This window comes from Dromaius novaehollandiae, unplaced genomic scaffold, assembly GCF_036370855.1.
Source record: "Dromaius novaehollandiae isolate bDroNov1 unplaced genomic scaffold, bDroNov1.hap1 HAP1_SCAFFOLD_110, whole genome shotgun sequence".
NCBI lineage: Eukaryota > Metazoa > Chordata > Aves > Casuariiformes > Dromaiidae > Dromaius > Dromaius novaehollandiae.
In genome coordinates, this window is record NW_026991472.1 from 108477 (window position 1) to 166035 (window position 57559).

The 57559-nt window shown below is 53.8% G+C and overlaps 4 protein-coding genes and 4 long non-coding RNA genes across 23 annotated transcripts; 4 read left to right on the forward strand and 4 right to left on the reverse strand.

Moving 5' to 3' along the window:
- Positions 1–7053: 7053 nt before the first annotated feature.
- LOC135326753 (uncharacterized) lies at positions 7054–8968 on the reverse strand. The gene is made up of 2 exons (XR_010387021.1): positions 8905–8968; positions 7054–7668 (listed from the first exon to the last, which is right to left on the reverse strand). It is a non-coding gene; the product is annotated as an uncharacterized LOC135326753 (long non-coding RNA).
- A 199-nt stretch (positions 8969–9167) lies between these two features.
- Positions 9168–16000, forward strand: LOC135326749 (uncharacterized). 5 transcript variants are annotated; one of them, XR_010387012.1, is made up of 8 exons: positions 9174–9232; positions 9417–9713; positions 11066–11458; positions 13394–14208; positions 14782–14935; positions 15227–15284; positions 15400–15572; positions 15756–16000. XR_010387012.1 is itself a non-coding variant. In XM_064504519.1 (7 exons), the coding sequence occupies exons 3-7, from the start codon at positions 14109–14111 to the stop codon at positions 15838–15840; spliced, it is 570 nt and encodes a 189-aa protein (XP_064360589.1). In that variant the 5' UTR covers positions 9168–9232; positions 9417–9713; positions 11066–14108; the 3' UTR covers positions 15841–16000. The 5 variants fall into 5 exon arrangements, 1 of the variants encoding a protein (XP_064360589.1); XR_010387011.1 differs by having other exon boundaries at positions 13394–13497; positions 13793–14935; XR_010387013.1 differs by having other exon boundaries at positions 13394–13497.
- An 881-nt stretch (positions 16001–16881) lies between these two features.
- On the reverse strand, positions 16882–20979 carry LOC135326752 (uncharacterized). The gene is made up of 2 exons (XR_010387020.1): positions 20904–20979; positions 16882–19665 (listed from the first exon to the last, which is right to left on the reverse strand). It is a non-coding gene; the product is annotated as an uncharacterized LOC135326752 (long non-coding RNA).
- An 87-nt stretch (positions 20980–21066) lies between these two features.
- Positions 21067–27995, forward strand: LOC135326747 (uncharacterized). Of its 5 annotated transcripts, none has more exons than XR_010387008.1 (8): positions 21067–21231; positions 21406–21702; positions 23059–23451; positions 25387–26200; positions 26774–26930; positions 27222–27279; positions 27395–27567; positions 27751–27995. XR_010387008.1 is itself a non-coding variant. In XM_064504515.1 (5 exons), exons 1-5 carry the CDS (start codon positions 26101–26103, stop codon positions 27833–27835), a joined length of 573 nt encoding a protein of 190 aa, XP_064360585.1. In that variant the 5' UTR covers positions 26069–26100; the 3' UTR covers positions 27836–27995. The 5 variants fall into 5 exon arrangements, 1 of the variants encoding a protein (XP_064360585.1); XR_010387007.1 differs by having other exon boundaries at positions 25387–25490; positions 25785–26930; XR_010387009.1 differs by having other exon boundaries at positions 21068–21231; positions 25387–25490.
- Positions 27996–28876: 881 nt separating this feature from the next.
- Positions 28877–33008, reverse strand: LOC135326751 (uncharacterized). Its single transcript, XR_010387019.1, has 2 exons — positions 32889–33008; positions 28877–31662 (listed from the first exon to the last, which is right to left on the reverse strand). It is a non-coding gene; the product is annotated as an uncharacterized LOC135326751 (long non-coding RNA).
- A 149-nt stretch (positions 33009–33157) lies between these two features.
- LOC135326748 (nuclear pore glycoprotein p62-like) lies at positions 33158–39977 on the forward strand. 3 transcript variants are annotated; one of them, XM_064504517.1, is made up of 8 exons: positions 33158–33216; positions 33396–33692; positions 35045–35437; positions 37373–37476; positions 37767–38912; positions 39204–39261; positions 39377–39549; positions 39733–39977. In XM_064504517.1, the coding sequence occupies exons 2-4, from the start codon at positions 33409–33411 to the stop codon at positions 37392–37394; spliced, it is 699 nt and encodes a 232-aa protein (XP_064360587.1). In that variant the 5' UTR covers positions 33158–33216; positions 33396–33408; the 3' UTR covers positions 37395–37476; positions 37767–38912; positions 39204–39261; positions 39377–39549; positions 39733–39977. The 3 variants fall into 3 exon arrangements, with proteins under 3 accessions (XP_064360587.1, XP_064360588.1, XP_064360586.1); XM_064504518.1 differs by having other exon boundaries at positions 38756–38912; XM_064504516.1 differs by having other exon boundaries at positions 37373–38912.
- Positions 39978–40858: 881 nt separating this feature from the next.
- Positions 40859–44961, reverse strand: LOC135326754 (uncharacterized). Its single transcript, XR_010387022.1, has 2 exons — positions 44898–44961; positions 40859–43655 (listed from the first exon to the last, which is right to left on the reverse strand). It is a non-coding gene; the product is annotated as an uncharacterized LOC135326754 (long non-coding RNA).
- A 92-nt stretch (positions 44962–45053) lies between these two features.
- LOC135326750 (uncharacterized) lies at positions 45054–51988 on the forward strand. Of its 6 annotated transcripts, none has more exons than XR_010387015.1 (7): positions 45054–45219; positions 45409–45705; positions 47058–47450; positions 49386–50923; positions 51215–51272; positions 51388–51560; positions 51744–51988. XR_010387015.1 is itself a non-coding variant. In XM_064504520.1 (6 exons), the coding sequence occupies exons 2-6, from the start codon at positions 50094–50096 to the stop codon at positions 51826–51828; spliced, it is 573 nt and encodes a 190-aa protein (XP_064360590.1). In that variant the 5' UTR covers positions 45260–45705; positions 47058–50093; the 3' UTR covers positions 51829–51988. The 6 variants fall into 6 exon arrangements, 1 of the variants encoding a protein (XP_064360590.1); XR_010387017.1 differs by lacking the exon at positions 45054–45219 and having other exon boundaries at positions 45256–45705; positions 49386–50193; positions 50767–50923; XR_010387016.1 differs by lacking the exon at positions 45054–45219 and having other exon boundaries at positions 45256–45705; positions 49386–49489; positions 49778–50923.
- The last annotated feature ends 5571 nt before the right edge of the window (positions 51989–57559 follow it).

Sequence of the window (57559 nt, forward strand, 5' to 3'; positions counted from 1 at the left end):
ATGCTGAGATGAAGTAGCCTGTAGTCTTGCCTCCTTACATTCTGAATGGCCAGTCTTTATTTTGTGACTGTGTATGTGTGAATTTGAAACCGGAGGTGATAAAGGAAGACAAGTACAGTGTAAAATGGCCCAGAAGGCAAGTGACTGCCGAGATAACAGTGGGATGCTCTCGTGTTTGAATGTGCCTTGCAGGATTTTGAATGGCTTTGCTGTCAGTACTTTTTGGGCTGGTGGGGGTGGGGGTCTTCATCATTAGGGATGGGGATTCCTAAGCTGAGTGGTGTTTGAGAAGTATTACTGAAGGGGTTTGGAGGCTGAGGCTGAAATAATTCTGCCACTGAAGAGAAGTGTCAGAGTTGCATTTGAAGTGCTTGGAGAGTGTCTTTGGTGGATTTGGGGTGGGGGTATAGAGGCAGGGATGGGAGTGGTGAGGAAGGGGAGTGCCCTGCCCAGGATGCTGAACTGTTGCTGAACCCAGGCAACAAACCTGTTTCACTTTAACAGTGAAACTTGCGGGCCTGTTTGAGACAAGGACTATATTCCGTAAGCAGGGTGTAGCCTACTCACTGTTTTATCCAAGGTGGTTTTGTTGACTGTGACGCGCCAATAGAGGGGCGTCGGAGATTCTTTCAGATTCGGGTTAGTTGCACTGAACTCAAGAGATCATCATTTGTCAAGTGTAAGAATTTACTAGAGCTAAGCAGTTACACACATACGACGGACACTGGACAACACTGAACAACTTACACCAGACCATCTACAAGTCTAACAAAGCTAAAAAGTAAAGAACTGAAAACAGAATGCACATATCAGAGCTCTGTGGTTAAGCCACAGATGCACGGTACAGTGACCGTTCTCAGCCTTTCCTTGTCCTTATGGACCACCTCTCCAGTACGGTTTTCCCCAGATTGTTCTCAGCGTGCTCAAGCTATGCTGGGATGATTCAGGTTCTCCCTGGCAGTTGCCATCGGGGTGTCCCTGCTGATGGGTGGGTTGCTGGGTGTGCAGGCCAAGTGAGGGTGAGACTGAGTCCGCACAGAGGTATGTGGCTTTCTTCTGTCCTTCAGAGGCTTAGGGTTTTTCATCCAATCAAACAGTGCCAGACCACGGTTACACAACAGAAGCGATGGCCTCAGCCGGTAACAGGATGGATACCAACAGGGTGGTCAACAGACAACCCAGTTCCACGCTACCCAGAGGCTTACAGGGCGAGTCTGCAGTGTCACTTCTCCTTTGCTGACTAGGTTTGCTCAGCACTCAGGGGTCACTGGAGGTCCTCCCCAACGATATGCAAAACTTTAGTGCGGTTGGCTATCTGATATACATCAGTAGTAATCTGATGGAAATGGTTAACATAAAAACAGCAACTGTCATTAGTTAAGGCACACACTGCTCCTTGAGAGGCTAGCAAACAGTCAAGTGTGAAATGATTCTGTACAGTAGTTTGGCCAATATTGTGTATGTCTTCATTTAAAAGCGTTAAGGCATCGATGGGTGTGTTTTCTATCACTTCTGTGGTTACAGATTCACTATTGTTTTTTCCAGGTCAACTGCCCTCGCTGGGTAACTGCTTCCATGGCTTGTATATCAGCATTATGGGGCCACAGCCCACACGCTATTTCCAACTGGAGTGCAAGGATTATACTAAGGTAGCAATACCAGGGAGCACGGCACCCCGAAAATGAATTTTGGAATGTGGCTTTTGCTGCCTTGCTGGGGCAGTGTGTCAGCCCGAGAGCAAGGGGTGGGGGGGGGGGGGGTCACAGCCGCCTTCCTTTCTTCGGGGAAAGGAAAGCCCCTGCCTGTCGTGGGGTCTAAAGCAGACGTACCCATTTAAACACTCCCTTAACGTGCCTAGTGTTTTCCTGTGGCTACTGTTTTACTGTGGGGAAATGCACGGAGCCAGACAGTCTCCCAGCCTGCTCCTGCGCATCCTCCCTAGCTTTCGTCAGGCCCTGCAGAGGCTCGTCTGCACAGCCTGCCCGGCTCCGTGAAAGACCGCCTCCCCGCCAAACGGCGCTCAGGAGAAGCACGGCCTACAACAAACAGCCGGTGGCACTGAGGTCACGCCTGTGCAGGGTGACTGGGAAGGAGCTGGCAGGCCGCGCGCACGCTCAGCGGCCCATTGTGAGGAGCTCCTGACACCTTCACAAGGTCTGCACGCCCGCCGGCGATGTCACAGCACCGCCAGGGCAACCCAGGGCCCCGTTGCCGGGCAGGCCTCATTTGCGCACACAGCTTTGGGAGTACCAGCAGACATGGCTGGCTGCTCTGCCTTGGTGTGCCTTCTCCTGTGTACTCTTCTTGTACACGGGGTCCCCATACCTGGGGAAAGAGAGGCTTCGGTGCTGTCTGAAGGTACGTACTCCGACGCAAGACCTCCTCTCCCCCACTAACATTGTCTAAGGGTGAATCTCCAGGGGCAAGGCAGCGCTCCCACGGGCCCCTACCAGCACCTGGGGGCACAGGCAGAATAGGGGGCTCCCTTCCAAAGCTGAGAACACTTGAGGAGGAGCTCTTCTGCAGAGACGCGGCTTTCCACAGCCTTCTGCGCCGCCCTCCTGCGCTGCCCGCCCTGGGCACACACAAGCATCTGCCGAGCCTCGGCCCAGCACAAGAGTGGGTCTCGCTCGTGACAGCAGGCTCCTGCTTCCCTTTCTCCCAGCGCAGGAAGGAGGGAGAGAGGAGGAGCAAAACGCACCAAAAGGAGCAGGGGGGAGAAGAGAAGAATGGGGCGTTTTCTCAATGCACGGCACCAAACTAGGATACCACATGGCATCCCGCACGTGCTGGGATGCCACGTCCCCACGGCTGTGATGCGTGTGCCGCTGCGCTTGGGCTCTTCACGCTTCAGCCCTCCCCTTCCTACCTTTCACCTACCACAGCATGCACGTTTATATTAAACGCTGATCTCTGGCCACTGTTTTGCAGTACTCTCCCCCAAGGGTTCTGCAGAGGCTGACCCCAGCCCTCCAAAACGCAGAACTGTTGTCGTCATCGTCGCCAACACTTTGACGCTCGTCATCTTGACGTTGTTCTTTGCGTTCTGCGTTTGGCTCTACTACCGACTCAAGACCAGGAAAGAAAGGTAATGTTTGAAATTCACACCCCTTGCAAAGTGATACACCTTGCACAGCAGCTCCCAATGTGGGCATGGCAACAAGAACAGCACACCTGCAAGGCAGCCATTACACAGCTGCACAAAGTGCTTACCTGAAGCCCACAGGTACTCTCAAGGCTTCCCAGAAAGCTCCCAGGCCGGCATTTTAACCCTTTCCCTGGCAAATGGAACAGAGCACAAGTTCCCTCCTAGGGAGCGCGCTTCCTTTCAAAAGGACAACTAAAAATCCTTTACCATACCTCTCGGTACGATTCCTAGGTCTCCAGAGGACGATGCCGAGGCATCCGCTTGCCACTACCGCTGCCACTGCGGAGAGGTGAGTTCTGTCCTGCCTCCAGGACAAAAAGCTCCATCCGAGCAAGTCCCTTCAAACCTTCCCCTCTTCAAACTCGCACCAACGCAAAGCTCATCTGCTAATGTGTTATTTCCAGCTTCACAGCAGCCTGCAGTGTACCTGCTCCAGGTGTGCTTCTCCGAGCGCAGCAAGCCTAGAGCTCTGCAACATCTGGGGCAATGAAGACGACAATCCGTATGGCGGCCTTCTCCCATCCCTGCCTCCTACACCGGGCATGGGAGAGTTCAGCAGAAGCTCTTCCAGTGACAGGTAATCGCCACCACAAAAGCAGAAGACACCTTGCTCAGGCTATGCTGCGCCCCTTTCAAGGGCGGGCTTGCTTTGGGGCCTCTGGGGGCAGCTTAAGGGCGTATTCTCCTGCTCCCTTTCCCTTGGGGCTGGCCAGTGTGCCCTTCAGAGAGCTACTGCACACAACCCCGGCTTCCATTTCAGTGCCACCACGCAGGAGGAGAACACCGCAGACGCAGGCGCGCCTGGCACGGGCAGGCTCGAAGCACCAACCGGCGACAAGGCCTGAACGGGTGGCATCTCGGGCTGGGCACCGACACCAGGCCACGGCACCGTCCCTCCGCCCAGCCTGCCCGCACCGTGCTCCTCCGTCTCGGGCCGGTGCCATCATCGCGCCCGGCCACCTGCACGAGGAGGCCCCTGGGCAATAAAGACGGAGAGGAGGCAGAGCTCACGCAGCGCCAGAGTGGTGTTTCCTTAGAGCAGCTCGCGGGGGCCGGGGGTGGGGGGGATCTCTCCCACCCACAGGCCTTGGGGCACAGAGCTCCTCCACTCGCACGCGCTCCAGTGCCAACATGGCCGGGCCCGAGGGCTTTGGCCAGGAGCGCTCCTGGGCGAGCAGCAGCGCGGGGGACGCCGGCTACGAGAGCCCCTCACAGCCCCGCAGGCCGGCAGCCCCGCGCTCGCTCCCCGCGCTTTCACGCTGGCTCCCGGGCACGCCGCACTCGTGCCCACCCACCAGGGCCGGGAAGCGCTGCCACCCTGCCGGCGGCTCGCGGCCTGTCTGCGCTCCGCGGCTGTGCCGGTGGCACTCTTGAATGGGTTAAATCCCACTAGGATTTCTAAATCCAAGTAATGGGGCTTTCCAATGCGGGGCTGCAGAGTGTCCCGGTGGCCAGGCCTCGGGGCCTCGGCAGCAGCCGTGCGGGCACAGCCGGAGCCCGGCTGCGGCGCCGGGGCTGGAGGCGGCGGGCGCTCTGTCCCGCTGCCCCGTGCAGCAAAGCCCCCTCCCCGCCACAGCCACTGCCTGCGCCCCAGCGGTGCTCGGGCAGCCTGCTGCCCTCCTCTGCTGCTCCGCGCGCCCTGACAGGCGCAAGTGGTGGCAACTGCTGCAAAGCCCCTTTCCCGCACAGCTGTGACCTGATTCAGCTCCCAGCAAATCCAGACTCGAAGCCTACCAGCTCCTGCACAACTGTGATGCGCCAACAGGGGAGCAGCTGAGATTCTGTCAGATTCCTGGGTTAGCGCGCTGAACTTCAGAGATCATCATTTGGCAGGTATAAGAAGTTACATATGACAACACTAAACAATTAACACCAAACCATCTACAAGTATAACAAAGCTGAAAAGTATAGTAAAGCTAGAAATACAATAGAACTGAAAATAGAATACACATATTAGAGCTCCCTGGTTAAGCCACGGATGCTCAGTACAGTGACTTTTCTCGGATGCGCGGTACAGTGACCATTCTCACCCTTTCCTTGTACTTACGGGCCACCCCTCCGGTACAGTTTTCCCCAGACTCTTCTCACCACGCTCAGGCTGTGCCGGGATGATTCAGGTTCTCCCTGGCGGTCGCCATCAGTGGCATCCCCGCTGATCAGTGGGTTGTCTGGTCTGCAGGCCAACTGAGGGCGAGTCTGAGTCCACACAGAGGTAGGTAGCTTACTCTCTTTTATCCTTCCCGGGCTTAGTTCCTTGCCCATTCGAACAGTGCCAGACCACAGTCACACAGCAGAACCGACAGCCTCAGCCAATAACAGTGTGGTCAAGAGGCTGGGCAACAGATAACAGTACGCATGTTCAACACCCAACAGTATGCGTACTCAACAGATAACCCAGTTCCACGCTACCCAGAGGCTTACAGGGCGAGTCCGCAGTGTCACTTCTCCTTTGCTGACTAGGTTTGCTCAGCACTCAGGGGTCGCTGGAGGGCTACAGCAACCCCACAGTGTGGTGACTCCGGCCGTGGTGCACCGGGGTTCCTTAACTCTTGGGGAGCACCCCAGCGCAAACCCCTCTTCCATGGGCCGCGCCATCCTGAGTCCCACAGTTGCCTGTGTGTCATCATTCCCAAATACTGCCAGATGGCAGTATAGCTGCATACATACATACGTACTTTTTCATCTAGACGCGCACAGACCCACCTGATTCTTCTCTCTTAAACTACGACTATGTACACACCTTATTACTAAGAAAGCCGATGAGGCTGGAAGCCAACACTGGAAATGGTGAATTACGACAAGAGATTTTGGCATCATCGGATAGGCATATGGCAGCAATCATTTCCTTGCACAGAGGAAATCTTCATAGAAAGCCATAGTAGTAGAGTCTTACATACTCAAGTATCAGTCTCTAGATGCACTTGCATGGTTAGATGGATAGGATTTAGAAGGCAAGGTTGCGAAACCTGAACTGAGACAAACTGAAAAGTGGACAAATAAAGAAATACACCTGACACTAAATATTTAGTAACAGTTTTGAAGGTGCTCTGAAACTGGATGTCTTGGGGAAAGAAAAATCCGACCTGTGATGAGCTGTGTTGCTGCACTTCCGCCTGGTGGCAAAGAATTCACAATACAGAATTGAAAAAAACATTGCCTTAAAAATGTCCTCACACTCTTGGTATGTTAGAATGAGCAACTATTTTCAATTAAATGAAATATTTAATATTTAAACTCAGGAATGAGATGTTTGGAAATCAGGACATTGAGATTAGACTGAACAGTTCTCTTACAGCAAGAGGATGTTTTCCTGAAACTCGCATGGGAGTTTCTGTCATTTGAATGACCCTTTGGACAGATGTTTAGCTGTCAAGGTGATGTCGTGAAACAATTTGCAGACTGGGTTTTGATTATTGTTTGTCGGCGTCGAATCTGAAAGAGCCTGCCTATCGTTCAAAGCTCCGTTTTATTCAACTTTTGGCCTTTCTTCTGAGGGCTTTTTCTGGGCTAGTGACATTGGACGTTGCAGTCTTCCTGCCTTGATTAATTCAGCCCTGCTGGCCACGTCTATTGGGGAGACCTGTGTGCAAACGTTTTTTTTTTTTTTTTTTTTAGTTAGGTGTTGTATAGAAGTAATAACTGAATAGAATTTTTGGAACAATATCTGAAGAGTTTCAATACTTAGTTTTTTGCTAAGCCGCTGGAGAACAAGCATGTGTATGTGTTAGGTAAACAAAACTTTCTGGATCTACTCAAACCTGAAGGAAACCATTGCCAGAAATTAAAATGAGGTATCCAGGGACTTGCAATGTGATACCGAGCCTTTCAGCTCTTCTATTCTTTCCTGTCTGACAACTGTTTCTACAGTAAGCGTCTGTAAAAGAAATGACATAAAGAAGAAGGGATAAGGGATAATATTGTACTTCAGTGATCAATTATCTCTACAGTTCTTCAGTGTCTGACATGCAGAATTAGCACACTCAGTTGCCTCTGGATATTTTAGTCTCTACTCAGAAGTTAAGCAGCAACTTTTTCCTTCATATGAAGTCCTTTGTATCTAGTTGTAATTGCCTTCATCTCTGGCAGACTTCAGGGAAAAGTAGGGGGAAGTCTGAAGTATCTAACACTCTTTCAACTGCATGTTCTCATTTCCTTTAGGCTGAGAAAATAAATCTTCCTCCCATTCCATGCTCACAATCTCGCCTCCTATTCCTGGGGCATCTTCCTTACTTTCTCCCTCAGGAGCTTCTTACCCTACAAATACCTTCTAGCTGTTTCAGTCAGTCCAAAGCTGCATAAGGCTTTCTTTACTCACCCTGGGAAAAGCCAAATTTGCTTCTTAGTTAACAAGGTGAGACTGTGGTACAACATGTAGAAGCAGCAGCATTTCTTGTGGAAGACTCACCCCGTCGTCGTCGTCGTCGTTGTCATCTTCTTCTTGAGCATCACTGAGTAGCTTGGCAAGGGACTGCAGAGAAGAGACTGAGGAAATACTATCTATATCCATATCCATAGCTTACCTGCGCAGAAAAAACAAGTGACAGATGAAGAAAGAACACCACCTTTTCTATACTGTCCTTCCTCAAATGCAAACAATTTTCCTGCTGTGCTCTAGAAGGATAAACTTTGCCCAAAAACTTACATGAGATGCCAACGTGTACAGTGGAATATAATCAATGTTCCCCTGTCCGTAACCAAGTTATTGACTCTTTTGCTCCACAAGCACTTGTTGTGGAGCCTGCTCAAGTCTAACAGTGCTTATTAGCTCTGGCACAGCTCCATCCAAACATGGATTTTCTGCTCCTGTGGCCAGGTTGAGGGCAGCAGAATTTCTTGTTGCAGGTTTCGATTTGGCATTCTGGACTATATTTGTCTCCCTGAGGAGCCAGGCAGGGGTCTCCACGCCAGGTTCTCTGGCCTCCTTGTTCCAGGGAGGCTTAGGAGAGGCCCAGCTCTAGGTCCAAGCTGTCTTGGGCCTTTGCACAGTGCCCCAGGCAAGTCGGTACGCCCTCCAACAACCTAAAGCACAGGGAAGTGAGGTGCAGAGAGATCTAAGCTGCCCCCATGGAAAACAGCTTTGCTTTGTAACCAGTAGTACTGTATTATCTAGCATTGTCTTCCTCCTTTAGCCCAGGTTCTCGCTATCCAGGAACGGAGATTGGACTTAGCAATTAACTCAGTGAATTTACATATAACCATATAGTCCCATTCATGTAGCATCTTAACGTCTTTAAAGCACAGCTTCACTCATCCCGACCAGACAACTCTGAGAGTGGGCAATTTAACCATCCCCGTCATACAGAGCGCTGAAACCACCAAATAACCTGCTGCAAAACACAAAACCCAACGACGGGCCTAGAGGGGGAAGCCGGGGGCGGGAGAGAAAGGGAGGAGGGGCGAGGGAAGGACAGCTCTCCCCGGCCACCGCAGGGAGCTGCCAGCAGCTCCGGGTCGAACACCTCCCCTGCAGCAGCGGTCCCGCAGCAGCATGTGCCCGGTGCAGCCTCCCGCCTCCACGGAACGTTCTGGAAGCGCCACGGCCTGCACCGCTCTGCGTCTTCAGAAGCCCGCGGTGCCCCGGCCGCTTCCAGCCGCACACCGCCCCGGAGACCCCGCCCCAGGCCCCGGCCTCCCGCGGCCGCCCGGCCCACGCCACGCCACGCCACGCCACGCCACGCCACGCCACGCAGCGAGCAGCCGCCTCAGCGGGCGCCAGGGCGCCCCGGCCCCGGCCCCGGCCCCGGCCCCGGCCGTACCGCCGCCTGCAACCGCCGCCTGCAACCGTCACCCGGCACCGGCCGCGTCCTCCGTTGCCACAGTAACGAGGAGCCCGCCGCTCCGCCTCGCCCCGTGAGCCAATGCGGCGTGGTGTCCGATGAGCGGCGGCAGGGAGAGCCAATAGTTTTTCGGAGCGGTGAGAGCCCGGCCGGCGCCTGGGCGGCGGGGCGAGGGGCGGGCGCAGAGCAGTTGCGTCACTGTCTACCGGCCGGAAGCAACGTAAAAAGCGTCCTCAGCGGGCGCGCGCGCCGTGCAGGGAGCGGGAGCTGGCGGCGGGGAGGGGCTGTCGCCGTCGCCGTCGGTCCGGTAGGTGCTCGGGGCCGCCGCCCCGCCCCCGTCGCCCTGCCCTGCCCTGCCCTGCCCTCGGCCGGTGCCGCAGCCCCGGTGGGCGGCGAGCCGCGCCCCCGCACGTCGCTTCAGCCGCGGGCCGGGGCCGTGGGGCGCCCCCCCGCCCCCGAGGGCTGACGGCGGCGCGCCCCTTCTCTCGCAGGCCGCCGGCAGCCATGAACCAGTTCAGCTTCGGGTCGGGCGCGGCGGGAGGCGGCTTCACCTTCGGCGTGCCGAAGACGGCCGCCGCCACCACGGCCGCGACGGGCTTCTCCTTCTCCACCTCCGCCGCCTCGGGAGGCTTCAGCTTCGGCACGGCGGCGCAGACGCCCGCCAGCAGCCAGCCGGCCGGGCTCTTCTCCCTCAGCACGCCGGCCAGCACCGCGCAGCCCGCCGGCTTCAGCTTCGGCACGCAGCCCGCCGCCACGGCGGCGCCGGCCGGGGCCGTGTTCTCGCTGGGGTGAGTCCCGCGGCCCAGCGCCCGCCGCCGCGGGGGGGCGGGGGGGGAGGTGGCGGCGCTGCCGAGCGGCCTGCTGCTTTGGAGGCGCCTGGGAAAGTACCTCAGAACAGAGCGAGGCCGCTGCTGTTGCGGGGTGAACCTGTGCTGCAGTGCAGCACATCCGTAGGTGTTTACTGGGGCCTGTTCTTTCTCTCCATTCACTTTTCCACGGGCTATCAAGACCAGTCAATCCTGTGACTTATTCCACTGCTGAAAGTTGTATGTTTATGCTGCTGCTTTGGAGACATGAGTCCATGCTGGTTAAGAAAAAGGAGAATTTGAGCTTTTGCATGGTGCGCCTGTTCTGTTGTGATTAAAACTTGGGGTGCTCAGAATCTGTCCTTTCCCAAGCAGGACTTCAGTCCTTTTAAGACACTGTAAACCCTGGAATGGGAATTGGTAGAATCATTTGTCTTTCCAGATAGTCCCACTTCTGAAGTGGAAAAATGTGATGAAACAGCCCAGGGAAATCCTGCTTGCTCAGCTTTTGCCCGAGCAGTGCTCCTCAGGTCATGTTAGTAAGGTAGAATGAAGGTTACCAAGAACCAGCATCTTATTGATAGCAATGGAAAAGAGGTGTTAGGCAGGTGCGAGCTGTAGTTTTACTTTGTCATCTGCCTTGTGGCTGGGAAAGGGGAGAGACTGGAGCTGGTAAGTAATTGAGGTTATTGGCATTTTTGCTTTTCAGTTTTACTTTACAGAATAGTGCCATTTCTGAGGGTCCCTGGGGCAGTTATACTAGTGGAAAATCATACGAAAGAATGGCTTCACTTTTTCAAAAAATACACTCTTTCCTTCTTAGCTTATGTTCTTTCCTTCTTTCTTCCAAATATGCAGCTGCTGCTCAGGAAGGCCTTTTGTCATCATCGTACTGTTTTTGTTTGTTAAATTTAAAATAACTTTTCCACCCGAGAACGGTGGAAAGGGAGTTGGATGGAGGCTAGCAGTGGGAAGGTAGCTGGAAGAAAGTCTTGTGTTAGTTTGAAGCAGAGGAGGTGACAAGGATGTGTAAGGTCTGAGAGAAGAAACTTATTCTGAAACATTCATGGTGATGTAAATACCTTGGTGGGAGGAGGTAATTAAGGAGGAGTCAGTAAAAGTGGACTTGGTGGAGTCTGTATGACAGGAATTGTAGTGCGATCTGTGTCAAAACTGGGCTGCAGTTAGCTTGAAGTAGGAACCTGAAGTGCACATCTCTGAAATTAAGATGTTCTCTGCTGTCAGTAAATACTTTGTAAGAAAGCTGATTCTTAGTAGTTCACTGGATATATGTCTCAGATTACCTTACTTTTTTTTTTTTTTTTTTTTCCTAGGGGAAAGGCACCCAAATTACACTTGGGAGGCAGTAGCACAACTCAAGCTGCAGGTATCACAGGAGGCTTTGGGTTTGGCGGCTCTGTACCGGCTAGTGCGCCCTCAAGGCAAGCAGCAGCCCCCTCTGGCTTTGTTTTTGGCTCTGCTGGTACCACCGCCACTACCACTGAGTCTGGGACAACTGGAGGGTTTACTTTTTCCAGTGGTAGTGCAACCCAGGCAGCAACACCCAGCTTCAGTATCAGCACCGTAAGCAGTGCGGCCCCGCAAGCAGCGCCCGCGGGGTTGACCTTTGGAGCAGCGCCTGCTGCCGCTGCCACCGCTGCTGCCACCCTAGGAGCAACAAACAACACAGCCAGCAACTGCCTTCAGCCTTGGGGGACAGTGCTCAGGTGAGTGCCTGGGCTGGGAATGTGGGCTGTAATTGGGAAGCCTGCCGACATGGAGGGCACCTGGGGGTGGTGTGTGAAGTTCTGAAGCCTCCTTCAGCTTTTGCTGGTGTGAAGTGAAACTCGTGGTCGTAATACATGCTTTCTTTTTTTCCCTATTTATCCAGGGTCTCTAGTTACAGACACAAAAGTGCACCCATTAGGGCCCAAGCAGATATGCATGTATCCGTTTGTTTCTTAACATTACAGCAATTGGCAGAACTTGTATGTGTGTCTGAATTAGTGAGTTTGCCACCTGGCTAGGTCAGTCTGAAGCAAAGCATCTGTTTATGTGGGGAAGTTTCTCAGAACAGCATCTCTTGGCTTAGCTGTTTCTTGTGATATTTGAGCTTAATGCTGAGATGAAGTAGCCTGTAGTCTTGCCTCCTTACATTCTGAATGGCCAGTCTTTATTTTGTGACTGTGTATGTGTGAATTTGAAACCGGAGGTGATAAAGGAAGACAAGTACAGTGTAAAATGGCCCAGAAGGCAAGTGACTGCCGAGATAACAGTGGGATGCTCTCGTGTTTGAATGTGCCTTGCAGGATTTTGAATGGCTTTGCTGTCAGTACTTTTTGGGCTGGTGGGGGTGGGGGTCTTCATCATTAGGGATGGGGATTCCTAAGCTGAGTGGTGTTTGAGAAGTATTACTGAAGGGGTTTGGAGGCTGAGGCTGAAATAATTCTGCCACTGAAGAGAAGTGTCAGAGTTGCATTTGAAGTGCTTGGAGAGTGTCTTTGGTGGATTTGGGGTGGGGGTATAGAGGCAGGGATGGGAGTGGTGAGGAAGGGGAGTGCCCTGCCCAGGATGCTGAACTGTTGCTGAACCCAGGCAACAAACCTGTTTCACTTTAACAGTGAAACTTGCGGGCCTGTTTGAGACAAGGACTATATTCCGTAAGCAGGGTGTAGCCTACTCACTGTTTTATCCAAGGTGGTTTTGTTGACTGTGACGCGCCAATAGAGGGGCGTCGGAGATTCTTTCAGATTCGGGTTAGTTGCACTGAACTCAAGAGATCATCATTTGTCAAGTGTAAGAATTTACTAGAGCTAAGCAGTTACACACATACGACGGACACTGGACAACACTGAACAACTTACACCAGACCATCTACAAGTCTAACAAAGCTAAAAAGTAAAGAACTGAAAACAGAATGCACATATCAGAGCTCTGTGGTTAAGCCACAGATGCACGGTACAGTGACCGTTCTCAGCCTTTCCTTGTCCTTATGGACCACCTCTCCAGTACGGTTTTCCCCAGATTGTTCTCAGCGTGCTCAAGCTATGCTGGGATGATTCAGGTTCTCCCTGGCAGTTGCCATCGGGGTGTCCCTGCTGATGGGTGGGTTGCTGGGTGTGCAGGCCAAGTGAGGGTGAGACTGAGTCCACACAGAGGTATGTGGCTTTCTTCTGTCCTTCAGAGGCTTAGGGTTTTTCATCCAATCAAACAGTGCCAGACCACGGTTACACAACAGAAGCGATGGCCTCAGCCGGTAACAGGATGGATACCAACAGGGTGGTCAACAGACAACCCAGTTCCACGCTACCCAGAGGCTTACAGGGCGAGTCTGCAGTGTCACTTCTCCTTTGCTGACTAGGTTTGCTCAGCACTCAGGGGTCACTGGAGGTCCTCCCCAACGATATGCAAAACTTTAGTGCGGTTGGCTATCTGATATACATCAGTAGTAATCTGATGGAAATGGTTAACATAAAAACAGCAACTGTCATTAGTTAAGGCACACACTGCTCCTTGAGAGGCTAGCAAACAGTCAAGTGTGAAATGATTCTGTACAGTAGTTTGGCCAATATTGTGTATGTCTTCATTTAAAAGCGTTAAGGCATCGATGGGTGTGTTTTCTATCACTTCTGTGGTTACAGATTCACTATTGTTTTTTCCAGGTCAACTGCCCTCGCTGGGTAACTGCTTCCATGGCTTGTATATCAGCATTATGGGGCCACAGCCCACACGCTATTTCCAACTGGAGTGCAAGGATTATACTAAGGTAGCAATACCAGGGAGCACGGCACCCCGAAAATGAATTTTGGAATGTGGCTTTTGCTGCCTTGCCGGGGCAGTGTGTCAGCCCGAGAGCAAGGGGTGGGGGGGGGTGGGGGGTCACAGCCGCCTTCCTTTCTTCGGGGAAAGGAAAGCCCCTGCCTGTCGTGGGGTCTAAAGCAGACGTACCCATTTAAACACTCCCTTAACGTGCCTAGTGTTTTCCTGTGGCTACTGTTTTACTGTGGGGAAATGCACGGAGCCAGACAGTCTCCCAGCCTGCTCCTGCGCATCCTCCCTAGCTTTCGTCAGGCCCTGCAGAGGCTCGTCTGCACAGCCTGCCCGGCTCCGTGAAAGACCGCCTCCCCGCCAAACGGCGCTCAGGAGAAGCACGGCCTACAACAAACAGCCGGTGGCACTGAGGTCACGCCTGTGCAGGGTGACTGGGAAGGAGCTGGCAGGCCGCGCGCACGCTCAGCGGCCCATTGTGAGGAGCTCCTGACACCTTCACAAGGTCTGCACGCCCGCCGGCGATGTCACAGCACCGCCAGGGCAACCCAGGGCCCCGTTGCCGGGCAGGCCTCATTTGCGCACACAGCTTTGGGAGTACCAGCAGACATGGCTGGCTGCTCTGCCTTGGTGTGCCTTCTCCTGTGTACTCTCCTTGTACACGGGGTCCCCATACCTGGGGAAAGAGAGGCTTCGGTGCTGTCTGAAGGTACGTACTCCAACGCAAGACCTCCTCTCCCCCACTAACATTGTCTAAGGGTGAATCTCCAGGGGCAAGGCAGCGCTCCCACGGGCCCCTACCAGCACCTGGGGGCACAGGCAGAATAGGGGGCTCCCTTCCAAAGCTGAGAACACTTGAGGAGGAGCTCTTCTGCAGAGACGCGGCTTTCCACAGCCTTCTGCGCCGCCCTCCTGCGCTGCCCACCCTGGGCACACACAAGCATCTGCCGAGCCTCGGCCCAGCACAGAAGTGGGTCTCGCTCGTGACAGCAGGCTCCTGCTTCCCTTTCTCCCAGCGCAGGAAGGAGGGAGAGAGGAGGAGCAAAACGCACCAAAAGGAGCAGGGGGGAGAAGAGAAGAATGGGGCGTTTTCTCAATGCACGGCACCAAACTAGGATACCACATGGCATCCCGCACGTGCTGGGATGCCACGTCCCCACGGCTGTGATGCGTGTGCCGCTGCGCTTGGGCTCTTCACGCTTCAGCCCTCCCCTTCCTACCTTTCACCTACCACAGCATGCACGTTTATATTAAACGCTGATCTCTGGCCACTGTTTTGCAGTACTCTCCCCCAAGGGTTCTGCAGAGGCTGACCCCAGCCCTCCAAAACGCAGAACTGTTGTCGTCATCGTCGCCAACACTTTGACGCTCGTCATCTTGACGTTGTTTGCGTTCTGCGTTTGGCTCTACTACCGACTCAAGACCAGGAAAGAAAGGTAATGTTTGAAATTCACACCCCTTGCAAAGTGATACACCTTGCACAGCAGCTCCCAATGTGGGCATGGCAACAAGAACAGCACACCTGCAAGGCAGCCATTACACAGCTGCACAAAGTGCTTACCTGAAGCCCACAGGTACTCTCAAGGCTTCCCAGAAAGCTCCCAGGCCGGCATTTTAACCCTTTCCCTGGCAAATGGAACAGAGCACAAGTTCCCTCCTAGGGAGCGCGCTTCCTTTCAAAAGGACAACTAAAAATCCTTTACCATACCTCTCGGTACGATTCCTAGGTCTCCAGAGGACGATGCCGAGGCATCCGCTTGCCACTACCGCTGCCACTGCGGAGAGGTGAGTTCTGTCCTGCCTCCAGGACAAAAAGCTCCATCCGAGCAAGTCCCTTCAAACCTTCCCCTCTTCAAACTCGCACCAACACAAAGCTCATCTGCTAATGTGTTATTTCCAGCTTCACAGCAGCCTGCAGTGTACCTGCTCCAGGTGTGCTTCTCCGAGCGCAGCAAGCCTAGAGCTCTGCAACATCTGGGGCAATGAAGACGACAATCCGTATGGCGGCCTTCTCCCATCCCTGCCTCCTACACCGGGCATGGGAGAGTTCAGCAGAAGCTCTTCCAGTGACAGGTAATCGCCACCACAAAAGCAGAAGACACCTTGCTCAGGCTACGCTGCGCCCCTTTCAAGGGCGGGCTTGCTTTGGGGCCTCTGGGGGCAGCTTAAGGGCGTATTCTCCTGCTCCCTTTCCCTTGGGGCTGGCCAGTGTGCCCTTCAGAGAGCTACTGCACACAACCCCGGCTTCCATTTCAGTGCCACCACGCAGGAGGAGAACACCGCAGATGCAGGCGTGCCTGGCACAGGCAGGCTCGAAGCACCAGCCGGCGACAAGGCCTGAACGGGTGGCATCTCGGGCTGGGCACCGACACCAGGCCACGGCACCGTCCCTCCGCCCAGCCTGCCCGCACCGTGCTCCTCCGTCTCGGGCCGGTGCCATCATCGCGCCCGGCCACCTGCACGAGGAGGCCCCTGGGCAATAAAGACGGAGAGGAGGCAGAGCTCACGCAGCGCCAGAGTGGTGTTTCCTTAGAGCAGCTCGCGGGGGCCGGGGGTGGGGGGGATCTCTCCCACCCACAGGCCTTGGGGCACAGAGCTCCTCCACTCGCACGCGCTCCAGTGCCAACATGGCCGGGCCCGAGGGCTTTGGCCAGGAGCGCTCCTGGGCGAGCGGCAGCGCGGGGGACGCCGGCTACGAGAGCCCCTCACAGCCCCGCAGGCCGGCAGCCCCGTGCTCGCTCCCCGCGCTTTCACGCTGGCTCCCGGGCACGCCGCACTCGTGCCCACCCACCAGGGCCGGGAAGCGCTGCCACCCTGCCGGCGGCTCGCGGCCTGTCTGCGCTCCGCGGCTGTGCCGGTGGCACTCTTGAATGGGTTAAATCCCACTAACTAGGATTTCTAAATCCAAGTAATGGGGCTTTCCAGTGCGGGGCTGCAGAGTGTCCCGGTGGCCAGGCCTCGGGGCCTCGGCAGCAGCCGTGCGGGCACAGCCGGAGCCCGGCTGCGGCGCCGGGGCTGGAGGCGGCGGGCGCTCTGTCCCGCTGCCCCGTGCAGCAAAGCCCCCTCCCCGCCACAGCCACTGCCTGCGCCCCAGCGGTGCTCGGGCAGCCTGCTGCCCTCCTCTGCTGCTCCGCGCACCCTGACAGGCGCAAGCGGTGGCAACTGCTGCAAAGCCCCTTTCCCGCACAGCTGTGACCTGATTCAGCTCCCAGCAAATCCAGACTCGAAGCCTACCAGCTCCTGCACAACTGTGATGCGCCAACAGGGGAGCAGCTGAGATTCTGTCAGATTCCTGGGTTAGCGCGCTGAACTTCAGAGATCATCATTTGGCAGGTATAAGAAGTTACATATGACAACACTAAACAATTAACACCAAACCATCTACAAGTATAACAAAGCTGAATAGTAAAGCTAGAAATACAATAGAACTGAAAATAGAATACACATATTAGAGCTCCCTGGTTAAGCCACGGATGCTCAGTACAGTGACTTTTCTCGGATGCGCGGTACAGTGACCATTCTCACCCTTTCCTTGTACTTACGGGCCACCCCTCCGGTACAGTTTTCCCCAGACTCTTCTCACCACGCTCGGGCTGTGCCGGGATGATTCAGGTTCTCCCTGGCGGTCGCCATCAGTGGCGTCCCCGCTGATCGGTGGGTTGTCTGGTCTGCAGGCCAACTGAGGGCGAGTCTGAGTCCACACAGAGGTAGGTAGCTTACTCTCTTTTATCCTTCCCGGGCTTAGTTCCTTGCCCATTCGAACAGTGCCAGACCACAGTTACACAGCAGAACCGACGGCCTCAGCCAATAACAGTGTGGTCAAGAGGCTGGGCAACAGATAACAGTACGCATGTTCAACACCCAACAGTATGCGTACTCAACAGATAACCCAGTTCCACGCTACCCAGAGGCTTACAGGGCGAGTCTGCAGTGTCACTTCTCCTTTGCTGACTAGGTTTGCTCAGCACTCAGGGGTCGCTGGAGGGCTACAGCAACCCCACAGTGTGGTGACTCCGGCCGTGGTGCACCGGGGTTCCTTAACTCTTGGGGAGCACCCCAGCGCAAACCCCTCTTCCATGGGCCGCGCCATCCTGAGTCCCACAGTTGCCTGTGTGTCATCATTCCCAAATACTGCCAGATGGCAGTATAGCTGCATACATACATACGTACTTTTTCATCTAGACGCGCACAGACCCACCTGATTCTTCTCTCTTAAACTACGACTATGTACACACCTTATTACTAAGAAAGCCGATGAGGCTGGAAGCCAACACTGGAAATGGTGAATTACGACAAGAGATTTTGGCATCATCGGATAGGCATATGGCAGCAATCATTTCCTTGCACAGAGGAAATCTTCATAGAAAGCCATAGTAGTAGAGTCTTACATACTCAAGTATCAGTCTCTAGATGCACTTGCATGGTTAGATGGATAGGATTTAGAAGGCAAGGTTGCGAAACCTGAACTGAGACAAACTGAAAAGTGGACAAATAAAGAAATACACCTGACACTAAATATTTAGTAACAGTTTTGAAGGTGCTCTGAAACTGGATGTCTTGGGGAAAGAAAAATCCGACCTGTGATGAGCTGTGTTGCTGCACTTCCGCCTGGTGGCAAAGAATTCACAATACAGAATTGAAAAAAACATTGCCTTAAAAATGTCCTCACACTCTTGGTATGTTAGAATGAGCAACTATTTTCAATTAAATGAAATATTTAATATTTAAACTCAGGAATGAGATGTTTGGAAATCAGGACATTGAGATTAGACTGAACAGTTCTCTTACAGCAAGAGGATGTTTTCCTGAAACTCGCATGGGAGTTTCTGTCATTTGAATGACCCTTTGGACAGATGTTTAGCTGTCAAGGTGATGTCGTGAAACAATTTGCAGACTGGGTTTTGATTATTGTTTGTCGGCATCGAATCTGAAAGAGCCTGCCTATCGTTCAAAGCTCCGTTTTATTCAACTTTTGGCCTTTCTTCTGAGGGCTTTTTCTGGGCTAGTGACATTGGACGTTGCAGTCTTCCTGCCTTGATTAATTCAGCCCTGCTGGCCACGTCTATTGGGGAGACCTGTGTGCAACGTTTTCTCTCTTGTATAGTTTACTTTGGGGAAGAAAATGCTGCTGTAGAAATAGTGTCAAAATGATCCTAGTATAGCTGTGCCCTCGGGGTTGATTTGATGTTTCTCTGCACAAAACCCAGTACTTTAAAACAACTGAATCAGTTCTACTTAAACTTTTTCTTTTTTTTTTTTTTTTTTTTTTTTAGTTAGGTGTTGTATAGAAGTAATAACTGAATAGAATTTTTGGAACAATATCTGAAGAGTTTCAATATTTAGTTTTTTGCTAAGCCGCTGGAGAACAAGCATGTGTATGTGTTAGGTAAACAAAACTTTCTGGATCTACTCAAACCTGAAGGAAACCATTGCCAGAAATTAAAATGAGGTATCCAGGGACTTGCAATGTGATACCGAGCCTTTCAGCTCTTCTATTCTTTCCTGTCTGACAACTGTTTCTACAGTAAGCGTCTGTAAAAGAAATGACGTAAAGAAGAAGGGATAAGGGATAATATTGTACTTCAGTGATCAATTATCTCTACAGTTCTTCAGTGTCTGACATGCAGAATTAGCACACTCAGTTGCCTCTGGATATTTTAGTCTCTACTCAGAAGTTAAGCAGCAACTTTTTCCTTCATATGAAGTCCTTTGTATCTAGTTGTAATTGCCTTCATCTCTGGCAGACTTCAGGGAAAAGTAGGGGGAAGTCTGAAGTATCTAACACTCTTTCAACTGCATGTTCTCATTTCCTTTAGGCTGAGAAAATAAATCTTCCTCCCATTCCATGCTCACAATCTCGCCTCCTATTCCTGGGGCATCTTCCTTACTTTCTCCCTCAGGAGCTTCTTACCCTACAAATACCTTCTAGCTGTTTCAGTCAGTCCAAAGCTGCATAAGGCTTTCTTTACTCACCCTGGGAAAAGCCAAATTTGCTTCTTAGTTAACAAGGTGAGACTGTGGTACAACATGTAGAAGAAGCGTCATTTCTTGTGGAAGACTCACCCCGTCGTCGTCGTCTTCTTCTTGAGCATCACTGAGTAGCTTGGCAAGGGACTGCAGAGAAGAGACTGAGGAAATACTATCTATATCCATATCCATAGCTTACCTGCGCAGAAAAAACAAGTGACAGATGAAGAAAGAACACCACCTTTTCTATACTGTCCTTCCTCAAATGCAAACAATTTTCCTGCTGTGCTCTAGAAGGATAAACTTTGCCCAAAAACTTACATGAGATGCCAACGTGTACAGTGGAATATAATCAATGTTCCCCTGTCCGTAACCAAGTTATTGACTCTTTTGCTCCACAAGCACTTGTTGTGGAGCCTGCTCAAGTCTAACAGTGCTTATTAGCTCTGGCACAGCTCCATCCAAACATGGATTTTCTGCTCCTGTGGCCAGGTTGAGGGCAGCAGAATTTCTTGTTGCAGGTTTCGATTTGGCATTCTGGACTATATTTGTCTCCCTGAGGAGCCAGGCAGGGGTCTCCACGCCAGGTTCTCTGGCCTCCTTGTTCCAGGGAGGCTTAGGAGAGGCCCAGCTCTAGGTCCAAGCTGTCTTGGGCCTTTGCACAGTGCCCCAGGCAAGTCGGTACGCCCTCCAACAACCTAAAGCACAGGGAAGTGAGGTGCAGAGAGATCTAAGCTGCCCCCATGGAAAACAGCTTTGCTTTGTAACCAGTAGTACTGTATTATCTAGCATTGTCTTCCTCCTTTAGCCCAGGTTCTCGCTATCCAGGAACGGAGATTGGACTTAGCAATTAACTCAGTGAATTTACATATAACCATATAGTCCCATTCATGTAGCATCTTAACGTCTTTAAAGCACAGCTTCACTCATCCCGACCAGACAACTCTGAGAGTGGGCAATTTAACCATCCCCGTCATACAGAGCGCTGAAACCACCAAATAACCTGCTGCAAAACACAAAACCCAACGACGGGCCTAGAGGGGGAAGCCGGGGGCGGGAGAGAAAGGGAGGAGGGGCGAGGGAAGGACAGCTCTCCCCGGCCACCGCAGGGAGCTGCCAGCAGCTCCGGGTCGAACACCTCCCCTGCAGCAGCGGTCCCGCAGCAGCATGTGCCCGGTGCAGCCTCCCGCCTCCACGGAACGTTCTGGAAGCGCCACGGCCTGCACCGCTCTGCGTCGACAGAAGCCCGCGGTGCCCCGGCCGCTTCCAGCCGCACACCGCCCCGGAGACCCCGCCCCAGGCCCCGGCCTCCCGCGGCCGCCCGGCCCACGCCACGCCACGCCACGCCACGCCACGCAGCGAGCAGCCGCCTCAGCGGGCGCCAGGGCGCCCCGGCCCCGGCCCCGGCCCCGGCCCCGGCCCCGGCCCCGGCCGTACCGCCGCCTGCAACCGCCGCCTGCAACCGTCACCCGGCACCGGCCGCGTCCTCCGTTGCCACAGTAACGAGAAGCCCGCCGCTCCGCCTCGCCCCGTGAGCCAATGCGGCGTGGTGTCCGATGAGCGGCGGCAGGGAGAGCCAATAGTTTTTCGGAGCGGTGAGAGCCCGGCCGGCGCCTGGGCGGCGGGGCGAGGGGCGGGCGCAGAGCAGTTGCGTCACTGTCTACCGGCCGGAAGCAACGTAAAAAGCGTCCTCAGCGGGCGCGCGCGCCGTGCAGGGAGCGGGAGCTGGCGGCGGGGAGGGGCTGTCGCCGTCGCCGTCGGTCCGGTAGGTGCTCGGGGCCGCCGCCCCCGTCACCCTGCCCTGCCCTGCCCTCGGCCGGTGCCGCAGCCCCGGTGGGCGGCGAGCCGCGCCCCCGCACGTCGCTTCAGCCGCGGGCCGGGGCCGTGGGGCGCCCCCCCGCCCCCGAGGGCTGACGGCGGCGCGCCCCTTCTCTCGCAGGCCGCCGGCAGCCATGAACCAGTTCAGCTTCGGGTCGGGCGCGGCGGGAGGCGGCTTCACCTTCGGCGTGCCGAAGACGGCCGCCGCCACCACGGCCGCGACGGGCTTCTCCTTCTCCACCTCCGCCGCCTCGGGAGGCTTCAGCTTCGGCACGGCGGCGCAGACGCCCGCCAGCAGCCAGCCGGCCGGGCTCTTCTCCCTCAGCACGCCGGCCAGCACCGCGCAGCCCGCCGGCTTCAGCTTCGGCACGCAGCCCGCCGCCACGGCGGCGCCGGCCGGGGCCGTGTTCTCGCTGGGGTGAGTCCCGCGGCCCAGCGCCCGCCGCCGCGGGGGGGCGGGGGGGGAGGTGGCGGCGCTGCCGAGCGGCCTGCTGCTTTGGAGGCGCCTGGGAAAGTACCTCAGAACAGAGCGAGGCCGCTGCTGTTGCGGGGTGAACCTGTGCTGCAGTGCAGCACATCCGTAGGTGTTTACTGGGGCCTGTTCTTTCTCTCCATTCACTTTTCCACGGGCTATCAAGACCAGTCAATCCTGTGACTTATTCCACTGCTGAAAGTTGTATGTTTATGCTGCTGCTTTGGAGACATGAGTCCATGCTGGTTAAGAAAAAGGAGAATTTGAGCTTTTGCATGGTGCGCCTGTTCTGTTGTGATTAAAACTTGGGGTGCTCAGAATCTGTCCTTTCCCAAGCAGGACTTCAGTCCTTTTAAGACACTGTAAACCCTGGAATGGGAATTGGTAGAATCATTTGTCTTTCCAGATAGTCCCACTTCTGAAGTGGAAAAATGTGATGAAACAGCCCAGGGAAATCCTGCTTGCTCTGCTTTTGCCCGAGCAGTGCTCCTCAGGTCATGTTAGTAAGGTAGAATGAAGGTTACCAAGAACCAGCATCTTATTGATAGCAATGGAAAAGAGGTGTTAGGCAGGTGCGAGCTGTAGTTTTACTTTGTCATCTGCCTTGTGGCTGGGAAAGGGGAGAGACTGGAGCTGGTAAGTAATTGAGGTTATTGGCATTTTTGCTTTTCAGTTTTACTTTACAGAATAGTGCCATTTCTGAGGGTCCCTGGGGCAGTTATACTAGTGGAAAATCATACGAAAGAATGGCTTCACTTTTTCAAAAAATACACTCTTTCCTTCTTAGCTTATGTTCTTTCCTTCTTTCTTCCAAATATGCAGCTGCTGCTCAGGAAGGCCTTTTGTCATCATCGTACTGTTTTTGTTTGTTAAATTTAAAATAACTTTTCCACCCGAGAACGGTGGAAAGGGAGTTGGATGGAGGCTAGCAGTGGGAAGGTAGCTGGAAGAAAGTCTTGTGTTAGTTTGAAGCAGAGGAGGTGACAAGGATGTGTAAGGTCTGAGAGAAGAAACTTATTCTGAAACATTCATGGTGATGTAAATACCTTGGTGGGAGGAGGTAATTAAGGAGGAGTCAGTAAAAGTGGACTTGGTGGAGTCTGTATGACAGGAATTGTAGTGCGATCTGTGTCAAAACTGGGCTGCGGTTAGCTTGAAGTAGGAACCTGAAGTGCACATCTCTGAAATTAAGATGTTCTCTGCTGTCAGTAAATACTTTGTAAGAAAGCTGATTCTTAGTAGTTCACTGGATATATGTCTCAGATTACCTTACTTTTTTTTTTTTTTTTTTTTTTTCCCTAGGGGAAAGGCACCCAAATTACACTTGGGAGGCAGTAGCACAACTCAAGCTGCAGGTATCACAGGAGGCTTTGGGTTCGGCGGCTCTGTACCGGCTAGTGCGCCCTCAAGGCAAGCAGCAGCCCCCTCTGGCTTTGTTTTTGGCTCTGCTGGTACCACCGCCACTACCACTGAGTCTGGGACAACTGGAGGGTTTACTTTTTCCAGTGGTAGTGCAACCCAGGCAGCAACACCCAGCTTCAGTATCAGCACCGTAAGCAGTGCGGCCCCGCAAGCAGCGCCCGCGGGGTTGACCTTTGGAGCAGCGCCTGCTGCCGCTGCCACCGCTGCTGCCACCCTAGGAGCAACAAACAACACAGCCAGCAACTGCCTTCAGCCTTGGGGGACAGTGCTCAGGTGAGTGCCTGGGCTGGGAATGTGGGCTGTAATTGGGAAGCCTGCCGACATGGAGGGCACCTGGGGGTGGTGTGTGAAGTTCTGAAGCCTCCTTCAGCTTTTGCTGGTGTGAAGTGAAACTCGTGGTCGTAATACATGCTTTCTTTTTTTCCCTATTTATCCAGGGTCTCTAGTTACAGACACAAAAGTGCACCCATTAGGGCCCAAGCAGATATGCATGTATCCGTTTGTTTCTTAACATTACAGCAATTGGCAGAACTTGTATGTGTGTCTGAATTAGTGAGTTTGCCACCTGGCTAGGTCAGTCTGAAGCAAAGCATCTGTTTATGTGGGGAAGTTTCTCAGAACAGCATCTCTTGGCTTAGCTGTTTCTTGTGATATTTGAGCTTAATGCTGAGATGAAGTAGCCTGTAGTCTTGCCTCCTTACATTCTGAATGGCCAGTCTTTATTTTGTGACTGTGTATGTGTGAATTTGAAACCGGAGGTGATAAAGGAAGACAAGTACAGTGTAAAATGGCCCAGAAGGCAAGTGACTGCCGAGATAACAGTGGGATGCTCTCGTGTTTGAATGTGCCTTGCAGGATTTTGAATGGCTTTGCTGTCAGTACTTTTTGGGCTGGTGGGGGTGGGGGTCTTCATCATTAGGGATGGGGATTCCTAAGCTGAGTGGTGTTTGAGAAGTATTACTGAAGGGGTTTGGAGGCTGAGGCTGAAATAATTCTGCCACTGAAGAGAAGTGTCAGAGTTGCATTTGAAGTGCTTGGAGAGAGTCTTTGGTGGATTTGGGGTGGGGGTATAGAGGCAGGGATGGGAGTGGTGAGGAAGGGGAGTGCCCTGCCCAGGATGCTGAACTGTTGCTGAACCCAGGCAACAAACCTGTTTCACTTTAACAGTGAAACTTGCGGGCCTGTTTGAGACAAGGACTATATTCCGTAAGCAGGGTGTAGCCTACTCACTGTTTTATCCAAGGTGGTTTTGTTGACTGTGACGCGCCAATAGAGGGGCGTCGGAGATTCTTTCAGATTCGGGTTAGTTGCACTGAACTCAAGAGATCATCATTTGTCAAGTGTAAGAATTTACTAGAGCTAAGCAGTTACACACATACGACGGACACTGGACAACACTGAACAACTTACACCAGACCATCTACAAGTCTAACAAAGCTAAAAAGTAAAGAACTGAAAACAGAATGCACATATCAGAGCTCTGTGGTTAAGCCACAGATGCACGGTACAGTGACCGTTCTCAGCCTTTCCTTGTCCTTATGGACCACCTCTCCAGTACGGTTTTCCCCAGATTGTTCTCAGCGTGCTCAAGCTATGCTGGGATGATTCAGGTTCTCCCTGGCAGTTGCCATCGGGGTGTCCCTGCTGATGGGTGGGTTGCTGGGTGTGCAGGCCAAGTGAGGGTGAGACTGAGTCCACACAGAGGTATGTGGCTTTCTTCTGTCCTTCAGAGGCTTAGGGTTTTTCATCCAATCAAACAGTGCCAGACCACGGTTACACAACAGAAGCGATGGCCTCAGCCGGTAACAGGATGGATACCAACAGGGTGGTCAACAGACAACCCAGTTCCACGCTACCCAGAGGCTTACAGGGCGAGTCTGCAGTGTCACTTCTCCTTTGCTGACTAGGTTTGCTCAGCACTCAGGGGTCACTGGAGGTCCTCCCCAACGATATGCAAAACTTTAGTGCGGTTGGCTATCTGATATACATCAGTAGTAATCTGATGGAAATGGTTAACATAAAAACAGCAACTGTCATTAGTTAAGGCACACACTGCTCCTTGAGAGGCTAGCAAACAGTCAAGTGTGAAATGATTCTGTACAGTAGTTTGGCCAATATTGTGTATGTCTTCATTTAAAAGCGTTAAGGCATCGATGGGTGTGTTTTCTATCACTTCTGTGGTTACAGATTCACTATTGTTTTTTCCAGGTCAACTGCCCTCGCTGGGTAACTGCTTCCATGGCTTGTATATCAGCATTATGGGGCCACAGCCCACACGCTATTTCCAACTGGAGTGCAAGGATTATACTAAGGTAGCAATACCAGGGAGCACGGCACCCCGAAAATGAATTTTGGAATGTGGCTTTTGCTGCCTTGCCGGGGCAGTGTGTCAGCCCGAGAGCAAGGGGTGGGGGGGGGGGGGGGTCACAGCCGCCTTCCTTTCTTCGGGGAAAGGAAAGCCCCTGCCTGTCGTGGGGTCTAAAGCAGACGTACCCATTTAAACACTCCCTTAACGTGCCTAGTGTTTTCCTGTGGCTACTGTTTTACTGTGGGGAAATGCACGGAGCCAGACAGTCTCCCAGCCTGCTCCTGCGCATCCTCCCTAGCTTTCGTCAGGCCCTGCAGAGGCTCGTCTGCACAGCCTGCCCGGCTCCGTGAAAGACCGCCTCCCCGCCAAACGGCGCTCAGGAGAAGCACGGCCTACAACAAACAGCCGGTGGCACTGAGGTCACGCCTGTGCAGGGTGACTGGGAAGGAGCTGGCAGGCCGCGCGCACGCTCAGCGGCCCATTGTGAGGAGCTCCTGACACCTTCACAAGGTCTGCACGCCCGCCGGCGATGTCACAGCACCGCCAGGGCAACCCAGGGCCCCGTTGCCGGGCAGGCCTCATTTGCGCACACAGCTTTGGGAGTACCAGCAGACATGGCTGGCTGCTCTGCCTTGGTGTGCCTTCTCCTGTGTACTCTCCTTGTACACGGGGTCCCCATACCTGGGGAAAGAGAGGCTTCGGTGCTGTCTGAAGGTACGTACTCCAACGCAAGACCTCCTCTCCCCCACTAACATTGTCTAAGGGTGAATCTCCAGGGGCAAGGCAGCGCTCCCACGGGCCCCTACCAGCACCTGGGGGCACAGGCAGAATAGGGGGCTCCCTTCCAAAGCTGAGAACACTTGAGGAGGAGCTCTTCTGCAGAGACGCGGCTTTCCACAGCCTTCTGCGCCGCCCTCCTGCGCTGCCCACCCTGGGCACACACAAGCATCTGCCGAGCCTCGGCCCAGCACAGAAGTGGGTCTCGCTCGTGACAGCAGGCTCCTGCTTCCCTTTCTCCCAGCGCAGGAAGGAGGGAGAGAGGAGGAGCAAAACGCACCAAAAGGAGCAGGGGGGAGAAGAGAAGAATGGGGCGTTTTCTCAATGCACGGCACCAAACTAGGATACCACATGGCATCCCGCACGTGCTGGGATGCCACGTCCCCACGGCTGTGATGCGTGTGCCGCTGCGCTTGGGCTCTTCACGCTTCAGCCCTCCCCTTCCTACCTTTCACCTACCACAGCATGCACGTTTATATTAAACGCTGATCTCTGGCCACTGTTTTGCAGTACTCTCCCCCAAGGGTTCTGCAGAGGCTGACCCCAGCCCTCCAAAACGCAGAACTGTTGTCGTCATCGTCGCCAACACTTTGACGCTCGTCATCTTGACGTTGTTCTTTGCGTTCTGCGTTTGGCTCTACTACCGACTCAAGACCAGGAAAGAAAGGTAATGTTTGAAATTCACACCCCTTGCAAAGTGATACACCTTGCACAGCAGCTCCCAATGTGGGCATGGCAACAAGAACAGCACACCTGCAAGGCAGCCATTACACAGCTGCACAAAGTGCTTACCTGAAGCCCACAGGTACTCTCAAGGCTTCCCAGAAAGCTCCCAGGCCGGCATTTTAACCCTTTCCCTGGCAAATGGAACAGAGCACAAGTTCCCTCCTAGGGAGCGCGCTTCCTTTCAAAAGGACAACTAAAAATCCTTTACCATACCTCTCGGTACGATTCCTAGGTCTCCAGAGGACGATGCCGAGGCATCCGCTTGCCACTACCGCTGCCACTGCGGAGAGGTGAGTTCTGTCCTGCCTCCAGGACAAAAAGCTCCATCCGAGCAAGTCCCTTCAAACCTTCCCCTCTTCAAACTCGCACCAACACAAAGCTCATCTGCTAATGTGTTATTTCCAGCTTCACAGCAGCCTGCAGTGTACCTGCTCCAGGTGTGCTTCTCCGAGCGCAGCAAGCCTAGAGCTCTGCAACATCTGGGGCAATGAAGACGACAATCCGTATGGCGGCCTTCTCCCATCCCTGCCTCCTACACCGGGCATGGGAGAGTTCAGCAGAAGCTCTTCCAGTGACAGGTAATCGCCACCACAAAAGCAGAAGACACCTTGCTCAGGCTATGCTGCGCCCCTTTCAAGGGCGGGCTTGCTTTGGGGCCTCTGGGGGCAGCTTAAGGGCGTATTCTCCTGCTCCCTTTCCCTTGGGGCTGGCCAGTGTGCCCTTCAGAGAGCTACTGCACACAACCCCGGCTTCCATTTCAGTGCCACCACGCAGGAGGAGAACACTGCAGGCGCAGGCGCGCCTGGCACGGGCAGGCTCGAAGCACCAACCGGCGACAAGGCCTGAACGGGTGGCATCTCGGGCTGGGCACCGACACCAGGCCACGGCACCGTCCCTCCGCCCAGCCTGCCCGCACCGTGCTCCTCCGTCTCGGGCCGGTGCCATCATCGCGCCCGGCCACCTGCACGAGGAGGCCCCTGGGCAATAAAGACGGAGAGGAGGCAGAGCTCACGCAGCGCCAGAGTGGTGTTTCCTTAGAGCAGCTCGCGGGGGCCGGGGGTGGGGGGGATCTCTCCCACCCACAGGCCTTGGGGCACAGAGCTCCTCCACTCGCACGCGCTCCAGTGCCAACATGGCCGGGCCCGAGGGCTTTGGCCAGGAGCGCTCCTGGGCGAGCGGCAGCGCGGGGGACGCCGGCTACGAGAGCCCCTCACAGCCCCGCAGGCCGGCAGCCCCGCGCTCGCTCCCCGCGCTTTCACGCTGGCTCCCGGGCACGCCGCACTCGTGCCCACCCACCAGGGCCGGGAAGCGCTGCCACCCTGCCGGCGGCTCGCGGCCTGTCTGCGCTCCGCGGCTGTGCCGGTGGCACTCTTGAATGGGTTAAATCCCACTAACTAGGATTTCTAAATCCAAGTAATGGGGCTTTCCAGTGCGGGGCTGCAGAGTGTCCCGGTGGCCAGGCCTCGGGGCCTCGGCAGCAGCCGTGCGGGCACAGCCGGAGCCCGGCTGCGGCGCCGGGGCTGGAGGCGGCGGGCGCTCTGTCCCGCTGCCCCGTGCAGCAAAGCCCCCTCCCCGCCACAGCCACTGCCTGCGCCCCAGCGGTGCTCGGGCAGCCTGCTGCCCTCCTCTGCTGCTCCGCGCACCCTGACAGGCGCAAGTGGTGGCAACTGCTGCAAAGCCCCTTTCCCGCACAGCTGTGACCTGATTCAGCTCCCAGCAAATCCAGACTCGAAGCCTACCAGCTCCTGCACAACTGTGATGTGCCAACAGGGGAGCAGCTGAGATTCTGTCAGATTCCTGGGTTAGCGCGCTGAACTTCAGAGATCATCATTTGGCAGGTATAAGAAGTTACATATGACAACACTAAACAATTAACACCAAACCATCTACAAGTATAACAAAGCTGAATAGTAAAGCTAGAAATACAATAGAACTGAAAATAGAATACACATATTAGAGCTCCCTGGTTAAGCCACGGATGCTCAGTACAGTGACTTTTCTCGGATGCGCGGTACAGTGACCATTCTCACCCTTTCCTTGTACTTACGGGCCACCCCTCCGGTACAGTTTTCCCCAGACTCTTCTCACCACGCTCGGGCTGTGCCGGGATGATTCAGGTTCTCCCTGGCGGTCGCCATCAGTGGCGTCCCCGCTGATCGGTGGGTTGTCTGGTCTGCAGGCCAACTGAGGGCGAGTCTGAGTCCACACAGAGGTAGGTAGCTTACTCTCTTTTATCCTTCCCGGGCTTAGTTCCTTGCCCATTCGAACAGTGCCAGACCACAGTTACACAGCAGAACCGACGGCCTCAGCCAATAACAGTGTGGTCAAGAGGCTGGGCAACAGATAACAGTACGCATGTTCAACACCCAACAGTATGCGTACTCAACAGATAACCCAGTTCCACGCTACCCAGAGGCTTACAGGGCGAGTCTGCAGTGTCACTTCTCCTTTGCTGACTAGGTTTGCTCAGCACTCAGGGGTCGCTGGAGGGCTACAGCAACCCCACAGTGTGGTGACTCCGGCCGTGGTGCACCGGGGTTCCTTAACTCTTGGGGAGCACCCCAGCGCAAACCCCTCTTCCATGGGCCGCGCCATCCTGAGTCCCACAGTTGCCTGTGTGTCATCATTCCCAAATACTGCCAGATGGCAGTATAGCTGCATACATACATACGTACTTTTTCATCTAGACGCGCACAGACCCACCTGATTCTTCTCTCTTAAACTACGACTATGTACACACCTTATTACTAAGAAAGCCGATGAGGCTGGAAGCCAACACTGGAAATGGTGAATTACGACAAGAGATTTTGGCATCATCGGATAGGCATATGGCAGCAATCATTTCCTTGCACAGAGGAAATCTTCATAGAAAGCCATAGTAGTAGAGTCTTACATACTCAAGTATCAGTCTCTAGATGCACTTGCATGGTTAGATGGATAGGATTTAGAAGGCAAGGTTGCGAAACCTGAACTGAGACAAACTGAAAAGTGGACAAATAAAGAAATACACCTGACACTAAATATTTAGTAACAGTTTTGAAGGTGCTCTGAAACTGGATGTCTTGGGGAAAGAAAAATCCGACCTGTGATGAGCTGTGTTGCTGCACTTCCGCCTGGTGGCAAAGAATTCACAATACAGAATTGAAAAAAACATTGCCTTAAAAATGTCCTCACACTCTTGGTATGTTAGAATGAGCAACTATTTTCAATTAAATGAAATATTTAATATTTAAACTCAGGAATGAGATGTTTGGAAATCAGGACATTGAGATTAGACTGAACAGTTCTCTTACAGCAAGAGGATGTTTTCCTGAAACTCGCATGGGAGTTTCTGTCATTTGAATGACCCTTTGGACAGATGTTTAGCTGTCAAGGTGATGTCGTGAAACAATTTGCAGACTGGGTTTTGATTATTGTTTGTCGGCATCGAATCTGAAAGAGCCTGCCTATCGTTCAAAGCTCCGTTTTATTCAACTTTTGGCCTTTCTTCTGAGGGCTTTTTCTGGGCTAGTGACATTGGACGTTGCAGTCTTCCTGCCTTGATTAATTCAGCCCTGCTGGCCACGTCTATTGGGGAGACCTGTGTGCAACGTTTTCTCTCTTGTATAGTTTACTTTGGGGAAGAAAATGCTGCTGTAGAAATAGTGTCAAAATGATCCTAGTATAGCTGTGCCCTCGGGGTTGATTTGATGTTTCTCTGCACAAAACCCAGTACTTTAAAACAACTGAATCAGTTCTACTTAAACTTTTTCTTTTTTTTTTTTTTTTTTTTTTTTTTAGTTAGGTGTTGTATAGAAGTAATAACTGAATAGAATTTTTGGAACAATATCTGAAGAGTTTCAATATTTAGTTTTTTGCTAAGCCGCTGGAGAACAAGCATGTGTATGTGTTAGGTAAACAAAACTTTCTGGATCTACTCAAACCTGAAGGAAACCATTGCCAGAAATTAAAATGAGGTATCCAGGGACTTGCAATGTGATACCGAGCCTTTCAGCTCTTCTATTCTTTCCTGTCTGACAACTGTTTCTACAGTAAGCGTCTGTAAAAGAAATGACGTAAAGAAGAAGGGATAAGGGATAATATTGTACTTCAGTGATCAATTATCTCTACAGTTCTTCAGTGTCTGACATGCAGAATTAGCACACTCAGTTGCCTCTGGATATTTTAGTCTCTACTCAGAAGTTAAGCAGCAACTTTTTCCTTCATATGAAGTCCTTTGTATCTAGTTGTAATTGCCTTCATCTCTGGCAGACTTCAGGGAAAAGTAGGGGGAAGTCTGAAGTATCTAACACTCTTTCAACTGCATGTTCTCATTTCCTTTAGGCTGAGAAAATAAATCTTCCTCCCATTCCATGCTCACAATCTCGCCTCCTATTCCTGGGGCATCTTCCTTACTTTCTCCCTCAGGAGCTTCTTACCCTACAAATACCTTCTAGCTGTTTCAGTCAGTCCAAAGCTGCATAAGGCTTTCTTTACTCACCCTGGGAAAAGCCAAATTTGCTTCTTAGTTAACAAGGTGAGACTGTGGTACAACATGTAGAAGAAGCGTCATTTCTTGTGGAAGACTCACCCCGTCGTCGTCGTCTTCTTCTTGAGCATCACTGAGTAGCTTGGCAAGGGACTGCAGAGAAGAGACTGAGGAAATACTATCTATATCCATATCCATAGCTTACCTGCGCAGAAAAAACAAGTGACAGATGAAGAAAGAACACCACCTTTTCTATACTGTCCTTCCTCAAATGCAAACAATTTTCCTGCTGTGCTCTAGAAGGATAAACTTTGCCCAAAAACTTACATGAGATGCCAACGTGTACAGTGGAATATAATCAATGTTCCCCTGTCCGTAACCAAGTTATTGACTCTTTTGCTCCACAAGCACTTGTTGTGGAGCCTGCTCAAGTCTAACAGTGCTTATTAGCTCTGGCACAGCTCCATCCAAACATGGATTTTCTGCTCCTGTGGCCAGGTTGAGGGCAGCAGAATTTCTTGTTGCAGGTTTCGATTTGGCATTCTGGACTATATTTGTCTCCCTGAGGAGCCAGGCAGGGGTCTCCACGCCAGGTTCTCTGGCCTCCTTGTTCCAGGGAGGCTTAGGAGAGGCCCAGCTCTAGGTCCAAGCTGTCTTGGGCCTTTGCACAGTGCCCCAGGCAAGTCGGTACGCCCTCCAACAACCTAAAGCACAGGGAAGTGAGGTGCAGAGAGATCTAAGCTGCCCCCATGGAAAACAGCTTTGCTTTGTAACCAGTAGTACTGTATTATCTAGCATTGTCTTCCTCCTTTAGCCCAGGTTCTCGCTATCCAGGAACGGAGATTGGACTTAGCAATTAACTCAGTGAATTTACATATAACCATATAGTCCCATTCATGTAGCATCTTAACGTCTTTAAAGCACAGCTTCACTCATCCCGACCAGACAACTCTGAGAGTGGGCAATTTAACCATCCCCGTCATACAGAGCGCTGAAACCACCAAATAACCTGCTGCAAAACACAAAACCCAACGACGGGCCTAGAGGGGGAAGCCGGGGGCGGGAGAGAAAGGGAGGAGGGGCGAGGGAAGGACAGCTCTCCCCGGCCACCGCAGGGAGCTGCCAGCAGCTCCGGGTCGAACACCTCCCCTGCAGCAGCGGTCCCGCAGCAGCATGTGCCCGGTGCAGCCTCCCGCCTCCACGGAACGTTCTGGAAGCGCCACGGCCTGCACCGCTCTGCGTCGACAGAAGCCCGCGGTGCCCCGGCCGCTTCCAGCCGCACACCGCCCCGGAGACCCCGCCCCAGGCCCCGGCCTCCCGCGGCCGCCCGGCCCACGCCACGCCACGCCACGCCACGCCACGCAGCGAGCAGCCGCCTCAGCGGGCGCCAGGGCGCCCCGGCCCCGGCCCCGGCCCCGGCCCCGGCCGTACCGCCGCCTGCAACCGCCGCCTGCAACCGTCACCCGGCACCGGCCGCGTCCTCCGTTGCCACAGTAACGAGGAGCCCGCCGCTCCGCCTCGCCCCGTGAGCCAATGCGGCGTGGTGTCCGATGAGCGGCGGCAGGGAGAGCCAATAGTTTTTCGGAGCGGTGAGAGCCCGGCCGGCGCCTGGGCGGCGGGGCGAGGGGCGGGCGCAGAGCAGTTGCGTCACTGTCTACCGGCCGGAAGCAACGTAAAAAGCGTCCTCAGCGGGCGCGCGCGCCGTGCAGGGAGCGGGAGCTGGCGGCGGGGAGGGGCTGTCGCCGTCGCCGTCGGTCCGGTAGGTGCTCGGGGCCGCCGCCCCCGTCACCCTGCCCTGCCCTGCCCTGCCCTCGGCCGGTGCCGCAGCCCCGGTGGGCGGCGAGCCGCGCCCCCGCACGTCGCTTCAGCCGCGGGCCGGGGCCGTGGGGCGCCCCCCCGCCCCCGAGGGCTGACGGCGGCGCGCCCCTTCTCTCGCAGGCCGCCGGCAGCCATGAACCAGTTCAGCTTCGGGTCGGGCGCGGCGGGAGGCGGCTTCACCTTCGGCGTGCCGAAGACGGCCGCCGCCACCACGGCCGCGACGGGCTTCTCCTTCTCCACCTCCGCCGCCTCGGGAGGCTTCAGCTTCGGCACGGCGGCGCAGACGCCCGCCAGCAGCCAGCCGGCCGGGCTCTTCTCCCTCAGCACGCCGGCCAGCACCGCGCAGCCCGCCGGCTTCAGCTTCGGCACGCAGCCCGCCGCCACGGCGGCGCCGGCCGGGGCCGTGTTCTCGCTGGGGTGAGTCCCGCGGCCCAGCGCCCGCCGCCGCGGGGGGGCGGGGGGGGAGGTGGCGGCGCTGCCGAGCGGCCTGCTGCTTTGGAGGCGCCTGGGAAAGTACCTCAGAACAGAGCGAGGCCGCTGCTGTTGCGGGGTGAACCTGTGCTGCAGTGCAGCACATCCGTAGGTGTTTACTGGGGCCTGTTCTTTCTCTCCATTCACTTTTCCACGGGCTATCAAGACCAGTCAATCCTGTGACTTATTCCACTGCTGAAAGTTGTATGTTTATGCTGCTGCTTTGGAGACATGAGTCCATGCTGGTTAAGAAAAAGGAGAATTTGAGCTTTTGCATGGTGCGCCTGTTCTGTTGTGATTAAAACTTGGGGTGCTCAGAATCTGTCCTTTCCCAAGCAGGACTTCAGTCCTTTTAAGACACTGTAAACCCTGGAATGGGAATTGGTAGAATCATTTGTCTTTCCAGATAGTCCCACTTCTGAAGTGGAAAAATGTGATGAAACAGCCCAGGGAAATCCTGCTTGCTCAGCTTTTGCCCGAGCAGTGCTCCTCAGGTCATGTTAGTAAGGTAGAATGAAGGTTACCAAGAACCAGCATCTTATTGATAGCAATGGAAAAGAGGTGTTAGGCAGGTGTGAGCTGTAGTTTTACTTTGTCATCTGCCTTGTGGCTGGGAAAGGGGAGAGACTGGAGCTGGTAAGTAATTGAGGTTATTGGCATTTTTGCTTTTCAGTTTTACTTTACAGAATAGTGCCATTTCTGAGGGTCCCTGGGGCAGTTATACTGGTGGAAAATCATACGAAAGAATGGCTTCACTTTTTCAAAAAATACACTCTTTCCTTCTTAGCTTATGTTCTTTCCTTCTTTCTTCCAAATATGCAGCTGCTGCTCAGGAAGGCCTTTTGTCATCATCGTACTGTTTTTGTTTGTTAAATTTAAAATAACTTTTCCACCCGAGAACGGTGGAAAGGGAGTTGGATGGAGGCTAGCAGTGGGAAGGCAGCTGGAAGAAAGTCTTGTGTTAGTTTGAAGCAGAGGAGGTGACAAGGATGTGTAAGGTCTGAGAGAAGAAACTTATTCTGAAACATTCATGGTGATGTAAATACCTTGGTGGGAGGAGGTAATTAAGGAGGAGTCAGTAAAAGTGGACTTGGTGGAGTCTGTATGACAGGAATTGTAGTGCGATCTGTGTCAAAACTGGGCTGCGGTTAGCTTGAAGTAGGAACCTGAAGTGCACATCTCTGAAATTAAGATGTTCTCTGCTGTCAGTAAATACTTTGTAAGAAAGCTGATTCTTAGTAGTTCACTGGATATATGTCTCAGATTACCTTACTTTTTTTTTTTTTTTTTTTCCCTAGGGGAAAGGCACCCAAATTACACTTGGGAGGCAGTAGCACAACTCAAGCTGCAGGTATCACAGGAGGCTTTGGGTTCGGCGGCTCTGTACCGGCTAGTGCGCCCTCAAGGCAAGCAGCAGCCCCCTCTGGCTTTGTTTTTGGCTCTGCTGGTACCACCGCCACTACCACTGAGTCTGGGACAACTGGAGGGTTTACTTTTTCCAGTGGTAGTGCAACCCAGGCAGCAACACCCAGCTTCAGTATCAGCACCGTAAGCAGTGCGGCCCCGCAAACAGCGCCCGCGGGGTTGACCTTTGGAGCAGCGCCTGCTGCCGCTGCCACCGCTGCTGCCACCCTAGGAGCAACAAACAACACAGCCAGCAACTGCCTTCAGCCTTGGGGGACAGTGCTCAGGTGAGTGCCTGGGCTGGGAATGTGGGCTGTAATTGGGAAGCCTGCCGACATGGAGGGCACCTGGGGGTGGTGTGTGAAGTTCTGAAGCCTCCTTCAGCTTTTGCTGGTGTGAAGTGAAACTCGTGGTCGTAATACATGCTTTCTTTTTTTCCCTATTTATCCAGGGTCTCTAGTTACAGACACAAAAGTGCACCCATTAGGGCCCAAGCGGATATGCATGTATCCGTTTGTTTCTTAACATTACAGCAATTGGCAGAACTTGTATGTGTGTCTGAATTAGTGAGTTTGCCACCTGGCTAGGTCAGTCTGAAGCAAAGCATCTGTTTATGTGGGGAAGTTTCTCAGAACAGCATCTCTTGGCTTAGCTGTTTCTTGTGATATTTGAGCTTAATGCTGAGATGAAGTAGCCTGTAGTCTTGCCTCCTTACATTCTGAATGGCCAGTCTTTATTTTGTGACTGTGTATGTGTGAATTTGAAACCGGAGGTGATAAAGGAAGACAAGTACAGTGTAAAATGGCCCAGAAGGCAAGTGACTGCCGAGATAACAGTGGGATGCTCTCGTGTTTGAATGTGCCTTGCAGGATTTTGAATGGCTTTGCTGTCAGTACTTTTTGGGCTGGTGGGGGTGGGGGTCTTCATCATTAGGGATGGGGATTCCTAAGCTGAGTGGTGTTTGAGAAGTATTACTGAAGGGGTTTGGAGGCTGAGGCTGAAATAATTCTGCCACTGAAGAGAAGTGTCAGAGTTGCATTTGAAGTGCTTGGAGAGTGTCTTTGGTGGATTTGGGGTGGGGGTATAGAGGCAGGGATGGGAGTAGTGAGGAAGGGGAGTGCCCTGCCCAGGATGCTGAACTGTTGCTGAACCCAGGCAACAAACCTGTTTCACTTTAACAGTGAAACTTGCGGGCCTGTTTGAGACAAGGACTATATTCCGTAAGCAGGGTGTAGCCTACTCACTGTTTTATCCAAGGTGGTTTTGTTGACTGTGACGCGCCAATAGAGGGGCGTCGGAGATTCTTTCAGATTCGGGTTAGTTGCACTGAACTCAAGAGATCATCATTTGTCAAGTGTAAGAATTTACTAGAGCTAAGCAGTTACACACATACGACGGACACTGGACAACACTGAACAACTTACACCAGACCATCTACAAGTCTAACAAAGCTAAAAAGTAAAGAACTGAAAACAGAATGCACATATCAGAGCTCTGTGGTTAAGCCACAGATGCACGGTACAGTGACCGTTCTCAGCCTTTCCTTGTCCTTATGGACCACCTCTCCAGTACGGTTTTCCCCAGATTGTTCTCAGCGTGCTCAAGCTATGCTGGGATGATTCAGGTTCTCCCTGGCAGTTGCCATCGGGGTGTCCCTGCTGATGGGTGGGTTGCTGGGTGTGCAGGCCAAGTGAGGGTGAGACTGAGTCCACACAGAGGTATGTGGCTTTCTTCTGTCCTTCAGAGGCTTAGGGTTTTTCATCCAATCAAACAGTGCCAGACCACGGTTACACAACAGAACCGATGGCCTCAGCCGGTAACAGGATGGATACCAACAGGGTGGTCAACAGACAACCCAGTTCCACGCTACCCAGAGGCTTACAGGGCGAGTCTGCAGTGTCACTTCTCCTTTGCTGACTAGGTTTGCTCAGCACTCAGGGGTCACTGGAGGTCCTCCCCAACGATATGCAAAACTTTAGTGCGGTTGGCTATCTGATATACATCAGTAGTAATCTGATGGAAATGGTTAACATAAAAACAGCAACTGTCATTAGTTAAGGCACACACTGCTCCTTGAGAGGCTAGCAAACAGTCAAGTGTGAAATGATTCTGTACAGTAGTTTGGCCAATATTGTGTATGTCTTCATTTAAAAGCGTTAAGGCATCGATGGGTGTGTTTTCTATCACTTCTGTGGTTACAGATTCACTATTGTTTTTTCCAGGTCAACTGCCCTCGCTGGGTAACTGCTTCCATGGCTTGTATATCAGCATTATGGGGCCACAGCCCACACGCTATTTCCAACTGGAGTGCAAGGATTATACTAAGGTAGCAATACCAGGGAGCACGGCACCCCGAAAATGAATTTTGGAATGTGGCTTTTGCTGCCTTGCCGGGGCAGTGTGTCAGCCCGAGAGCAAGGGGTGGGGGGGGGGGTCACAGCCGCCTTCCTTTCTTCGGGGAAAGGAAAGCCCCTGCCTGTCGTGGGGTCTAAAGCAGACGTACCCATTTAAACACTCCCTTAACGTGCCTAGTGTTTTCCTGTGGCTACTGTTTTACTGTGGGGAAATGCACGGAGCCAGACAGTCTCCCAGCCTGCTCCTGCGCATCCTCCCTAGCTTTCGTCAGGCCCTGCAGAGGCTCGTCTGCACAGCCTGCCCGGCTCCGTGAAAGACCGCCTCCCCGCCAAACGGCGCTCAGGAGAAGCACGGCCTACAACAAACAGCCGGTGGCACTGAGGTCACGCCTGTGCAGGGTGACTGGGAAGGAGCTGGCAGGCCGCGCGCACGCTCAGCGGCCCATTGTGAGGAGCTCCTGACACCTTCACAAGGTCTGCACGCCCGCCGGCGATGTCACAGCACCGCCAGGGCAACCCAGGGCCCCGTTGCCGGGCAGGCCTCATTTGCGCACACAGCTTTGGGAGTACCAGCAGACATGGCTGGCTGCTCTGCCTTGGTGTGCCTTCTCCTGTGTACTCTTCTTGTACACGGGGTCCCCATACCTGGGGAAAGAGAGGCTTCGGTGCTGTCTGAAGGTACGTACTCCGACGCAAGACCTCCTCTCCCCCACTAACATTGTCTAAGGGTGAATCTCCAGGGGCAAGGCAGCGCTCCCACGGGCCCCTACCAGCACCTGGGGGCACAGGCAGAATAGGGGGCTCCCTTCCAAAGCTGAGAACACTTGAGGAGGAGCTCTTCTGCAGAGACGCGGCTTTCCACAGCCTTCTGCGCCGCCCTCCTGCGCTGCCCGCCCTGGGCACACACAAGCATCTGCCGAGCCTCGGCCCAGCACAAGAGTGGGTCTCGCTCGTGACAGCAGGCTCCTGCTTCCCTTTCTCCCAGCGCAGGAAGGAGGGAGAGAGGAGGAGCAAAACGCACCAAAAGGAGCAGGGGGGAGAAGAGAAGAATGGGGCGTTTTCTCAATGCACGGCACCAAACTAGGATACCACATGGCATCCCGCACGTGCTGGGATGCCACGTCCCCACGGCTGTGATGCGTGTGCCGCTGCGCTTGGGCTCTTCACGCTTCAGCCCTCCCCTTCCTACCTTTCACCTACCACAGCATGCACGTTTATATTAAACGCTGATCTCTGGCCACTGTTTTGCAGTACTCTCCCCCAAGGGTTCTGCAGAGGCTGACCCCAGCCCTCCAAAACGCAGAACTGTTGTCGTCATCGTCGCCAACACTTTGACGCTCGTCATCTTGACGTTGTTCTTTGCGTTCTGCGTTTGGCTCTACTACCGACTCAAGACCAGGAAAGAAAGGTAATGTTTGAAATTCACACCCCTTGCAAAGTGATACACCTTGCACAGCAGCTTCCAATGTGGGCATGGCAACAAGAACAGCACACCTGCAAGGCAGCCATTACACAGCTGCACAAAGTGCTTACCTGAAGCCCACAGGTACTCTCAAGGCTTCCCAGAAAGCTCCCAGGCCGGCATTTTAACCCTTTCCCTGGCAAATGGAACAGAGCACAAGTTCCCTCCTAGGGAGCGCGCTTCCTTTCAAAAGGACAACTAAAAATCCTTTACCATACCTCTCGGTACGATTCCTAGGTCTCCAGAGGACGATGCCGAGGCATCCGCTTGCCACTACCGCTGCCACTGCGGAGAGGTGAGTTCTGTCCTGCCTCCAGGACAAAAAGCTCCATCCGAGCAAGTCCCTTCAAACCTTCCCCTCTTCAAACTCGCACCAACACAAAGCTCATCTGCTAATGTGTTATTTCCAGCTTCACAGCAGCCTGCAGTGTACCTGCTCCAGGTGTGCTTCTCCGAGCGCAGCAAGCCTAGAGCTCTGCAACATCTGGGGCAATGAAGACGACAATCCGTATGGCGGCCTTCTCCCATCCCTGCCTCCTACACCGGGCATGGGAGAGTTCAGCAGAAGCTCTTCCAGTGACAGGTAATCGCCACCACAAAAGCAGAAGACACCTTGCTCAGGCTACGCTGCGCCCCTTTCAAGGGCGGGCTTGCTTTGGGGCCTCTGGGGGCAGCTTAAGGGCGTATTCTCCTGCTCCCTTTCCCTTGGGGCTGGCCAGTGTGCCCTTCAGAGAGCTACTGCACACAACCCCGGCTTCCATTTCAGTGCCACCACGCAGGAGGAGAACACTGCAGACGCAGGCGCGCCTGGCACGGGCAGGCTCGAAGCACCAACCGGCGACAAGGCCTGAACGGGTGGCATCTCGGGCTGGGCACCGACACCAGGCCACGGCACCGTCCCTCCGCCCAGCCTGCCCGCACCGTGCTCCTCCGTCTCGGGCCGGTGCCATCATCGCGCCCGGCCACCTGCACGAGGAGGCCCCTGGGCAATAAAGACGGAGAGGAGGCAGAGCTCACGCAGCGCCAGAGTGGTGTTTCCTTAGAGCAGCTCGCGGGGGCCGGGGGTGGGGGGGATCTCTCCCACCCACAGGCCTTGGGGCACAGAGCTCCTCCACTCGCACGCGCTCCAGTGCCAACATGGCCGGGCCCGAGGGCTTTGGCCAGGAGCGCTCCTGGGCGAGCGGCAGCGCGGGGGACGCCGGCTACGAGAGCCCCTCACAGCCCCGCAGGCCGGCAGCCCCGCGCTCGCTCCCCGCGCTTTCACGCTGGCTCCCGGGCACGCCGCACTCGTGCCCACCCACCAGGGCCGGGAAGCGCTGCCACCCTGCCGGCGGCTCGCGGCCTGTCTGCGCTCCGCGGCTGTGCCGGTGGCACTCTTGAATGGGTTAAATCCCACTAACTAGGATTTCTAAATCCAAGTAATGGGGCTTTCCAGTGCGGGGCTGCAGAGTGTCCCGGTGGCCAGGCCTCGGGGCCTCGGCAGCAGCCGTGCGGGCACAGCCGGAGCCCGGCTGCGGCGCCGGGGCTGGAGGCGGCGGGCGCTCTGTCCCGCTGCCCCGTGCAGCAAAGCCCCCTCCCCGCCACAGCCACTGCCTGCGCCCCAGCGGTGCTCGGGCAGCCTGCTGCCCTCCTCTGCTGCTCCGCGCACCCTGACAGGCGCAAGTGGTGGCAACTGCTGCAAAGCCCCTTTCCCACACAGCTGTGACCTGATTCAGCTCCCAGCAAATCCAGACTCGAAGCCTACCAGCTCCTGCACAACTGTGATGCGCCAACAGGGGAGCAGCTGAGATTCTGTCAGATTCCTGGGTTAGCGCACTGAACTTCAGAGATCATCATTTGGCAGGTATAAGAAGTTACATATGACAACACTAAACAATTAACACCAAACCATCTACAAGTATAACAAAGCTGAAAAGTATAGTAAAGCTAGAAATACAATAGAACTGAAAATAGAATACACATATTAGAGCTCCCTGGTTAAGCCACGGATGCTCAGTACAGTGACTTTTCTCGGATGCGCGGTACAGTGACCATTCTCACCCTTTCCTTGTACTTACGGGCCACCCCTCCGGTACAGTTTTCCCCAGACTCTTCTCACCACGCTCGGGCTGTGCCGGGATGATTCAGGTTCTCCCTGGCGGTCGCCATCAGTGGCGTCCCCGCTGATCGGTGGGTTGTCTGGTCTGCAGGCCAACTGAGGGCGAGTCTGAGTCCACACAGAGGTAGGTAGCTTACTCTCTTTTATCCTTCCCGGGCTTAGTTCCTTGCCCATTCGAACAGTGCCAGACCACAGTCACACAGCAGAACCGACGGCCTCAGCCAATAACAGTGTGGTCAAGAGGCTGGGCAACAGATAACAGTACGCATGTTCAACACCCAACAGTATGCGTACTCAACAGATAACCCAGTTCCACGCTACCCAGAGGCTTACAGGGCGAGTCCGCAGTGTCACTTCTCCTTTGCTGACTAGGTTTGCTCAGCACTCAGGGGTCGCTGGAGGGCTACAGCAACCCCACAGTGTGGTGACTCCGGCCGTGGTGCACCGGGGTTCCTTAACTCTTGGGGAGCACCCCAGCGCAAACCCCTCTTCCATGGGCCGCGCCATCCTGAGTCCCACAGTTGCCTGTGTGTCATCATTCCCAAATACTGCCAGATGGCAGTATAGCTGCATACATACATACGTACTTTTTCATCTAGACGCGCACAGACCCACCTGATTCTTCTCTCTTAAACTACGACTATGTACACACCTTATTACTAAGAAAGCCGATGAGGCTGGAAGCCAACACTGGAAATGGTGAATTACGACAAGAGATTTTGGCATCATCGGATAGGCATATGGCAGCAATCATTTCCTTGCACAGAGGAAATCTTCATAGAAAGCAATAGTAGTAGAGTCTTACATACTCAAGTATCAGTCTCTAGATGCACTTGCATGGTTAGATGGATAGGATTTAGAAGGCAAGGTTGCGAAACCTGAACTGAGACAAACTGAAAAGTGGACAAATAAAGAAATACACCTGACACTAAATATTTAGTAACAGTTTTGAAGGTGCTCTGAAACTGGATGTCTTGGGGAAAGAAAAATCCGACCTGTGATGAGCTATGTTGCTGCACTTCCGCCTGGTGGCAAAGAATTCACAATACAGAATTGAAAAAAACATTGCCTTAAAAATGTCCTCACACTCTTGGTATGTTAGAATGAGCAACTATTTTCAATTAAATGAAATATTTAATATTTAAACTCAGGAATGAGATGTTTGGAAATCAGGACATTGAGATTAGACTGAACAGTTCTCTTACAGCAAGAGGATGTTTTCCTGAAACTCGCATGGGAGTTTCTGTCATTTGAATGACCCTTTGGACAGATGTTTAGCTGTCAAGGTGATGTCGTGAAACAATTTGCAGACTGGGTTTTGATTATTGTTTGTCGGCGTCGAATCTGAAAGAGCCTGCCTATCGTTCAAAGCTCCGTTTTATTCAACTTTTGGCCTTTCTTCTGAGGGCTTTTTCTGGGCTAGTGACATTGGACGTTGCAGTCTTCCTGCCTTGATTAATTCAGCCCTGCTGGCCACGTCTATTGGGGAGACCTGTGTGCAACGTTTTCTCTCTTGTATAGTTTACTTTGGGGAAGAAAATGCTGCTGTAGAAATAGTGTCAAAATGATCCTAGTATAGCTGTGCCCTCGGGGTTGATTTGATGTTTCTCTGCACAAAACCCAGTACTTTAAAACAACTGAATCAGTTCTACTTAAACTTTTTCTTTTTTTTTTTTTTTTTTTTTTTTTTAGTTAGGTGTTGTATAGAAGTAATAACTGAATAGAATTTTTGGAACAATATCTGAAGAGTTTCAATACTTAGTTTTTTGCTAAGCCGCTGGAGAACAAGCATGTGTATGTGTTAGGTAAACAAAACTTTCTGGATCTACTCAAACCTGAAGGAAACCATTGCCAGAAATTAAAATGAGGTATCCAGGGACTTGCAATGTGATACCGAGCCTTTCAGCTCTTCTATTCTTTCCTGTCTGACAACTGTTTCTACAGTAAGCGTCTGTAAAAGAAATGACATAAAGAAGAAGGGATAAGGGATAATATTGTACTTCAGTGATCAGTTATCTCTACAGTTCTTCAGTGTCTGACATGCAGAATTAGCACACTCAGTTGCCTCTGGATATTTTAGTCTCTACTCAGAAGTTAAGCAGCAACTTTTTCCTTCATATGAAGTCCTTTGTATCTAGTTGTAATTGCCTTCATCTCTGGCAGACTTCAGGGAAAAGTAGGGGGAAGTCTGAAGTATCTAACACTCTTTCAACTGCATGTTCTCATTTCCTTTAGGCTGAGAAAATAAATCTTCCTCCCATTCCATGCTCACAATCTCGCCTCCTATTCCTGGGGCATCTTCCTTACTTTCTCCCTCAGGAGCTTCTTACCCTACAAATACCTTCTAGCTGTTTCAGTCAGTCCAAAGCTGCATAAGGCTTTCTTTACTCACCCTGGGAAAAGCCAAATTTGCTTCTTAGTTAACAAGGTGAGACTGTGGTACAACATGTAGAAGCAGCAGCATTTCTTGTGGAAGACTCACCCCGTCGTCGTCGTCGTCATCTTCTTCTTGAGCATCACTAAGTAGCTTGGCAAGGGACTGCAGAGAAGAGACTGAGGAAATACTATCTATATCCATATCCATAGCTTACCTGCGCAGAAAAAACAAGTGACAGATGAAGAAAGAACACCACCTTTTCTATACTGTCCTTCCTCAAATGCAAACAATTTTCCTGCTGTGCTCTAGAAGGATAAACTTTGCCCAAAAACTTACATGAGATGCCAACGTGTACAGTGGAATATAATCAATGTTCCCCTGTCCGTAACCAAGTTATTGACTCTTTTGCTCCACAAGCACTTGTTGTGGAGCCTGCTCAAGTCTAACAGTGCTTATTAGCTCTGGCACAGCTCCATCCAAACATGGATTTTCTGCTCCTGTGGCCAGGTTGAGGGCAGCAGAATTTCTTGTTGCAGGTTTCGATTTGGCATTCTGGACTATATTTGTCTCCCTGAGGAGCCAGGCAGGGGTCTCCACGCCAGGTTCTCTGGCCTCCTTGTTCCAGGGAGGCTTAGGAGAGGCCCAGCTCTAGGTCCAAGCTGTCTTGGGCCTTTGCACAGTGCCCCAGGCAAGTCGGTACGCCCTCCAACAACCTAAAGCACAGGGAAGTGAGGTGCAGAGAGATCTAAGCTGCCCCCATGGAAAACAGCTTTGCTTTGTAACCAGTAGTGCTGTATTATCTAGCATTGTCTTCCTCCTTTAGCCCAGGTTCTCGCTATCCAGGAACGGAGATTGGACTTAGCAATTAACTCAGTGAATTTACATATAACCATATAGTCCCATTCATGTAGCATCTTAACGTCTTTAAAGCACAGCTTCACTCATCCCGACCAGACAACTCTGAGAGTGGGCAATTTAACCATCCCCGTCATACAGAGCGCTGAAACCACCAAATAACCTGCTGCAAAACACAAAACCCAACGACGGGCCTAGAGGGGGAAGCCGGGGGCGGGAGAGAAAGGGAGGAGGGGCGAGGGAAGGACAGCTCTCCCCGGCCACCGCAGGGAGCTGCCAGCAGCTCCGGGTCGAACACCTCCCCTGCAGCAGCGGTCCCGCAGCAGCATGTGCCCGGTGCAGCCTCCCGCCTCCACGGAACGTTCTGGAAGCGCCACGGCCTGCACCGCTCTGCGTCTTCAGAAGCCCGCGGTGCCCCGGCCGCTTCCAGCCGCACACCGCCCCGGAGACCCCGCCCCAGGCCCCGGCCTCCCGCGGCCGCCCGGCCCACGCCACGCCACGCCACGCCACGCCACGCCACGCCACGCAGCGAGCAGCCGCCTCAGCGGGCGCCAGGGCGCCCCGGCCCCGGCCCCGGCCCCGGCCCCGGCCCCGGCCGTACCGCCGCCTGCAACCGCCGCCTGCAACCGTCACCCGGCACCGGCCGCGTCCTCCGTTGCCACAGTAACGAGGAGCCCGCCGCTCCGCCTCGCCCCGTGAGCCAATGCGGCGTGGTGTCCGATGAGCGGCGGCAGGGAGAGCCAATAGTTTTTCGGAGCGGTGAGAGCCCGGCCGGCGCCTGGGCGGCGGGGCGAGGGGCGGGCGCAGAGCAGTTGCGTCACTGTCTACCGGCCGGAAGCAACGTAAAAAGCGTCCTCAGCGGGCGCGCGCGCCGTGCAGGGAGCGGGAGCTGGCGGCGGGGAGGGGCTGTCGCCGTCGGTCCGGTAGGTGCTCGGGGCCGCCGCCCCGCCCCCGTCGCCCTGCCCTGCCCTGCCCTGCCCTGCCCTCGGCCGGTGCCGCAGCCCCGGTGGGCGGCGAGCCGCGCCCCCGCACGTCGCTTCAGCCGCGGGCCGGGGCCGTGGGGCGCCCCCCCGCCCCCGAGGGCTGACGGCGGCGCGCCCCTTCTCTCGCAGGCCGCCGGCAGCCATGAACCAGTTCAGCTTCGGGTCGGGCGCGGCGGGAGGCGGCTTCACCTTCGGCGTGCCGAAGACGGCCGCCGCCACCACGGCCGCGACGGGCTTCTCCTTCTCCACCTCCGCCGCCTCGGGAGGCTTCAGCTTCGGCACGGCGGCGCAGACGCCCGCCAGCAGCCAGCCGGCCGGGCTCTTCTCCCTCAGCACGCCGGCCAGCACCGCGCAGCCCGCCGGCTTCAGCTTCGGCACGCAGCCCGCCGCCACGGCGGCGCCGGCCGGGGCCGTGTTCTCGCTGGGGTGAGTCCCGCGGCCCAGCGCCCGCCGCCGCGGGGGGGCGGGGGGGGAGGTGGCGGCGCTGCCGAGCGGCCTGCTGCTTTGGAGGCGCCTGGGAAAGTACCTCAGAACAGAGCGAGGCCGCTGCTGTTGCGGGGTGAACCTGTGCTGCAGTGCAGCACATCCGTAGGTGTTTACTGGGGCCTGTTCTTTCTCTCCATTCACTTTTCCACGGGCTATCAAGACCAGTCAATCCTGTGACTTATTCCACTGCTGAAAGTTGTATGTTTATGCTGCTGCTTTGGAGACATGAGTCCATGCTGGTTAAGAAAAAGGAGAATTTGAGCTTTTGCATGGTGCGCCTGTTCTGTTGGGATTAAAACTTGGGGTGCTCAGAATCTGTCCTTTCCCAAGCAGGACTTCAGTCCTTTTAAGACACTGTAAACCCTGGAATGGGAATTGGTAGAATCATTTGTCTTTCCAGATAGTCCCACTTCTGAAGTGGAAAAATGTGATGAAACAGCCCAGGGAAATCCTGCTTGCTCTGCTTTTGCCCGAGCAGTGCTCCTCAGGTCATGTTAGTAAGGTAGAATGAAGGTTACCAAGAACCAGCATCTTATTGATAGCAATGGAAAAGAGGTGTTAGGCAGGTGCGAGCTGTAGTTTTACTTTGTCATCTGCCTTGTGGCTGGGAAAGGGGAGAGACTGGAGCTGGTAAGTAATTGAGGTTATTGGCATTTTTGCTTTTCAGTTTTACTTTACAGAATAGTGCCATTTCTGAGGGTCCCTGGGGCAGTTATACTAGTGGAAAATCATACGAAAGAATGGCTTCACTTTTTCAAAAAATACACTCTTTCCTTCTTAGCTTATGTTCTTTCCTTCTTTCTTCCAAATATGCAGCTGCTGCTCAGGAAGGCCTTTTGTCATCATCGTACTGTTTTTGTTTGTTAAATTTAAAATAACTTTTCCACCCGAGAACGGTGGAAAGGGAGTTGGATGGAGGCTAGCAGTGGGAAGGTAGCTGGAAGAAAGTCTTGTGTTAGTTTGAAGCAGAGGAGGTGACAAGGATGTGTAAGGTCTGAGAGAAGAAACTTATTCTGAAACATTCATGGTGATGTAAATACCTTGGTGGGAGGAGGTAATTAAGGAGGAGTCAGTAAAAGTGGACTTGGTGGAGTCTGTATGACAGGAATTGTAGTGCGATCTGTGTCAAAACTGGGCTGCGGTTAGCTTGAAGTAGGAACCTGAAGTGCACATCTCTGAAATTAAGATGTTCTCTGCTGTCAGCAAATACTTTGTAAGAAAGCTGATTCTTAGTAGTTCACTGGATATATGTCTCAGATTACCTTACTTTTTTTTTTTTTTTTTTTCCCTAGGGGAAAGGCACCCAAATTACACTTGGGAGGCAGTAGCACAACTCAAGCTGCAGGTATCACAGGAGGCTTTGGGTTCGGCGGCTCTGTACCGGCTAGTGCGCCCTCAAGGCAAGCAGCAGCCCCCTCTGGCTTTGTTTTTGGCTCTGCTGGTACCACCGCCACTACCACTCGGTCTGGGACAACTGGAGGGTTTACTTTTTCCAGTGGTAGTGCAACCCAGGCAGCAACACCCAGCTTCAGTATCAGCACCGTAAGCAGTGCGGCCCCGCAAGCAGCGCCCGCGGGGCTGACCTTTGGAGCAGCGCCTGCTGCCGCTGCCACCGCTGCTGCCACCCTAGGAGCAACAAACAACACAGCCAGCAACTGCCTTCAGCCTTGGGGGACAGTGCTCAGGTGAGTGCCTGGGCTGGGAATGTGGGCTGTAATTGGGAAGCCTGCCGACATGGAGGGCACCTGGGGGTGGTGTGTGAAGTTCTGAAGCCTCCTTCAGCTTTTGCTGGTGTGAAGTGAAACTCGTGGTCGTAATACATGCTTTCTTTTTTTCCCTATTTATCCAGGGTCTCTAGTTACAGACGCAAAAGTGCACCCATTAGGGCCCAAGCGGATATGCATGTATCCGTTTGTTTCTTAACATTACAGCAATTGGCAGAACTTGTATGTGTGTCTGAATTAGTGAGTTTGCCACCTGGCTAGGTCAGTCTGAAGCAAAGCATCTGTTTATGTGGGGAAGTTTCTCAGAACAGCATCTCTTGGCTTAGCTGTTTCTTGTGATATTTGAGCTTAATGCTGAGATGAAGTAGCCTGTAGTCTTGCCTCCTTACATTCTGAATGGCCAGTCTTTATTTTGTGACTGTGTATGTGTGAATTTGAAACCGGAGGTGATAAAGGAAGACAAGTACAGTGTAAAATGGCCCAGAAGGCAAGTGACTGCCGAGATAACAGTGGGATGCTCTCGTGTTTGAATGTGCCTTGCAGGATTTTGAATGGCTTTGCTGTCAGTACTTTTTGGGCTGGTGGGGGTGGGGGTCTTCATCATTAGGGATGGGGATTCCTAAGCTGAGTGGTGTTTGAGAAGTATTACTGAAGGGGTTTGGAGGCTGAGGCTGAAATAATTCTGCCACTGAAGAGAAGTGTCAGAGTTGCATTTGAAGTGCTTGGAGAGTGTCTTTGGTGGATTTGGGGTGGGGGTATAGAGGCAGGGATGGGAGTGGTGAGGAAGGGGAGTGCCCTGCCCAGGATGCTGAACTGTTGCTGAACCCAGGCAACAAACCTGTTTCACTTTAACAGTGAAACTTGCGGGCCTGTTTGAGACAAGGACTATATTCCGTAAGCAGGGTGTAGCCTACTCACTGTTTTATCCAAGGTGGTTTTGTTGACTGTGACGCGCCAATAGAGGGGCGTCGGAGATTCTTTCAGATTCGGGTTAGTTGCACTGAACTCAAGAGATCATCATTTGTCAAGTGTAAGAATTTACTAGAGCTAAGCAGTTACACACATACGACGGACACTGGACAACACTGAACAACTTACACCAGACCATCTACAAGTCTAACAAAGCTAAAAAGTAAAGAACTGAAAACAGAATGCACATATCAGAGCTCTGTGGTTAAGCCACAGATGCACGGTACAGTGACCGTTCTCAGCCTTTCCTTGTCCTTATGGACCACCTCTCCAGTACGGTTTTCCCCAGATTGTTCTCAGCGTGCTCAAGCTATGCTGGGATGATTCAGGTTCTCCCTGGCAGTTGCCATCGGGGTGTCCCTGCTGATGGGTGGGTTGCTGGGTGTGCAGGCCAAGTGAGGGTGAGACTGAGTCCACACAGAGGTATGTGGCTTTCTTCTGTCCTTCAGAGGCTTAGGGTTTTTCATCCAATCAAACAGTGCCAGACCACGGTTACACAACAGAACCGATGGCCTCAGCCGGTAACAGGATGGATACCAACAGGGTGGTCAACAGACAACCCAGTTCCACGCTACCCAGAGGCTTACAGGGCGAGTCTGCAGTGTCACTTCTCCTTTGCTGACTAGGTTTGCTCAGCACTCAGGGGTCACTGGAGGTCCTCCCCAACGATATGCAAAACTTTAGTGCGGTTGGCTATCTGATATACATCAGTAGTAATCTGATGGAAATGGTTAACATAAAAACAGCAACTGTCATTAGTTAAGGCACACACTGCTCCTTGAGAGGCTAGCAAACAGTCAAGTGTGAAATGATTCTGTACAGTAGTTTGGCCAATATTGTGTATGTCTTCATTTAAAAGCGTTAAGGCATCGATGGGTGTGTTTTCTATCACTTCTGTGGTTACAGATTCACTATTGTTTTTTCCAGGTCAACTGCCCTCGCTGGGTAACTGCTTCCATGGCTTGTATATCAGCATTATGGGGCCACAGCCCACACGCTATTTCCAACTGGAGTGCAAGGATTATACTAAGGTAGCAATACCAGGGAGCACGGCACCCCGAAAATGAATTTTGGAATGTGGCTTTTGCTGCCTTGCCGGGGCAGTGTGTCAGCCCGAGAGCAAGGGGCGGGGGGGGGTCACAGCCGCCTTCCTTTCTTCGGGGAAAGGAAAGCCCCTGCCTGTCGTGGGGTCTAAAGCAGACGTACCCATTTAAACACTCCCTTAACGTGCCTAGTGTTTTCCTGTGGCTACTGTTTTACTGTGGGGAAATGCACGGAGCCAGACAGTCTCCCAGCCTGCTCCTGCGCATCCTCCCTAGCTTTCGTCAGGCCCTGCAGAGGCTCGTCTGCACAGCCTGCCCGGCTCCGTGAAAGACCGCCTCCCCGCCAAACGGCGCTCAGGAGAAGCACGGCCTACAACAAACAGCCGGTGGCACTGAGGTCACGCCTGTGCAGGGTGACTGGGAAGGAGCTGGCAGGCCGCGCGCACGCTCAGCGGCCCATTGTGAGGAGCTCCTGACACCTTCACAAGGTCTGCACGCCCGCCGGCGATGTCACAGCACCGCCAGGGCAACCCAGGGCCCCGTTGCCGGGCAGGCCTCATTTGCGCACACAGCTTTGGGAGTACCAGCAGACATGGCTGGCTGCTCTGCCTTGGTGTGCCTTCTCCTGTGTACTCTCCTTGTACACGGGGTCCCCATACCTGGGGAAAGAGAGGCTTCGGTGCTGTCTGAAGGTACGTACTCCAACGCAAGACCTCCTCTCCCCCACTAACATTGTCTAAGGGTGAATCTCCAGGGGCAAGGCAGCGCTCCCACGGGCCCCTACCAGCACCTGGGGGCACAGGCAGAATAGGGGGCTCCCTTCCAAAGCTGAGAACACTTGAGGAGGAGCTCTTCTGCAGAGACGCGGCTTTCCACAGCCTTCTGCGCCGCCCTCCTGCGCTGCCCACCCTGGGCACACACAAGCATCTGCCGAGCCTCGGCCCAGCACAGAAGTGGGTCTCGCTCGTGACAGCAGGCTCCTGCTTCCCTTTCTCCCAGCGCAGGAAGGAGGGAGAGAGGAGGAGCAAAACGCACCAAAAGGAGCAGGGGGGAGAAGAGAAGAATGGGGCGTTTTCTCAATGCACGGCACCAAACTAGGATACCACATGGCATCCCGCACGTGCTGGGATGCCACGTCCCCACGGCTGTGATGCGTGTGCCGCTGCGCTTGGGCTCTTCACGCTTCAGCCCTCCCCTTCCTACCTTTCACCTACCACAGCATGCACGTTTATATTAAACGCTGATCTCTGGCCACTGTTTTGCAGTACTCTCCCCCAAGGGTTCTGCAGAGGCTGACCCCAGCCCTCCAAAACGCAGAACTGTTGTCGTCATCGTCGCCAACACTTTGACGCTCGTCATCTTGACGTTGTTCTTTGCGTTCTGCGTTTGGCTCTACTACCGACTCAAGACCAGGAAAGAAAGGTAATGTTTGAAATTCACACCCCTTGCAAAGTGATACACCTTGCACAGCAGCTCCCAATGTGGGCATGGCAACAAGAACAGCACACCTGCAAGGCAGCCATTACACAGCTGCACAAAGTGCTTACCTGAAGCCCACAGGTACTCTCAAGGCTTCCCAGAAAGCTCCCAGGCCGGCATTTTAACCCTTTCCCTGGCAAATGGAACAGAGCACAAGTTCCCTCCTAGGGAGCGCGCTTCCTTTCAAAAGGACAACTAAAAATCCTTTACCATACCTCTCGGTACGATTCCTAGGTCTCCAGAGGACGATGCCGAGGCATCCGCTTGCCACTACCGCTGCCACTGCGGAGAGGTGAGTTCTGTCCTGCCTCCAGGACAAAAAGCTCCATCCGAGCAAGTCCCTTCAAACCTTCCCCTCTTCAAACTCGCACCAACACAAAGCTCATCTGCTAATGTGTTATTTCCAGCTTCACAGCAGCCTGCAGTGTACCTGCTCCAGGTGTGCTTCTCCGAGTGCAGCAAGCCTAGAGCTCTGCAACATCTGGGGCAATGAAGACGACAATCCGTATGGCGGCCTTCTCCCATCCCTGCCTCCTACACCGGGCATGGGAGAGTTCAGCAGAAGCTCTTCCAGTGACAGGTAATCGCCACCACAAAAGCAGAAGACACCTTGCTCAGGCTATGCTGCGCCCCTTTCAAGGGCGGGCTTGCTTTGGGGCCTCTGGGGGCAGCTTAAGGGCGTATTCTCCTGCTCCCTTTCCCTTGGGGCTGGCCAATGTGCCCTTCAGAGAGCTACTGCACACAACCCCGGCTTCCATTTCAGTGCCACCACGCAGGAGGAGAACACCGCAGATGCAGGCGTGCCTGGCACAGGCAGGCTCGAAGCACCAGCCGGCGACAAGGCCTGAACGGGTGGCATCTCGGGCTGGGCACCGACACCAGGCCACGGCACCGTCCCTCCGCCCAGCCTGCCCGCACCGTGCTCCTCCGTCTCGGGCCGGTGCCATCATCGCGCCCGGCCACCTGCACGAGGAGGCCCCTGGGCAATAAAGACGGAGAGGAGGCAGAGCTCACGCAGCGCCAGAGTGGTGTTTCCTTAGAGCAGCTCGCGGGGGCCGGGGGTGGGGGGGATCTCTCCCACCCACAGGCCTTGGGGCACAGAGCTCCTCCACTCGCACGCGCTCCAGTGCCAACATGGCCGGGCCCGAGGGCTTTGGCCAGGAGCGCTCCTGGGCGAGCGGCAGCGCGGGGGACGCCGGCTACGAGAGCCCCTCACAGCCCCGCAGGCCGGCAGCCCCGCGCTCGCTCCCCGCGCTTTCACGCTGGCTCCCGGGCACGCCGCACTCGTGCCCACCCACCAGGGCCGGGAAGCGCTGCCACCCTGCCGGCGGCTCGCGGCCTGTCTGCGCTCCGCGGCTGTGCCGATGGCACTCTTGAATGGGTTAAATCCCACTAACTAGGATTTCTAAATCCAAGTAATGGGGCTTTCCAGTGCGGGGCTGCAGAGTGTCCCGGTGGCCAGGCCTCGGGGCCTCGGCAGCAGCCGTGCGGGCACAGCCGGAGCCCGGCTGCGGCGCCGGGGCTGGAGGCGGCGGGCGCTCTGTCCCGCTGCCCCGTGCAGCAAAGCCCCCTCCCCGCCACAGCCACTGCCTGCGCCCCAGCGGTGCTCGGGCAGCCTGCTGCCCTCCTCTGCTGCTCCGCGCACCCTGACAGGCGCAAGCGGTGGCAACTGCTGCAAAGCCCCTTTCCCGCACAGCTGTGACCTGATTCAGCTCCCAGCAAATCCAGACTCGAAGCCTACCAGCTCCTGCACAACTGTGATGCGCCAACAGGGGAGCAGCTGAGATTCTGTCAGATTCCTGGGTTAGCGCGCTGAACTTCAGAGATCATCATTTGGCAGGTATAAGAAGTTACATATGACAACACTAAACAATTAACACCAAACCATCTACAAGTATAACAAAGCTGAATAGTAAAGCTAGAAATACAATAGAACTGAAAATAGAATACACATATTAGAGCTCCCTGGTTAAGCCACGGATGCTCAGTACAGTGACTTTTCTCGGATGCGCGGTACAGTGACCATTCTCACCCTTTCCTTGTACTTACGGGCCACCCCTCCGGTACAGTTTTCCCCAGACTCTTCTCACCACGCTCGGGCTGTGCCGGGATGATTCAGGTTCTCCCTGGCGGTCGCCATCAGTGGCGTCCCCGCTGATCGGTGAGTTGTCTGGTCTGCAGGCCAACTGAGGGCGAGTCTGAGTCCACACAGAGGTAGGTAGCTTACTCTCTTTTATCCTTCCCGGGCTTAGTTCCTTGCCCATTCGAACAGTGCCAGACCACAGTTACACAGCAGAACCGACGGCCTCAGCCAATAACAGTGTGGTCAAGAGGCTGGGCAACAGATAACAGTACGCATGTTCAACACCCAACAGTATGCGTACTCAACAGATAACCCAGTTCCACGCTACCCAGAGGCTTACAGGGCGAGTCTGCAGTGTCACTTCTCCTTTGCTGACTAGGTTTGCTCAGCACTCAGGGGTCGCTGGAGGGCTACAGCAACCCCACAGTGTGGTGACTCCGGCCGTGGTGCACCGGGGTTCCTTAACTCTTGGGGAGCACCCCAGCGCAAACCCCTCTTCCATGGGCCGCGCCATCCTGAGTCCCACAGTTGCCTGTGTGTCATCATTCCCAAATACTGCCAGATGGCAGTATAGCTGCATACATACATACGTACTTTTTCATCTAGACACGCACAGACCCACCTGATTCTTCTCTCTTAAACTACGACTATGTACACACCTTATTACTAAGAAAGCCGATGAGGCTGGAAGCCAACACTGGAAATGGTGAATTACGACAAGAGATTTTGGCATCATCGGATAGGCATATGGCAGCAATCATTTCCTTGCACAGAGGAAATCTTCATAGAAAGCCATAGTAGTAGAGTCTTACATACTCAAGTATCAGTCTCTAGATGCACTTGCATGGTTAGATGGATAGGATTTAGAAGGCAAGGTTGCGAAACCTGAACTGAGACAAACTGAAAAGTGGACAAATAAAGAAATACACCTGACACTAAATATTTAGTAACAGTTTTGAAGGTGCTCTGAAACTGGATGTCTTGGGGAAAGAAAAATCCGACCTGTGATGAGCTGTGTTGCTGCACTTCCGCCTGGTGGCAAAGAATTCACAATACAGAATTGAAAAAAACATTGCCTTAAAAATGTCCTCACACTCTTGGTATGTTAGAATGAGCAACTATTTTCAATTAAATGAAATATTTAATATTTAAACTCAGGAATGAGATGTTTGGAAATCAGGACATTGAGATTAGACTGAACAGTTCTCTTACAGCAAGAGGATGTTTTCCTGAAACTCGCATGGGAGTTTCTGTCATTTGAATGACCCTTTGGACAGATGTTTAGCTGTCAAGGTGATGTCGTGAAACAATTTGCAGACTGGGTTTTGATTATTGTTTGTCGGCATCGAATCTGAAAGAGCCTGCCTATCGTTCAAAGCTCCGTTTTATTCAACTTTTGGCCTTTCTTCTGAGGGCTTTTTCTGGGCTAGTGACATTGGACGTTGCAGTCTTCCTGCCTTGATTAATTCAGCCCTGCTGGCCACGTCTATTGGGGAGACCTGTGTGCAACGTTTTCTCTCTTGTATAGTTTACTTTGGGGAAGAAAATGCTGCTGTAGAAATAGTGTCAAAATGATCCTAGTATAGCTGTGCCCTCGGGGTTGATTTGATGTTTCTCTGCACAAAACCCAGTACTTTAAAACAACTGAATCAGTTCTACTTAAACTTTTTCTTTTTTTTTTTTTTTTTAGTTAGGTGTTGTATAGAAGTAATAACTGAATAGAATTTTTGGAACAATATCTGAAGAGTTTCAATATTTAGTTTTTTGCTAAGCCGCTGGAGAACAAGCATGTGTATGTGTTAGGTAAACAAAACTTTCTGGATCTACTCAAACCTGAAGGAAACCATTGCCAGAAATTAAAATGAGGTATCCAGGGACTTGCAATGTGATACCGAGCCTTTCAGCTCTTCTATTCTTTCCTGTCTGACAACTGTTTCTACAGTAAGCGTCTGTAAAAGAAATGACGTAAAGAAGAAGGGATAAGGGATAATACTGTACTTCAGTGATCAATTATCTCTACAGTTCTTCAGTGTCTGACATGCAGAATTAGCACACTCAGTTGCCTCTGGATATTTTAGTCTCTACTCAGAAGTTAAGCAGCAACTTTTTCCTTCATATGAAGTCCTTTGTATCTAGTTGTAATTGCCTTCATCTCTGGCAGACTTCAGGGAAAAGTAGGGGGAAGTCTGAAGTATCTAACACTCTTTCAACTGCATGTTCTCATTTCCTTTAGGCTGAGAAAATAAATCTTCCTCCCATTCCATGCTCACAATCTCGCCTCCTATTCCTGGGGCATCTTCCTTACTTTCTCCCTCAGGAGCTTCTTACCCTACAAATACCTTCTAGCTGTTTCAGTCAGTCCAAAGCTGCATAAGGCTTTCTTTACTCACCCTGGGAAAAGCCAAATTTGCTTCTTAGTTAACAAGGTGAGACTGTGGTACAACATGTAGAAGAAGCGTCATTTCTTGTGGAAGACTCACCCCGTCGTCGTCATCTTCTTCTTGAGCATCACTAAGTAGCTTGGCAAGGGACTGCAGAGAAGAGACTGAGGAAATACTATCTATATCCATATCCATAGCTTACCTGCGCAGAAAAAACAAGTGACAGATGAAGAAAGAACACCACCTTTTCTATACTGTCCTTCCTCAAATGCAAACAATTTTCCTGCTGTGCTCTAGAAGGATAAACTTTGCCCAAAAACTTACATGAGATGCCAACGTGTACAGTGGAATATAATCAATGTTCCCCTGTCCGTAACCAAGTTATTGACTCTTTTGCTCCACAAGCACTTGTTGTGGAGCCTGCTCAAGTCTAACAGTGCTTATTAGCTCTGGCACAGCTCCATCCAAACATGGATTTTCTGCTCCTGTGGCCAGGTTGAGGGCAGCAGAATTTCTTGTTGCAGGTTTCGATTTGGCATTCTGGACTATATTTGTCTCCCTGAGGAGCCAGGCAGGGGTCTCCACGCCAGGTTCTCTGGCCTCCTTGTTCCAGGGAGGCTTAGGAGAGGCCCAGCTCTAGGTCCAAGCTGTCTTGGGCCTTTGCACAGTGCCCCAGGCAAGTCGGTACGCCCTCCAACAACCTAAAGCACAGGGAAGTGAGGTGCAGAGAGATCTAAGCTGCCCCCATGGAAAACAGCTTTGCTTTGTAACCAGTAGTGCTGTATTATCTAGCATTGTCTTCCTCCTTTAGCCCAGGTTCTCGCTATCCAGGAACGGAGATTGGACTTAGCAATTAACTCAGTGAATTTACATATAACCATATAGTCCCATTCATGTAGCATCTTAACGTCTTTAAAGCACAGCTTCACTCATCCCGACCAGACAACTCTGAGAGTGGGCAATTTAACCATCCCCGTCATACAGAGCGCTGAAACCACCAAATAACCTGCTGCAAAACACAAAACCCAACGACGGGCCTAGAGGGGGAAGCCGGGGGCGGGAGAGAAAGGGAGGAGGGGCGAGGGAAGGACAGCTCTCCCCGGCCACCGCAGGGAGCTGCCAGCAGCTCCGGGTCGAACACCTCCCCTGCAGCAGCGGTCCCGCAGCAGCATGTGCCCGGTGCAGCCTCCCGCCTCCACGGAACGTTCTGGAAGCGCCACGGCCTGCACCGCTCTGCGTCGACAGAAGCCCGCGGTGCCCCGGCCGCTTCCAGCCGCACACCGCCCCGGAGACCCCGCCCCAGGCCCCGGCCTCCCGCGGCCGCCCGGCCCACGCCACGCCACGCCACGCCACGCCACGCAGCGAGCAGCCGCCTCAGCGGGCGCCAGGGCGCCCCGGCCCCGGCCCCGGCCGTACCGCCGCCTGCAACCGCCGCCTGCAACCGTCACCCGGCACCGGCCGCGTCCTCCGTTGCCACAGTAACGAGGAGCCCGCCGCTCCGCCTCGCCCCGTGAGCCAATGCGGCGTGGTGTCCGATGAGCGGCGGCAGGGAGAGCCAATAGTTTTTCGGAGCGGTGAGAGCCCGGCCGGCGCCTGGGCGGCGGGGCGAGGGGCGGGCGCAGAGCAGTTGCGTCACTGTCTACCGGCCGGAAGCAACGTAAAAAGCGTCCTCAGCGGGCGCGCGCGCCGTGCAGGGAGCGGGAGCTGGCGGCGGGGAGGGGCTGTCGCCGTCGCCGTCGGTCCGGTAGGTGCTCGGGGCCGCCGCCCCGCCCCCGTCGCCCTGCCCTGCCCTGCCCTCGGCCGGTGCCGCAGCCCCGGTGGGCGGCGAGCCGCGCCCCCGCACGTCGCTTCAGCCGCGGGCCGGGGCCGTGGGGCGCCCCCCCGCCCCCGAGGGCTGACGGCGGCGCGCCCCTTCTCTCGCAGGCCGCCGGCAGCCATGAACCAGTTCAGCTTCGGGTCGGGCGCGGCGGGAGGCGGCTTCACCTTCGGCGTGCCGAAGACGGCCGCCGCCACCACGGCCGCGACGGGCTTCTCCTTCTCCACCTCCGCCGCCTCGGGAGGCTTCAGCTTCGGCACGGCGGCGCAGACGCCCGCCAGCAGCCAGCCGGCCGGGCT

Excerpts from the sequence above, each read along its gene's own strand:
- LOC135326749 (XM_064504519.1), top strand. The coding sequence starts at position 14,109 with ATGGCTGGCTGCTCTGCCTTGGTGTGCCTTCTCCTGTGTACTCTCCTT. Across the intron at positions 14,209-14,781 it reads GGCTTCGGTGCTGTCTGAAG|TACTCTCCCCCAAGGGTTCT; the intron begins GTACGTACTCCA and ends ACTGTTTTGCAG. Across the intron at positions 14,936-15,226 it reads CTCAAGACCAGGAAAGAAAG|GTCTCCAGAGGACGATGCCG; the intron begins GTAATGTTTGAA and ends TACGATTCCTAG.
- LOC135326747 (XM_064504515.1), top strand. The coding sequence starts at position 26,101 with ATGGCTGGCTGCTCTGCCTTGGTGTGCCTTCTCCTGTGTACTCTCCTT. Across the intron at positions 26,931-27,221 it reads CTCAAGACCAGGAAAGAAAG|GTCTCCAGAGGACGATGCCG; the intron begins GTAATGTTTGAA and ends TACGATTCCTAG. Across the intron at positions 27,568-27,750 it reads AGAAGCTCTTCCAGTGACAG|TGCCACCACGCAGGAGGAGA; the intron begins GTAATCGCCACC and ends CTTCCATTTCAG.
- LOC135326748 (XM_064504516.1), top strand. The coding sequence starts at position 33,409 with ATGAACCAGTTCAGCTTCGGGTCGGGCGCGGCGGGAGGCGGCTTCACC. Across the intron at positions 33,693-35,044 it reads GGGGCCGTGTTCTCGCTGGG|GGGAAAGGCACCCAAATTAC; the intron begins GTGAGTCCCGCG and ends TTTTTTCCCTAG. Across the intron at positions 35,438-37,372 it reads CCTTGGGGGACAGTGCTCAG|GTCAACTGCCCTCGCTGGGT; the intron begins GTGAGTGCCTGG and ends TGTTTTTTCCAG.
- LOC135326750 (XM_064504520.1), top strand. The coding sequence starts at position 50,094 with ATGGCTGGCTGCTCTGCCTTGGTGTGCCTTCTCCTGTGTACTCTCCTT. Across the intron at positions 50,194-50,766 it reads GGCTTCGGTGCTGTCTGAAG|TACTCTCCCCCAAGGGTTCT; the intron begins GTACGTACTCCA and ends ACTGTTTTGCAG. Across the intron at positions 50,924-51,214 it reads CTCAAGACCAGGAAAGAAAG|GTCTCCAGAGGACGATGCCG; the intron begins GTAATGTTTGAA and ends TACGATTCCTAG.